The following is a 50,553-nucleotide window of genomic DNA, read 5'->3' as shown; positions in this document are numbered from 1 at the left end:
AACTACCGGTGGGGGAAGTGGGGGAAAATGCTAAATAATGGGAGAATATTGTAAGTATATATAAAAAACTAGGAGAATAAAGAGGTTGAGTGTGGAGGAATAATAGTTTGGAAAGGTCCACTGTCTTAGGTTTTCTGGTGGGCTCACAGTTTTTAGTTTTTAGGTGGGCCCAAGGTCTAAGGCTTTCTGGTGGGCCTCTGGCATCCCAATCCGACACTGAACTTCACCAATTCTCTTAGTAGGGAAGCCCTTAACTCCACAGTTCTTACAGTCCTTACGGTTACAAAACCCTTCCAATATTGATAGTGAAACCTACTTTCCTCCAGTTTCCTAATCTCTAATATCCTATTAAATGTTTTTTTCTTTGTTCTATCAATCTATATTTATGCATTTGTTATATCCTCTCAAAGGAGCCCCTATTGTAGGTAGAATATCCTCAATATACAAGACCCTTGTTATTTAGTTCATCCATTATTTTGCCTACTTTACTCAGTTTCTCCATGCACCTCATTAACTAGATACCAGGAGCCAGGACGGCTGCATTGCTAGCGCAGGGAGTGCAATTACACTTATAACTTAATCGGAGTAAAGCATTACCTGCACATTATTGGATGTGATTAACAAGAAACACCCCCTAACCCTCTTGCAAACTATAACTGGATAACTGGTGGCACTCCTGTCTACAGAGGAGTAGGCATTATTATAATTGCATAGAGCTTTAAAGCATAACTAAAGCTTAAAAATGAACAATGGCCCAGGAAGATGACATGTGACTTACACCAGTATGTACATGACCTACTAAATTGTGCCAGGTCTAAAGCGGATCTCTCTCCGATATGCCCACATTGAGGTGGGCGATATCGAGCTGATCCGATTGTGGGCCCTAGGGCTCCACGATCAGATCATAATGCAGCTTATATGGGCGGTCGGATTGCTGGACGCATCAAGGAACAGATGCGGCCGCAATCTGATCGGGGAGATATTGATCAGGGAAGCCCATTGGAGGGCCCCACACACAGGCCAATAAGCTGCCAACTCAGTCTGTCGGTGACTCGGCAGCTTTTATCTTTTATCGGCAGCTTTTATCGGGCTGATCCGATCGTAGGCCGTAGGGCCCAACGATCATATCATAATGCAGCCAATACGGGTGGTTGGATTGCTGGACGCATCAAGGAACAGATGCGGCCGCAATCCGATCGGGGAGATATGGATCAGGGAAGCCCGTTGGAGGGCCCGACACACGGGCCAATAAGCTGCCAACTCAGTCTGTGGGTGACTTTTATCGGCCCGTGTATGGAAACCTGTGAAGCAGACTCGCTCTGTCTCTTGCAGTGTCTTGCACACAGCAATCTGAGAGTCTCTAGCGATAAGACAATGTGTGTAAGTCACATGTCATGTTCCAGGGCCATTATTTGGGGCAAAGATTGAGGGTATGCAACCACCTACCAATCATAGGGCTCTGAGAAATTTCATATGAACTGTCTCATGTTGCAGGCAATACATCCCAGATGCCAATACCCTACTAAAGCCTTTGTATACATCTCTAACACAACCATTTCAAATGACTAAAGAGTTACAGGAATCTGCAGCTTTAAGATAGACGTGACGTCATTTCCCCCGATTCAAAATTTACTTCCCCGGCACATACTTTTTACACCCTGCCCTTGATTCATGATTACTGATGGGCAGTGGTGTAACTAGATGTTACTGGGCCCCACGGCAAATTATTTTTCAGGTCCCCAAAATGTCTAGAGGTTGACTTGTTTCACTAATATTTATTGAAATAGTTCATGAATTAGGGCCTCATGGGGCTGTTATACCTCCTGGGCCCCCCCTCTGTAGTTATGCCCCTAGTGATGGGCGAACCTGTCTCGTTTAGTTTTTGAAAACATTAGCAAAACAGTAAAATTTTGCAAAAGGCATGTTTTCATTGATTTGTTATTCATTTGTTTTTTTCACTGCACATTTTGTGCTATTTTGAAGTGCCTTTGGCTAGTGTTGGGCTGGTTTTGAAAATTAGACCTGGAAACCCTGAAACAGACTGATGTCAGTAATACAGTATGGCAGAAATTACACAAACCCCATAACACAGGGAACTCTGATTTTTTCCCCCATCCCCATAATCTGACCTATTTGCCATACAGCTTTATGCCTTGAAGCTCTCTGTTTCTCTCTATTGCTATATTATTGCTATATTAAAAATGAGTTTTTGTGCATGCACAAAATGCTAGGGGCCACGCTGTGTCTGCCAGGAGGTGGGAGGCAGGGTATTAGCTAAGACGCCTTCTTTTGTATATTTATTAGCACTCAACATTATATGAATATAATTAATTTATTGTAGAATAGGTTTATTAATTTATATATTTACATTTATTGATTAATTGATTTAATACTAGTCCTTAGTTGACTATATTGATTTAAAAAAATTTTTTTGCACAGTAATATTGACAAGCTAAATATAAATTTTATTATGGATACTTGTCGCTATATAGCACTATATGCTAGATATATGAGATACACTGGGAGTTTTTTTATGGCAATCAATATTTAATGCGCTAGCACTTTTTCATGGATTGATGTTTTATAATGTATGAATTTTTTATTCACTTAGACTATTCACTTTTTTTTATGATGAATTAACCCATTAAGATTGATAAATTGTCCCTATATATTTATATTGGTATGTCTGATGAATTCTATTATTAGATCTATATATGATTTGAAATGTTGGATGAATAATGAATTTAATCACCACTGTCTTTTTTCTGCATATAGGAATTCAATGGCTTTATATCCAGTAGAAATATGGTAGTGTTCCGCAATAAATGTGAGATCGTATAGGAATGCATAGTTCTGTATTGGACGTTGAGAAGATGAGTTGCTAGGGAAGCCGATCACTTATCACATGCGCTTGCGCTCCAAGATGCGGTTCAGCATCTATATCCGCTTCCTGTGTGTGGACGCATTGTCCAGTAACACGAGGGATGCGGAAGTGACGTCACTAAGGGGCGACATTAGAGCGCGCGTGCGACCGAACGCTAGGAATAGGAAACGCTAAGGTATTTAAAGCCATTTGAAACATGAAGGTCAGAATACCCCTTGATAAAGGCGAAAGCCGAAACGTCGGGGTGTTCTCTTTTTTGGGGGTCTGTGTATCCGCTTTTCTATATCTAACCAAAACTACCAGTGGTGTGGTATGTATGTATGCTGATTTACTGAATATTTACCCTCATTAATTGATGTTGTTTATTACCGTTATGTTTTAAACATTAAAAATTTTTTACTGCACAATTATCTGGTTTATATGATTAATCATTTGGTGTGCATGCCCATATCTTTATATTATATTAGCTAAGACGCCCCCAGAATGAGGAAACAGGAAATCAGTCATATCTGCTATTGGTGTGTTTTAAGAGCCCACAAGCTAGAAAGCTTTTGGGCTCATTAAATACACCAATAGCAGAAAATCGGGGGAATGTGCAGGAAAGGGGTTGTTACCATGACACAATCAAGGTTTGTACTCCAACCTGTTTATGATTCCAAAGAAATGACTGGTCCTTCCGACAATTCCTAGACCTGAAGAAACCCAATCAATGTCTTCATGTGCCCACATTCAAAATGGAGTCCCTTCCCACTATGATTGCAAATGTGGAACATTTTTTCACATCAATCAACCTGCACACCCCTCTAAATCAACAGCATGAAATATGTCTCTGTTTCACCTTCTGCAGAAGCCACTTTCAATTTCAGGCCCTCCCCTTCAGATTAGTCACGACACCAAGAATATTCACCAAAATCATGGCAAGCCTGGTGGCCTACACGAGAGAACAGCAATTGACAGTCATTCCTAATGTTGACAACCTTCTGGTTACGCACCACCCAGAACCTTGTTACACAGACTGCGGTGTGCACATCCTCCAACACCATGGCTGCATAGTTTATGTTACAAAGAGTTCCCTTTTTCCCTCCCTCCCTGTCGGTCTGGTTTTTTGGAATCATCTTCTACTCCTGGACTTTCCGGGAACAAGAAAATCTCCTTGATTCCATGGTTTTCTGGTGTGAACGTACTTTTTTCTATCTTTACCCCTCAAAAAAAATATTAGCCCTGTTGTTGGTTTCTGGGCTGTTTCAGGACAGGCTGGGGTCCTGGGTAGAGACGGGGCAAGTTAGGGTGGGTAAAAAAAATGTTCAACTTGCACGTCACTCTTAGGGGCCCCATCTCATGGGAGAATATTTAATTTAGATTTTTTTTTTGTTTGTTTTTTTTTTATTTGCAAGTGGAAGTTATCGGAAGAGCTGAAAAATATCACTCTGTCTGCCAACTTTGCTTCTTTAAAAAACAGCAGCTTCCTGTAGAGAAGGAGAATGGGCTTTCTTATAATACACAAGATATTCATGGCTTTTGTGTATTATATATCATATATATTATATACACATTAAGCAATACAGCAAAGTTAGCTGTGCAGTTCCCCACGTAAGGCACTTGCACAACAACAATGCTTGTAATGAACTGCACAGCTAACTTTGCTGTATTGCTTTATGTGTATATAATATATATGTGTATATAATACACAAAAGCCATGAATATCTTGTAAATTATATCCTTATAAACGGTGAGTTCTGATGTCATCAGTTATAAACAGTGAGTTCTGATGTGAATTCTGTCACATGACTCACTAAAACTTGTGTATTATAATAAATAAAGTACCCCTAGTTGTAAAATATGAGGATATTAGAAGTTAACTCGGAGTTCCATGGCCTGTATAAAAACACTCCGCCTTTCGGCCTCGTGTTTTTATATGGTCATGAAACTCCTCGATAACTTAAAATATCCTTATATTTTACAAGAGGGGGTACTTTATTCACTATATAATATATATACCCATTATATGTGTTTATGATTTTATTTTTTAATTTTTACATTCATTTTGTATATGTTTTCAGTGCATATCTGTAATTACATCATTAATATTAGCTTGTTAATGAAGATCTCTCTTTTCTGCTGTCTTGTTACTCATTTACATGTCACTAACAGCTTAGTGTATGAAAGGAAACCATGAGTAGTAAATGTTGTTCCCATTGGATTGTAGTTAATTTATTATGTAAAGCATAGTGTAAATCCAGCTAGACGAATGGAAAGGATGCTTTCTACGTAATGTGTATTGACTCTTAAGCTTTATTGTGAAAATACTTGGATTGCTTAAATGTGTTCTACAACCAAACAAATCATAGTAAAAGCAATATCCCTGTATATCTGTATACCTTTAGTTAGCATTTCAGTTACATATATAACACAAGAGCCATACATATCTTAGAAAACATATCCTTAAAACTGTGCTTAGTGATATAATTTCTGTAACATGACTTACTGATACTTGTATATAATAACAATAATAATAATAAAAGTGTACCTTCTTTGTAAAATTTAAGGATATCAGAAGTCACTTCAGAGTTCCATGACCTGTATAAAATCACTCAGCCTTGTGCCTTCATGTGGTCATGGAACTGTTCAGTGATTTATAATATACTTATACAGTATTTTACAATAAAGGGGGTGCATTATTTGCTATATAATCTATGCTCAGTGATGCAAGTTTTGGCATGACTCCCTAAAATTTGTGTATTATAGTGAATAAAGTATCCCTTGTGAAATGGAAATGAAAGGATAGTAGAAGTTAAAAAAAAAAAGCACCTTAATATTTTTTTACTTAACTCCTTAGTGACTTATAATATCCTTGTTATTTTTAAAATAGAGGGTATGTTATTCACTGTATAATAAAAATGTTATTCTTAGGCTGTTTCTGTGCCAACCAAAGTCCCCGTAGTTTTTACCTACAATGTAACATTTTTCCCCAGCATTTCGGTTAACGCCAGGGGGCCCATTTACTTAGTTTGAGTGAAGGAATAGTATAAAAAAAACTTCGAATTTCGAATGTTTTTTTGGCTACTTCGACCATCGAATTGGCTACTTCGACCTTCGAATCGAACAATTCGAACTAAAAATCGTTCGACTATTCGACCATTCGATAGTCGAAGTACTGTCTCTTTAAAAAAACCTTCGACCCCCAAGTTCGCCACCTAAAACCTACCGAAGTCAATGTTAGCCTATTGGTCAAAGAAAAATCATTCGACAATTTTTCGTTCGATCGAAATATTTGTGGTAAATCCTTCGACTTCGATATTCGAAGTCGAAGGATTTACATTCGACAGTCGAATATCGAGGGTTAATTAACCCTCGATATTCGACCCTAGGTAAATCTGCCTCCAGGTGTCTACAATAGTTTAAGCAAATCATGCACAGGCTGCAGTGCCAGTTGAATTAGTGCTAATGGTATCACGTACAAAGTGCCACATCCAGCTGAATTACCAGCATTTTACTTGCATTTCAATAGGTGCAACACACTAAGAAAATCCAAGTTCTGAAGTCTTAATTCCAGGGTTTACTTTGCATGCAAATCAACATGCACAGCAGCATGTGTCAATGGATATTTTAGGTTATTAGCACAGGGGAGTAACTACAGAAGAAGCAGACCCTGCGCCTTTAGGCAGGGGGGCACAGGGGTTACATGTGTACCGTGCCCGGGCTGGAAGGGGGGCCCGGCAGTGCTGAACTTTTCGAAAGAGCCAGGCCCCACTTGACAGAGCCAAAGCCGTGCCGCCTCCTTCCGAAGTCCCGAACAGCCAAAATGTGGAAGTGCTAAAGTCCCAAATCGGCGAAAAGACACAAAGCCACGAAAATAGCCTAAGTCACGAAGCGGTGAAATACCTGAAGTCACGAAAGCAGCCGAAGTTGAAGTCCTGAAGCAGCGAAAAGACCCGAAGTTACGAAAACAGCCGAAATTGAAGTCCTGAAGAGGCAAAAAGACCCGAAATCATGAAAACAGCCGAAATTGAAGTCTTGAAGCGGCGAAAAGACCCAAAATCACGAAAGGAAGAGAAGTTGAAGTCCTGAAGCCATGAGTTCAATTCCTCTGAACACCAATGTGTGATTTCTTATTTTGTTTAATCCCCTGGCCACCAATGTATTATTTTAATACTCTATAGGCCCTGCCACCAATGTTTTTAAAAATATTTTTTGGGGCCCCAAATTTTTTTTCACTTGTAAGGGGGGTCTTGGCGCCAATGTTTTTTTAAAAAATGTTCTTTGGGGCCCCAATTTTTTTTTACTTAATGGGAGGCCCTGGCGCCAATGTTTTTTTTTAACTTATAGGTGGGCCCTGATCCCCAATAGTTTTTTATAACTTGTGTGTGTGTGAGAGGGTTACCTTTTTAACGCTGATATCTGTGTGGTCTTTTAACTGGTTGGCGGGATCTGGGGTGGGGCTTGGGGGCCATTATGGATAATTTTGTTGTACGAGGCCCCGTGATTTCTAACGGCGGCCCTGGCTGCAGGGGGGCCCAGGAGGGCTTATGAGGCCCTAATTAATGAGCAATTTCAACATTTATTGTAAAACAGGTCAACCTCTGGATATGTTGGGGGCCCTAAAATTAATTTGCTGTGTTGCTCAGTAACATCTAGTTATGCCACTGATAGCACGTGACAGTTTCCATACTGATGCAGAAAATTCTGAACAGCCCAGTGGTAGTAAGGACAGTGAGGAATGGCATCTGCCTGTCAGTGCATATACAGGGCAGATTTAGGCCTATAAATGCTAGTGTATATTTTCTAGCCATGCCTGTCATGGGTTAGTTACTGACACAGGACGTTTAGCCCACTGGCATATTCTGTACTTGCAGAATGCCACATTTGCCATTAGCCTCATACAACAATTGCTCAGTGATACCATGTTCTAAGACTAAACTTGCTAACTGAACAACTTTTAATACCGGTATCTATTATCCAGAATACTTGCAACCTGCGAACTTTAAGTCTTTCTGTAATTTGGTGCTCCATAATTTGTCTGCTAAAAATCAGTTAAACATTAAATACACACAATAGAATTTTTTTACTACCAACATGGACCTATGCATCTTAGTTACCATCAAGTACAAGGTGCTGTTTTATTATTATAGAAAAAAGATAAAACTGACAAAATTTGAATTATTTGCATAAAATGGGAGATGACCTTCCTGTTAGTTGGAGCTTTCTAAATAACAGGTTTCTGGATAAGGGTTCCCATACCTGTATTGGTTTGCTGCTGTTCAGTGGGTAATGATGTAAATTCACATGTGTATATATTCAATATAATTATTTTGCAGGTAACAGACCAATGTTGGTCACATGAGCTTTAGGGCAGCTAAAGTATTGTGATATCTGTGCAATATGTTTGGATGGAAGCTGTTGAATCCTGTTTATACCATGCCTGCAAGAGCTGAAAGCACGATTTATGGATCACATTACAGGCAACACAGCAAGTTTGTTTCTTGATATTTTTATTGGCACTCTGCAATGTGATAAGAAACAACAACAAAAGTATGACTTGTGAACAAACCCCAGCACCAATATAATAAATCTCCAACGCTGTTACTAATCATGGAACAACAAGGAGCAGGTACACATCTTCTACACTGTATAAGAAACTTGCACAGAAGTCTGCAGTGTGAAATTAGCCTTCACTATAATGGGTGCTACTGGTTTGCACATTTAGTGGAAAAGTGTAGAAAGAGGTTAACCCTTGTTTAAATAAATCAGTGATCCCCAACCAGTGGCTCACATGTTCCTCACCAACCCATTAGCTGTTGCTCCCAGTGGCCTCAAAGCAGGTGCCTATTTCCTAGTTTTGAGGCAAATTTTGGCTGCATAAAACCAGGTGTACAATCAAACAGAGCCTCCTGAGGGCTGTCAATCCACATACGGGCTGCCAAACAGTCAATCACAGCACTTATTTTTCGCCACCAAGGAACTATTTTCATGTGTGTTTTGCTCACTAACTCTTTTTACATCTGAATGTGGCTCATGGGTTTGTAGACCACCAAAATAAAAGATACAGGGTCAAATTTCACTTTGTCAATGGCCTTTAAGCTGGCCATAGACGCAAAGATCCTCGTACGATTTTCGGACCATGTGTGGAGAGTCCCGACATTTTTCGTCCGTCGGAGATCGGTCGTTTGGTCGATCGGACAGGTTAGAAAATTTCTGTCGCCTGCCGATAATATCTCTGCGTGTATTGCCGATTGTACGATTTTCAGTGGAAGACTGTCACTAGTGTTGTCAGACATAAGTATCGTACGATTGCTGTCAGGGGCAGAACATTGGGTGATCTGTTCTTTATTGATCGGAATGGTAAAGACTTTGATCTGAATGGTTAGTGGAGGGTCGGGAGATGGGAAAGTCCGATCGTACGTTGATTCGTACGATCGGATCTTTGCGTCTATGGCCAGCTTAAGAATATAAACTTTGGTTCCACATTGTACTTTAAAGGAGAAGAAAAATTGTTTCACACTTCGGGGTGCCAAATGCAAACTTAAAACTGCACCGGCCCGGGGTTATTCCAGTGAGCACCATGGAGCGATCCTCTTCTGGCTTCTTCTTGTTTCTCTCAGCTTCATATGCGCATTAGAGTAAGGAAAATTTGAAGAAAGAAGAAGCAGGAAGATCGCTCCGTGGTGCTCACTGGAATAAACCCGGGCCGGTGCAGTCTTCTGCAGGAGCACCGGCCCGGGGTTTTAGGTAAGTCAAAATAATCACTTGGGGGTGCCTAACATTTGGCACCCCCAAGTGTGAAACGACTTTCCTTCTCCTTTAATTACTTGAATAATGCTTAATTTTCAAATTCCCATTTGCTTTAATGTTTCTGATTGGTGGGTGTACAGTGGATGGTGTCTGTAAACTTTGCATAGCTTAGAACTTATTTAAGCTTATCGTTGAATTTGCAATGTTAAGTCTATTTAAAAGTAAATACACAGCTGGACATATTTTAAAAACAGATTTAAAAAGCCAATCTATAAGTAAGACCTTCTTCTAGACAAGGCATACATTAAATAATTCCAGTCTCCGGAACTAAAAGGAGGTGCAAGTTAAGTAGTAAGTGTTGAATATAGGAATATCTTCTTATCACCAGAATACATACTGGTTTTACACCTTTGTTTAAATGAACTATGTCTTTTTTTTTTAATTAAAATTTTGCTTGAATGTGATTATCTTGTTTTTTTGGTTGGAATCCTATGAAAAATGTAAATTTTAATACCGGACTCCTTAATTCTGCTTAATTCTCCTAAAAGTGTTTTTTTTTCAAGATCTCCGTACAATGTGCCAACATTTAAGCTTTATTTGTGGGGTGGACCTGATTGTTGAAATGTGAAGTTTTAATTTGCTATTAACATATGGACGTAATCTGAAGTTCATTATTTGAAACTTGCCTTTCTAGTCTGTCTCAAATGTGAACTATAAAATTATATTTGGTTGCTGGGAATTTAAAGGGAGACTCCTGTTTGCTAGCCAGCTTTCCTCTAGTGCAGGGATTCCCAACCTTTTGAACCCATGAGCAATATTCAGAAGTTAAAGGAGTTGGGGAGCAAACACAAGCATGAAAAATGTTCATGGGGTGCCAAATAAGTGCTGTGATTGGCCATTTGGTAGCCCCTATGTGGATTATCAACCTACATTGAGGCTCTGTTTGGCAGTACACCTAGTTTTTATACAACCAAAACTTGCCTCCATGCCTGAAATTCAAAAATAAGCACCTGCTTTGAGGCCACTGGGAGCAACATCCAAGGGTTTGGGGAGCAACATGTTGCTCGCGAGCTACTGGTTGGGGATAACTGCTCTAGGGGATTTCAAATCACTGCCTGGCTACTAATGTAAATCTGTAGAAATTCCAAACTGGAACAAAACTCCTCAAAAAGTATTAATAAACATGTTCAGGCTTGGATGTGGTATATTAGGATCTAATTTTAAAATGTAGCAGGAAGAATAATATTTTTCAGCAGTGTATGCTATATCTTTTGCTATAAAATCTTTGGTGAAGACAAATTCTATTTTATGCTGTGTTGTCGTTTTTCAAGCATTTCATACTTTTTAAATATTATTGTAGCATTTTTTTTTTACTTTTTAAAAATCTGTGCCTCCAGAGCAGTACAAAAACACAGAGGAGTTATTTTTAGGATAATTGTACTTTGTAGCCAATGGCATGTGGAACATAAGATGCTGCAAAGCATCAATTTTAATTTTAAATTGCTGAAACTTTATAGAAATTATAAAGATCACCTACAGTTAATATTTTAGGTAATACAGGATTATATGTTGTGCTATCTTTGCGCACAAAGAATTATTTACCCACGGTCAAATTGTTTGCAAACATTTACAGTTTTATAGATTTTACTTGCTGTTAATGGTCTTTATAACACAAACACACAGGGTGTTCTGTATCAAGGTACAGAAGTGTCAGCTAGGTAAATTTTACTGTACTATTCATGTTCTGGAGTCTCTACAATCCACAGTCTTTGTTAAAGGAACAGTAACACCAAAAATGAAATTGTTTTTAATGAATAACAGTATAATGTTTCCCTGCAATGGTAAAACTAGTGTGTTTGCTTCAGAAACTCTACTATAGTTTATATAAGCAAGCAGCTGTGATGGCATGGGGACAGCCATTTAAGCACGGAATACACAATTGATAACAAGTAAGTTCTGAAGAATCCAATTGTATACTACAGAGCAGCGGTCTCCAAACTTTCCAGGGGGGTGGGGGTTTGTTGGGGAAGATGCATGAGTGCATTTCAGGCTTACCAAAAAAACTGTCCAAGCAGTATTTTGGTCCTTGTCGTGATCAGTAGAAAGTGTCCTGGGCTTCGCACAGCTGTTGTCATGGGGATGGTACATCAGGGATCGGGATTGCAGGAAATTGGGGCATTTTTCATTGTTTTTGCAGCTATTATAGACTGCAGCCGGGGCCTGTTCAGCACAGCCTACGGCCCCGTTGTTGGGGACCCCTGCTATAGAGCTTATCTGCTGTGTATCCTATGCCTTTTCTTTGAATGGTTGCCCCCATAGCTAAATAGCTTGTTTCATAAACTATAGTAGTGTTTCTAAAACAAACACACCAGTTGTACCAGTGCAGTACAACAGTACATTTTCATTACTTTAAAACACTTTCATTTTTTGGCATAAATGTTCCTTTACAACATATGCTGTATACGAGTATTCAGAATGGATGTTTTTAGAATTCCATATCACATAAAGGCAAACAGTGGTTGAGCTTGTTCTGTGGATTCCAAACTGACGTCTAGCAAGTTCTACATATCTCCGACTGTAACCAAGCATATCACTTCAATATTGAATTCAGGTGGCATCCCTTGTCAAGAGCTAATTTCTGGTAAGACTTATATTTATATATTTTGCTGTGGTAGAGAATATGTCATTCAAATTTTGGAGAAAAGGGTAGGGTATTTCAAGTTAATCATTAATATGTGCTCCTGGAGCAGCTTCTCTCAGTATACTGTGCCCAACAGAACCATTTTAGCTGGGGTTTATAGAGTCGATCAGTTTTCTCAATCTTCAAAGAAGAACTAAACTCTTAAAAGAAATGCTGTATCCACCTAAAGCTTTGGCATCTATATAACAGTAATGATCTAGGCCTTCAAAGTTGTCACAAGATCTTGCCCTTGGCTGGTACAAAACTTCAAAATGTAATACATATTCTTATAACATACATATTCAGAAAGCTTGTGTTATTCTAAATATAATAAATCCCCCCCCCTACACTGAAAGAGCCCGTAGCAAGCAGTTAAAGTATAAAAGAAGGTGGTTTCTGTTCTTGATGTGTCTTGCGTAGGCACCTTCCAGAACAGCCAATAAGTAGAATGGTTAGGGCCAAGCGGTAAAGCGAAGGGCCTCATGGGATTGGTGAGGCTAAATTAGGGGCTTGTTAATTAATGTGCAGATGTGCTAGGGAATTAGGGATTGGCTGCAGATGTGAGAGGAAGGAGCCAAGGGGCATAAATACCAGCGCAGCGAAGAAGTCTGTCTTTTTGGATCTGATCCGACTGGAACGAGCTTCCCCCTACACCCCACCTGGTTTCAGGTTTAATACAAATAACTGATACATTTTTAAAAAATGGTAACATTTTTTAGGGAGTAAATGTCGCCCAATCGGGTGGATAGTTTTCTAACTTTAGGGTGGTTCCTGGGCCTCAAGGCAAGGAACTAACGGGGGAATGTAATAAAAGTCGCTAAGAGCAAAACAATTCGCACAAGTAAGAATAAAAATCCACATCTCACAATGTAATATTGTTCCTTAAACTGTTATTGCATTGCGAATTTTAATTGCGCATTGCGAATTTTAATTGTGCACTCTTAAGAAGTGCTTGAAGGTGTCGTAATCTTTTGGAGCAAACATAACCACTTTTCCAGTAAGTTATTACATTTAGGGGCCGATTCACTAAGCTCGAGTGAAGGATTCGAATGAAAAATACTTCGAATTTCGAAGTATTTTTTGGGTACTTCGACCATCGAATGGGCTACTTCGACCTTCGACTACGACCTTCGACTTCGATTCGAACTAAAAATCGTTCGACTATTCGACCATTCGATAGTCGAAGTACTTTCCCTTTAAAAAAAACTTCGACCCCCTACTTCGGCAGATAAAACCTACCGAAGTCAATGTTAGCCTATGGGGAAGGTCCCCATAGGCTTGCTAAACTTTTTTTGATCGAAGGATTTTCCTTCGATCGTTGGATTAAAATCCTTCGATTCGAAGGATTTAATCGTTCGATCGAACGAAAAATCCTTCGATCGATCGAACGAACGTTTAGCGCTAAATCCTTCGACTTCGATATTCGAAGTCGAAGGATTTCAATTCGAGGGTCGAATTTCGAAGTATTTTTTACTTCGAAATTCGACCCTTAGTGAATCTGCCCCTTACTGTGCATTGGCGCAAACTATAAACTTCGCAGAGGTCGCTAACAGTTTCCAAGTTCGCAAAAGCTATATTAAATTTGCGCAAAGGCATAACTTTTCACATTGCAAATAGTTTTTTCCATTACCGACTTTTATTACATTCCCCCGTAAGTGTTATAAGTTTAAGAACTGTTGTAACAGTGTTGTTTGGTATGTTAACCCCTAAATAAAACCAGTGACCTTTCCAGCATATACGGTCTGTGTGTATGTTTATTAAGGTATTTGGGGGGTGTCAAAAATGCCTCATACAATCCCATGCACCTGCTTTTTTCATTTAGGTTTTAGTGGTAACAAACTAGGCAATGCATGCGGTGACGCTGAAATTCGGGGGCTCTGAAACACTAGTCAACAATACATACCCTCTCAATGTATTCCAGTGTACTAACTTGTGCACCATATACTTATTTGCAGGATTAATACAAACATGTTTATCTTAATGGGACCGCTTCTCTGCCTTTTCCCTAAAGCTGAATCTAAATATATACAGGTATTTGGCACAAGTGACGTATCTACCACAGCTGTACAAAGACTAAGTCTGATATAGTGCAATATTAAGCACTGGAAGTGGTTTCTCTGTTTCATATATGCATATTAAGGCACTTAAATCTCCATTAAGTAACCACACTGAGTATTTTCTTTAATCCAGATATTTTGCCACTAAAAAGAATAAACCCTTTATACTCAGTGCATGATCTTGCAATAAAAGTATAAGCTAGTAACCATGGAAGGCTGACACACAATGGAGATGCATCTCTAACTGTTCTAGAAAAGGAAATGTAATTTCCTCATCCACAGTTATCAGAGGCCTGCTAGCAGAGGGCTGTTTAGTATTCTTGGCAGAGCCTGATCTGGACAAAAAGAAATGTTACAAACTGGCTTATGTTCAGACTTATGTACGTTTCAATGGCTTATCTTTCCTTCTGTAAACCACACCAGTCTGGGTAGTATAAATGTCTTGTTTAGTAAAGTGGTGGCTGATAATCTCCTGTCTCGTTGCTGTTGGTAAAGGGTGGGCTCTGATAATTGTCACTGGCAGGATAGCTGGGATATGAGGAAGTGTCCTGAGTAGGATCCACATAATCTGGGTTGAAATCTGCACCCTGTTTGTACCTCTTGTATGCCAAGACAGCAAGCGGTATCTAAAAAAAAAATATATATCATTTATAATGCTAAAAGAAGTAATCAAGGGAATCTGTAATCATATAAAACCATGACAATACAGCTTTTGTAATCAAGTAATTAAGTATAGGTATGGGACCTGTTACCCAGAATGCTAGGGACCTGGTGTTTTCTGGATAATGGATCTTTCTGTAATTTGGATCTTCATACCTTGAGTCTACTAGAAAATCATTAAATAAACCCAATAGGCTGGTTTTGCTTCCAATAAGGATTAATTGTATCTCAGTTGGGATCAACTAAAAGCTACTGTTTTTTTTTATTAAAGAGAAAAAGGAAATCATTTTTAAAAAATTGGATTAATGGAGTCTATGGGAGGCAGGCTTTCCATAATTCTGAGCTTTCTAGATACCAGGTTTCTGGATAATGGATCCCATACCTGGAAAATAGTAAGTTAGGTTGAAAAAAGACACACGTCCATCAAGTTCAACCTTTTATTTTTTTTTAACCTGCCTAACTGCCAGTTGATCCAGAGGAAGGCAAAAAACCCCATCTGAAGCCTCTCCAATTTGCCTCGGAGGGGGAAAAAATTCCTTCCTGACTCCAAAATGACAATCGGAATAATCCCTGGATCAACTTGTACTATGAGCTATCTTCCATAACCCTGTATTCCCTCACTTGCTAAAACTTGCCATCCAACCCCTTCTTAAAGCTATCTAATGTATCAGCCTGTACAACTGATTCAGGGAGAGAATTCCACATCTTCACAGCTCTCACTGTAAAAAATGCCAAATCCCGAATATTTAGGCGGACCCTCTTTTCTTCTAATTGGAATGATTGACGTTTCTTTTTCAGCAATGGGTTCTGGAACAGCCTAATATTGCTCTGTATGGGGAGGGAGGGAGGGAGGGAGGGAGAGAGGGAGAGAGGGAGAGAGGGAGAGAGAGAGAGAGAGAGAGAGAGAGAGAGAGAGAGAGAGAGAGAGAGAGAGAGAGAGAGAGAGAGACTTACCCAACTTAGGATAGAAAAGAAGCTGAATGCAATGGCTGATTGTGCACTGTCCCTTCCAGTCAAATCTTGTGTGACAGTCGCTGCCCACTGATTGGCTAAAAAGCAGAAGCCCACAAACCAGAGGAAACTCCACAGCACTACAGGATAGAGAAAGAAATCAATATAACAATATAAAGCTTTCCATGACCAACAAAATAAAAATATAGATATGACATTCTCCATGTCTAAATGTTTCCAGGAAGGAATAAGCTGGCACACTTTTGGTCCATAGGAGGCAATCTTAATACATCCCCCAGCATTTATTTGCCACTAGAAATTTGGTGCATTTTTTAAAATGTTAGTCAATTTCAAAATTGGTGCATCCTCCAAAGGAATACTACACAGAAAGGTGTGTGAAATCCACAGATCCCACCCTATGATAGCCTATGAGTTTGTATCATCTAGGCTTTATTGGATTTAATGAGGTGATTCCCTGGAGTGCTTCCCCAGGCTACTCACCCCAAAGCTAAGGGTTCTGGGCAAGGCACCTGGGCCACCAAAAGGATCCTATGAGTGACCTATGACTATATGGCCTATATTGAAATAATTTACTGTAGTTTTGCTTCAGGCGATAGAATGGGGTATTTACACCCGTGCTCACCGTATATTCGGATGTCTTTTTTTATGGTGATTATAGGCTGAGCAGTATCAATTGTTTTCTGTGTAATTCATATTCTACCATTTAGTTTGGAATTTGCCCTACATTTTTTGAAATGTTAGTCAATTTCGAAACTGGTCCATCCTCCAAAGGAATACTACACAGAGAGATATGTAAAACCCACAGATCCCACCCAATTATTATATAGGTCTCTTGTGGAAGTAGCCACTCACCAGAGAAGCCCAAGTCACCCAACACTATGTATTTGCGGTAGTTGACGTTGCTTAGGGTCTGCAGGTAAATATCCAGAAACAAGAAGAGGATGCATGCTAGGAAAGCCAGAAACCCAATGCCCACTCCATAGTGGCAGGCGTCATTGTTCTTATTGAATACACAGTATAACTTGCTATCACCCGGGTTATTTGAGTAACCATCAGTTACAATGCAAGCAAAGACAACGAGAGCAAAGACCTGCAAGGAGAAAACACAAATAAATTAATAACTTATTACATGCTGACATTTCCAGATAAAAATATGGAGCAAAGCTCCATACAGAGTTTCATTTTCAAGATAACTACCACTTAAAGGAGAACTAAGCCTACAATATGTCTAGAAATGCTGTATTTTATATACTGAGATTATAGCTCCAGCATAAAGTTTCAGCATCCCTTTAACAGTAATATGGGGAGCTCCTGGGGGCAAATTCGTAGGCACAGATCTTTCCTGCTGAGGTTGGCTAAATAGCACCTGCCTTGTGTTTCCAGCATGAAATAGCCTGGGCATTTTGTACTGGCAAACATGAGGAAATTCTAGTCGAGTTCTACAACATATTCAAAAGGGATTTCTTATTTGCATGAAAGGTGAATTGACTAACACAAAATGCTAAGTGTGCCATTCACCTAACAGCTTTACATTCACAATCTGTATTGCAGTCTATTGTGCTGTGTTCAAATAACAGAATGTAATAGAAAAGAAAAGTAAACTACAGCCTTGTTATTCTCTTTTCATAAGCAAACATTCCTGCCCAGTCAACTACACTACAACACTAATACGCTTCCATATTCTGGCTGACTAAACTGAACGCCTACCCAACCTACTCCACAATCTCTAACAATGGTGCAAAATAGATGTGTTACTCATACACTGCCCAAATTGCCATGGCATAAGATTCCCAGTGAGTAGCCAGTCTCCCCAAATGTACCAATTGCCAGGCATAACTGTTGCTACTATAGCCAATAAGGTTTAGCCTGTGCCCCAATAATTCTAAACTCTCTCAAACAATACATTCTACATAAGAAAGATTCATAGTCCATAGTCTTTCAAAATCAAAACATACCTATTATGAAAAACAAAAAAGTACATCCTACTACAAAATGTAAGGATATTGGCCCATGGCCAATTGAAAAGTTGCTTAGAATAAGCCATTCTATCACATACTAAAAGTTAACTCTAGGGGGACTTGAAAAAGGGGATTTTTTTTCTTGCCTCTAGATCAACTTTGAAGGATGCTGGGAAATTGCCCATACAGGTATTGCGGTTTCCTTTCAATCTGTGGAATCAGATATGTTTGTGTAGGAAAAATACAGAAAACAGTTCAGACCATACATATGTACCTTTTCTACATCACCCAGTGAAAACCTTGTTTAACAGACATGATCACCACTTGAATAAATATTTGTGATGATGCCATACTGGAGCTGGAGGAAGGAATATTTGATTGGCTGAATATCCCTGCTATTCGGAGACAAATGCAGCCAAATTACACTCCAAGGTCCAACACTTGGATCAGTCACTGGGCAGGAGCGTAGCCCACGTTTTTCCAGGTGAACCACTAATCCCACACACAGGCCAAACCTGTTTTGTGACTCTGCCACTCATCCTATTTAGGAGATTACACCATAGGCTGCATTGTTTCCCCTGCACCCCACAGCTCATGCAGGAGAAGCATTTCTTGGGTGAACAGCCAGACTGACATGGGTCTCATTTACAAACACTGGGCAATTTTGCACCGGAATCTAAAACTTTGGAAGCATGAATTCATTGAATATGGGACAAGCTTACTGCTTTCCACGGTGGGTCCGGGTCCTCATGCCCCAGACCTTCAGCAAAGGCGAGAAACACATGAAACTTGGATTGCAGGCAGGCGCCACTCCGGAACACCAAAATCATAAATGTCAATAGAATCCAGTAGCCCAAATTTTAAATAATACAGTCTTTATTACATTATGTATAAAAGCCTTACACATTTTGTGTTAAGAACACTTAGGGGCAGATTTACATATGGTAGAATATCGAGGGTTAATTAACCCTCGATATTCGACTGCCGAATGTAAATCCTTCGACTTCGAATATCAAAGTAGAAGGATTTGCCACAAATAGTTTGATCAAACTATTAATCCTTCGAATCGTTCAATTCGAAGGATTTTAATCCATCGATCAAACGATTTTTCTTCGACCTAAAAATTGTTACAAAGCCTATGGGGACCTTCCCCATAGACTAGCATTGCACCTCGGTAGGTTTTAGGTGGCGAAGTAGGGGGTCGAAGTTTTTCTTAAAGAGACAGTACTTCGACTATCGAATTCTCGAACGATTTTTAGTTTGAATCGTTCGATTCAAAGTCGAAGTCGTAGTTGAAGGTCGAAGTAGCCAAAAAAACATTCGAAATTCGAAGTTTTTTTTATTCTATTCCTTCACTCGAGCAAAGTAAATGGGCCCCTTAATCATAGGCTGCCTGCATTATACATACTGTAAAATAAAGACTTTTTGTATTACTTAAAATTTAGGCTCCTGGATTCTAGACATTTACAATTTTGCACCTGGGCAGTAACCCATAGCAACCAGTCAGTGATACGCTTTGTTTTTTTTAGCCAGCTGCATTTTTAAGACTGAAAGCAAATGTTATAGCCATAGGGTACTGCCCAGTGATTATAAATGAGACTCTTGAGCGAATCTTATTCCAAAACATCAAGGTGACTATTTGCCTGTTAATGAAAGAATAGAAATATAAAGCCAGTGAAAAGGAAAAGGCAGACTAATAGCAACAACACGTCATACTATAGGCCCAGCCAGCACACCCGGATCTGTATCCGCCCCCTTCGCTGCTATTGCTCTGCACGGGGTCGGCTCTATGGCACTTCTGTCACTGCCCGACTAAAGACTCTCTCGGCAGTGAAAGGGTCACGGGCGGCTTCATCCCACTTACAACTCAGTAAACACTGGCACGTGCCCCGCTAAGGCATCACGTGACGCCGGGTACGGCATGTGACCCTCAGCCCAAACATGTGACACCAGGAGAGGGAACAGCTACATTGCACAGGCATTGAGGTATGTGCCGGGTCGCCTGCCAGCACTCATTTCATTACAGTTCCCATCATCCTCAGCGCTAGGTATTGCACTGGAGCAGCACATGACAAGTGGGGCGGGGGAAGGATGATTAAACATAATTAATCCTAGGGCAAGGGAAGCCTGTAAAGAACACGAACTACAGCTAACTCCATACAGTAACTCCACACAGTTAATAAGGCTGGCGTCTGTAGTTAACAGCTGTTTTGCACAGAGCAGATTATTAATATGTATCTGTCTTAACTCCCCGTGCAGGTGGCGCATGTGTGACAGGAAAGTGTCTGTGATACTCACGCAGCTGCAGATCCTCAATATCGTCTCTGGCCGCCTGAGAAAGTTTTCTAGGTTAAAGCTGCTCCCCGCTTTCGGTGCCCCGTACGCCCCGTTCTCCATTCTGCTTCCTTGTCCCGCAACAAACTTCCGTGTGACAAAATAGTACCCGCCCGCATGAGCTGTACAGGGCGTGTCTCAAAAGGCCGCTCCAGGCGGTGAGAGTCACAATATACAGCGCTTGGGCAGGGGCCAATGGGGAACTGAGAGAAATTGATGGTATTATGTCATCACGTGATTATACTTTTGTGTCTCATCCACCGAGTTGTTACTATCGAATTAGTAGTATATTTTATAGTGGAAAATCCAGTGTGTCTGACTGTGGTAGAAGAGGTATATTAGGATTATGTGATGCCAGTGGCCTGAGGGGATAATAAACTCAATAGATTGGCTGTAAAGTGGGAGCTGGTAAAATCTATAGTGGTAGAGGGGCTATAATTAGCAGGTATAGTGGGGAGAGATGGTGCCTATAGTAGCAGTGGATAATAGTCTCTGGGAAGGGAGTGTGACTGTGGGATAGCAGGTATAGTAGGGAGAGATGGTGCCTATAGTAACAGTGGGATAATAGTCTCTGGGAAGGGAGTGTGACTGTGGGATAGCAGGTATAGTAGGGAGAGATGGTGTCTATAGTAGCAGTGGGATAATAGTCTCTGGGAAGGGAGTGTGACTGTGGGATAGCAGGTATAGTAGGGAGAAATGGTGTCTATAGTAACAGTGGGATAATAGTCTCTAGGAAGGGACTGTGACTGGGGGATAGCAGGTATAGTAGGGAGAGATGGTGCCTATAGTAAAAGTGGGATAATAGTCTCAGTTCGGAAAGGCAGTTTGGGGAGATTGTCGCCCCAAAGAAGAGGCGTTTTGTCGGTGGGCGACTATTCTCCCCAAATCTGCTCGTGTGGACTGACCCTAAAAGGTTACGGAAGAAACTGTGACTATAACGGGGACATTGTAAGCTCTGATGGGACAGGAACTGATTTGACTGGGCATTCAAAAGAAATTCATGCAGAATTGTTTAGAGCGCTCTTCTCTGTGCTTTAGCAATTCATATTTTTTTTTTGATCATTCCAGCAGACTCCCTTAAGTAGGCTGAAATGACCAGCAGGTGGTGCTGTTGTTTCAAATGCACTCATAGCTTCATCGGCTCATCAGCAAGCTCAGTGACATAATCGAATTTAATTGTGGAAACTAAACATGATCACGGAGCAAAAAGTGATCACTACGTTTCTGCTACACTGAAAATGCACTTGAGCTAAAAATCAGTACTGAAAATCAGCCTGCTGAGATGGATACGAATACATTTTCAGCCCGTGTGGCATTAGCTTTCCCACTGACTTCTGGTGAAGAATCAATGACACTTCGGTACAGCAGTCTGGCAGTTAGTGGGTACCTGGAGCTGTGTTTCCTTTCTTATAATCTACATTAATCTCCTGTAGGCACCAGTTATATTTATGTAACTGGGTCTATTACCCTTTACACTGGGGAAGTGCCTATATGTTAGCCCCCTTCTCTCAATGATTACACAGTAAAGTTCCCTGGGCCAGTGCTCCTCTAAAAAAAACAGCCTGGGGTAGAACAGTGACAATCCCGGAAAGCTATATTGTGCACGTGCACGGTCCTGTACAGCCATTACAACCATTGGGAATCATTGGAAAAAAGAGGGATTCTATTAAACAAACACAGCATCAACACAAAAATCATATTGATTACTGCAGGAAGACCCTAAAATATGCACACTCCAAAATACCAAAACATACCTCACAACTGTCCCGATTTTGGCAGCTCAACCCACAGTCCCAGATTGTTGAAAAATCCACACATTCTATGTGATCTCCTGCACTGAACAGCCAGAAAAAGATACAAAGCTTCTAAAACTTAATTTGGCTTTTGGCAGAGAGCCCAGAATACATGAAAGGTGCACTTAGATACATTTGTTACAATTTAAGATAAGCAAAGAAACAATTGTAACAATTTAAGATAAGCAGGTCTCTTGAGGAAACTGACATGCAACTTAAAGGGCAATTCACCTTCATTAGCAAAACTAATAACACAGAAATGTGTTAAAACTTTCCATAACCGGCCAAATTTTGTAAAATGGACATGGTAATTATTTGCCGGACTGCGAGCAGCTAAACTTTTTGGCCTTCTTTATATTTTCAAAATGTTGGGAGGTATGCCAAAATATAATAGGCTTTTCAAATACACACAATAATTCAGAAGACTTAAAGGTTAAAAAACCCTTTGAAACATATATGTAGACACATGTACTTCCCAAGCATCCTTGAACCCATGTCCCAAATGCATCAGTTATAAAATAAGAGTATACCAGAACCAATGGTATAAAAACCTGCATCGAGATGACTTTTTATGCAGGTTCTTCCCTAATGTAAAGGTACAACGGTTAATTGATACTGGCATCCAGATGCAATTGCTCAGCAGTGTGGAGCAGTGGTAAACATCGCTAACTTTGATCCCTGGGCCAGTGATCCTCTTCCCTAAAAAATGTGCCGGCCTATAGAATACTAGTAAAATAGTCAGGATCAGCAAGACAGCTGTCCTCTCTTTCTGACTTTAGACTCAATGCCATTAATTGATCATTCTTTTGACAGTATTTTTTTTAACATTGATCCTAATAAATAGAGACTTAGCAAATCATCTGATGTTAAGTCTAGGTGTGCAGCCAATCAACAGGTCTGGGGTGTGGCCATGTGTCTGCATTGATGGCACGACCCTGCTCCAGGGGCCCAGGTCACCAATGGGTTAATAATTGGCGGAGGGAAGGCTCTGCTAACTTTGTGTATGGGGCCTGTGATTTCTGATGGTCATACCAACTACAGACACTACTATAAGTTGCAGGATGTTATAAATATGGGGAACTCTTTGTATCTCATATTTTAAGGGATCATGTTGCCCCACTGTAAATTGTAAGGATATTAGATGTCACCGAGAGGCTCTCTAACCTTATAAAGGCACAAGGCTACAGACTAAGTTATACAGTGGACTCTGAGAATCACTTGTGTGTTTAACGGGATAATGTACCCCCTACTGTAAATGATTAGGATATTAGATGTCACGGAGGGGTTGTGTGACTATATAACAGCACAAAGCTGCAGGCTGAATTATACATGGAACAGTGGGTATCACACATCTATTATAAGGGATAATGTCCACGTTACTGGAAATAATATGGATATTCGAAGTCACTGATGCCTTGTATCACCATATAAAGGTACAAGGCTGTAGGCTACGTTGTACAGGGAACTCTGAGTACCACTCATATATTATAAGTGATGATGTACCCCCTTCTTTAAATGATAAGGATATTAGATGTCATCTAGGGGTTTTGTGACCATAAAAAGTCTCAAGTCTGCAGGCTGAATTATACAGGGATCTCCGAGTTCCACTCATGTTTTATAAGGGCTACTGTTCTTCCACAGTATGTCACTGAGTGGTTTTTTTGACCATATAAAGGCACAAAGTTGCAGGCTGAATTTTACAGGGAACGCAGATCACTTTTTGTTTTTTAGTTCTTCATTTTTATAATTTCCCTTTTTTTCCCCCCTAAAGCTGTTGATTTCATACCGTGACTTTTGCCTTGAGTATTCTGACCACTAACCACGCTATCGGATCAGTTATTTTATTTTACTGATTTGCATAATTGTATTTGATTTTTTCGTGTTTTTTTTCTTACATTGCTTTGCAGTTATACAGTTTGGAGCAGAAATACATAATCACCCATTTTGGAGTCATCATAATGTGTAGTTTACAAAATGATGTGGTTTTCAGTCAGGTCACCCTAATTGTTTGTAATTGTTTGCTGCAAGGTAGAAGTTATGAGGTGATTTTTGTAAATGTCACCAAATTCTCCAAATTTAGGAAAGGGTTGCAGCTTGGTGCTTTGGAGTAGAAAGACAAGCATACCCAATGTGGATTCAGGGGAATGTCCACTTTCTGAAAATATATGGTTTTCTGGGGTGAACATACTTTTTTCTATCTTTGCCCCACAAATGAATGCTGCAAATGTGTTGGTTTTTTAGCTGAAATGACAGAGCATGTGGGGGGCTCTTCAAAGCTGCAAAAAGACCCAAATTCATGAAAAGACACTAAGTTGAAGTCCTGAAGCCGTGAAAGGACCCAAAGTAAGGAAAGGAGTCTAAGGTAAGTTCCACTGATCATAAATGTGTTTTTTTTATTTTATTAAACCCCTGGCCACCAATGGATTACGTTAATACTATATAGGCCCCTGGCCACCAATGTTTTTTTTGAATATTCTATGGGGCCCATGACCACCAATGTTTCTTTTTAACTTTGAAGAGGGGGCCATAATGATTTTTTTTTTTTAACTTGTACAGGGGGTCCTAAAAAACTTTTAGGGGGGGGCTGGCCACTAATGATTTTTGTAAAACTTTTATGTGGGACCCTGGCCAACAATGTTTTTGTTTTAACCACCGATAATGGCTTTTTATAAATCTTGTGTGGGAGGGGTTTAGTTTTGATAGACTGATATCTATGTGGCCTTTTTACTGTGGTGTAGGCTTGGGTGGATCTGGGGTGGGCCTTGGGGGCTGGACTGGGGTTCTACAACCATATAAAGGCACAAGGTTGCAGGCTGAGTTATACAGGGGACTATCACTGATTGATTATAAGGGATAATGTGCCCCCTACTTTAAATGATATGGATTAAGGATGCTAGATGTCACTGATGGGCTCTGTGACCATATAAAGGCACAAGGCTGCAGACTTATATAGGGAACTCTGCTTATTACTCGTATTATAAAGGATAATGTATCCCCACTGTAGATGATAAGGATATTAGAAGTCATTGAGGGGTTTTGTTACCATAAAGAGACAGAAGGCTGCAGGTTCAGTTATACAGGGAACTCTGAGTATCACTCATGTATAATAAGGGATAATATGCCCCCACTGTAGATGATAAGGATATTTGTATTTTCCACAATTGTTTTTAGCTCTTTATGCCCCAGGCCACCAATGTTTTTAATTTTTAGGGCCCCAGGCCACCAATATTTTTAACTTTTAGGGCCCCCGTGCCACCAATGTTTTAAACTCTTTGTGTCCCTTGCCACCAATGTTTTTAACACTTAGGGCCCCTTTACCACCAATGTTTTTAATTCTAAGGGCTCCTTACCACCAATGTTTTTAACTCTTAGGGCCCCTTGCCACCAATGTTTTTAATTCTTGGGGTCCCTTGCCTCCAATGTTTTTAATTCTTAGGGCCCCATGCCACCAATGTTTTTAACTCTTAGGGCCCCTTGCCACCAATGTTTTTAACGCTTAGGGCCCCTTGCCACCAATGTTTTTAACTCTTAGGTCCCCTTGCCACCATGTTTTTAACTCTTAGGGCCCCAGGCCACCAATGTTTTTAACTCTTATGCCCCAGGTCACCAATGTTTTTAACTCTTATGGCACCTTGCCGCCAATGTTTTTACCACTTAGGGCCCCAGGCCGCCAATGTTTTTAACTCTTATGCCCCAGGTCACCAATGTTTTCAACTCTTATGACCCCAGGCCACCAATGTTTTGAACTCTTAGGGCCCTAAGCCACCAATGTTTTTTTAACATTTAAGATTTAAAGAAGGGGAAGGTCATTTCATGAGTATATTCTCTCCTGACAGTAGCACAGATTTCCAGTGGGCAACACATTTCCTTGTTTGCCGTTGCCTTTATTAGGACCGGCTAGTGTTTGACCAAAGGATTTAACCTACTGCCTCATATTTACACATCAGAAATGCAGAAAAGTTCTACTAATACATTTGATTTAGGTTGAGATAGGTAACTGTTTAAAGAGTCTACCTTGACCAAAAGTTACTGTTCCAGGTTCATGTCCATGTGAACTTTGGTACTGAGTGGGGGGGGTCATGGGTCCAGTGGCAGGGTTGGCCCAACTTGCACCTACCTTCCTTTTTACCCCTCAAAGCTCTTGTTCGAATAGCAAACAATGGAGGGTGTCATTGTGGGGGCAAGAAGAAATATAATACTCCTCCATCGCTTTAGCAGGAATCCCCCACCCAAAAAGGATGTCTCATAACCTGAAGAGAGTGGTAACCAAAAAACAAATCCAGCATAGGCGTTCCCCAGTATCAAGCACCTTCATATACTAAATGTCTGGTATAGTATAAATAGGCTGGTGGGATTTCCTTTATTAAGAAAGGGGCAACGGACTTGAATGGAAATGCTTACATTGTGGCCTATGGAGTAAAGCAATTTTGTAGTTCCTTCCAATCATTGGAGATCAATATGTGTCCTTAGTAGAACGAGGCACAGGAGCCCCTTCCCTCAATATTCACCATAGGCATTAAAGAAAAACGCTGAGACATATTTAATGGGAAACCTGGCGGGGAGCACAGGATTTATTAAAATTAATAGCTAATTTATATTTGGGCATCCCTAACGACCAATGATCCAGAGGAAGGAGAAAAACCCTAGAGTACTATGAGGGCCAATCTGCACTGAAGGTAAAAATGCCTTCCTGACTCCTAGAAACGGCAGTCGGTTTTACACCCTGGATCATGCTAAGCACCCCCACCCCCTCCTATACACACCCTTACCTATACACACCCCCTTCAACCTCCCTACTGTAGATATCCCCCCATCATTACTCCTACCCCCACCCTCCCTCCTGTACATAACTCCGACCCTTCCTCCTGTAAATAACTCCCACCCTTCCTCCTGTACATAACCCCTCACTCTCCCTCCTGTACATAATCCCTTACCCCACTCCTGTACATAACTCCCACACTTCCTCCTGTATATAACTCCCACCCTTCCTCCTGTGCATAACCCCTCACTCTCCCTCCTGTACATAATCCCTCACCCCACTCCTGTACATAACCCCTCACTCTCCCTCCTGTACATAACCCCTCACCCACTCTTGTATATAACTCCCACACTCCCTTCTGTACATAACCCACAAACACACAGACAGACAGACACACAGACATACGCCCTTGGGAGAGGTAGAACCGGAAGGATTTAGGCCATGGTGTTGGGTCGGCAGCAGCAGGTGAGTCTTTGAGTGAAATGCTGAAAAGAAAAGATTTAGAAAGTGTTGACATAAGAATAAAGACAAATACTTGGTTCTTTATGATATTAAAGGCTCGGTCGTGCTTTAAGAACGCACTATTCATTGGGCCTGTGGGGACTGTTTGGGTCTCTCTACTCATGGAATGCCTTGGCCTATTATGAAACTCAGTCTGAGCCTGCGCCATTTATTCTTTTATATGATCACCTGGTGCCAGTCTATTACCCAGTAGCAACCCATTTCCAAAGGTGGATATCTAAGCCAGATGTCCAGCAGCCCTATAAGCATTACCTACCTCCCCTGTTATTGGCCTGCTATAGAATCAACACTTTATCTGCAGACTTCGATCTCTGTCAGCAACCTCTTACAACCTAAAGGCAGCCAAACATCGGTCTATGGGGTGCCCTCAAAGTAATCAGCCTGCGGGCTCATCAGACGGTGTATGATTTCCTTTTATTGTTCTGATTGAAAATGCACAGAACTGCAGGAAGTAAAGTGGAGCTGCACTGGACAACATGAGGCATCTCTAGATAATGGGTAAATGTCAGTAAATTGATACATTACCCATACTCTCCGGAGCCTCTTCATGATGGCCTTCCTAAGCTGTTTTCGCAGGGTTGGCCTCTCCACCACCGGAGGATCTTTGATGATCTCTTCCACCTCAGAAGCTTCTTCTTTTCCATCCGCTCCCTCTTCTTTCTCCTCCGCTGCAGGAGTTTGCTCTTCATTTGCTTCAGGAGGTCCTACCGGTTCTTCTTCCACTGCAGGAGATTGCTCCTCCGTCTTCTTCTCCTCCACTGCAAGGGCTTGATGTTCTTCTGCAGAACCTCCTTCTTCCGCTCCCTCTTCTTTCTCCTCCTCTTCAGGAACTTGCTGTTCTTCAGCGGGAGCGCTTTCCTCTTCTTTTTCTGCTTCATTTGTTGGAGCTTCCTCTTCTTCTGCTCCAGGAGCGTCTTCTTCCTTGTCTTCCTCTGCAGGAGCTTGCTCCTCCATCATCTTCTCCTCCACTGCAGGGGCTTGATGGTCTTCTGCTGGAGCTCCTTCTGCTTCCTCTTCGTTCTCTTCTGAGGCAAGGGCTTCCTCTTCTGCTGCTGCTGCAGGGGCTCCATCCTCCTCCTCTTCTTCAGCTGCAGGACTTTGTTTCTTACTAGGTTTGAAGGGAAGAAAATGTAAAAAAAAAAATGGGTCATTATTGTAATTTGTTTCCAAAGTATTGCAACTACAATTCTGATCACTGGAGGATTAAAATAGCCTGATAGCCTTGTACCTAAGAAATAACATTATGCCTGCTACACACCTGTCCCTACTGTAACACATTGGGCAGTTACTGAGCTGAGTAAGTTCCATGCTAGACTTCACCCAGTGATACATGCTGAGATACATGCTATGGTTGTAGGGACCTAAAAAAGTTCAACAAGTTTCTGTGCTATTTACTATTAGTATGGCCAAAGCACCCAGAGGTAGGAGAAAACATCTATTTTTTGAACCAGTATCCATGTGCCAGTAAGTGTAATTGAAAGTGTTAATTGCAAAATACATACCCAGCAGCTTCCTGTAGCTTCTGCTCTCTCACAAACTCGTTGTGCAGCTGGTTAAGATGTTGGTTGATGGTCTGTGAGCGCATGGGAGGCACAAGGATAGGAGCAAAGGGGAAAGAAAGGAGACAGTTAAGATTAAGCCTGTAGATGTGCTGCTAATAGTACCTTTATATGCTGAGGGCAGTGAGGGTGTGGGATTCCCTGCCGGCAGCTGATATTGTGATATTGTTCAGCCTTTTCTCATCATAGGGAGAAAAAACCCCAAATCACCCGTGTGCAGTTGTCCTGATTGCAATGGACCAATCAAAGTTCAGTATCTAGTTGTTAAAAAACCCAAGAAAAGCATCAGGGACAGTGATCCCAGGTGAACTTACATTCTCCAGCCGCAGATACTCAAGTTGCTGCCTCCGGTTTTGGACTCGAGTTGGATGATCCTGTGGAAGAAGAGAGTCAATGTTAAGCGCTTCTTTGTAGCAATGCCATTATTGTGGCCATGTGGCCGCTTGTGATAAAACTCTATGCAGTGTCTGTGCATAACCCCATTTTTGTTGCTGGTGAAAATGGCACTTGGATGGATGACTTTAGATGACCCCAGGGCAGATACAATGAATAATAATGTTCTTGATTATTATAGAGACACACAGTGAAAATAACCTCTCCCATAATAATACTAGTGACACTTACAGGAGGCAGCTTGGCAGACTTCCTGAGGGCGGCATATTCCCTCTTGATCACTTCCTGTAACATAAAGAAAGAAGCAGTGTGAGATAAGAGCTGGCAATCTAATATAATTTGTTCCCTATTTACCTAAACATCAATTCTGCATTACCTACCAGTGAGTTGAGCATTTTCCAGTACAGGATAATGTTCTCCTTGGCCCTCATCCTCGGGTCCACTTCGCATGTAAGAAGGAAGTGCTTTCTGAAAACGAAAGATATCACTGAATGTTTATTAAACATTTTCCAGCCTTATTGCCCTTGCAGTTACCCCTGGGGCAATAGCAAATGATTCCCAAGTCCATTTATGGTTTACTTACAGGACGATGTTCTCGCCGAATTCGACCCGGTAGTGATGTTCTGCAGGAAAAACACATTTCTGTTAAATACTGAGCTATAGGGGGAAAGGCATTCACATATGATAAAACGAATGGCACAACCTTAGGAACTGATAAATAATATAGGATTTTACCGTAATAAGAGGCGAGGGCCTCAAAGTCCGTATGTTCCCCCCTGAAGTCCTTCAGGACGGAGTACAGCGTCTATAAGTGAAAAGAAAGAGCATTAGGGACAGAATACTAAATGGCTCTAAATGCTGCTCACAGTCAGCCTGGCTCTGAGGAGAAAAGAGACAGAAAAGGGTTTGGGTTTTTATGGGGCAAACATGCCAGGAATAAGGGCATTTTATTCTGAAAATTAAATAAACGTAGTGATTGGATTCCCTGGATGTCAGTTCTGCATGCACAGAGGCAAAAGGTTTGGCAGCTCCCATATATATATATATATATATATATATATATATATATATATATATATATATATATATATATATTTATATATATATATATAAAAGAATCAGTGCAGACAGACAGCTGCTTAAGGAGAGCTTATATAGAAGAGAGAAAGGGAAACACCAGTTGAGAGAGGATTGTTTTACACTGAGGCATTACCAGAAGCGATGGTTTTCTCTGCACCTTGTCCATCGTTGAAACCTACAGGGACAAATAGACATAATCAGCCAAAATGAAGTCAAGAGTTGTTCCCCTTTAAATGAACTTTTAGTAGGATGCAGATAGTGATATTCTAAGACAATTTGCACTTGGTTTTCCTTTTTTTATTATTTGTGGCTTTTGAGTTATTGAACTTTTTCTTCAGCAGCTCTCCAGTTTGCAATTTTAGCCATGTGGTTGCTATGGTCCAAATGACTCTAGCAACCATGTGCTTTGAAGAAAAGTAGTAATAACAATAAACGTGTAGCCTTACAGACCATTTGTTTTTTGATGGGGTCAGTGACCCATTGAAAGCCGGAAAGAGTCAGAAAACTATCGAAAACATTTAATGAAGACCAGTGAAAAAGTTGCTTAGAAGTAGCCATCCTGTAACATACTAAAATATACATTAAAGGTGAAACAGCCATTTATTTATTTCCTTATCTATATTCTCCCATTTGTATGAAACATTGTTCCAGTCAATGATAAAAGCCCTTTATTAATGCTGCTGATGAATTGGCTTCTTATAAATACCATATACAGTAGCCGTATGGGCTCATATGCACAAAGCCGACCCCCCCAAGTGAATTTACGACAGACTCGCTGAAGAAGAAATCATGTGCTGAATCAGTTGAATTTGCAAGATTACCTCTTAAAGAAGATTCTCCGGGTGGGGGGGGAAAAATAGGGGGCGGCACAAGGCCGGGGCACCCCAAGGGGGGGTCTCCCTAAGGAGCCCCTGGCTCTCTCTTACACTGTTCAGCTAAAGATGTAATTGACTGAACAATGGAGAAACCAAAAAAAAAAATAACCCAGGTGTTAATAGGCAGGTGTGAAGCACCGAAGTCGCGGTCCAAAAATCAGGAAAAGCGCTGTAGCAATCTGTATAGAAAAGAGAATATAAAGGCAAGTTAATGAATTTAGCACTTAATATTTGCTATATAATACAGAGGAAGGCAGAGATCTATTTTCCCCTAAACTTGAGCTTTGTATCAGTTCCAGCAGATATTGGGCCTCAGTCTAAGCCCTGAATAACTGCCAAATCCTGGTCTGTGTCTGCCAACCAGCACTAATATTAAAGGCATCTCCCAAGCACATTTATGGGAAAATTCTCCTAATTCACTAAAATCGGGGAGAGGAGCCACATCTGCTAGTCTGGGGGGGCATCATCCAACCTTTTCCCCTCTTTTTTTTACTATAGTAAAGGTTATTTGGCAAGAAATCTCTCAGAGGGAATATACATTCAACACAGAGCCAACCAACGGACTAAACCAACTGTCTGATCCCTAGGTTTGATGTCTCCTCTCTTCTATGGGACCTGCTGTATGTCCCCCACTCATTTGCTATTACCCCCCAACTGTCCCCATGGCACGTGCCTCTGCTTCCCACCCCTAGTTCCAGACTTGGATCAAGGGAACATGTATTTAGCTACAATGTTGGTACATAAGAGCAGGGCACATACCCAGGGGGCAAAGGGACAAATCTCTAAGTAGCCTGTCAGTAGTGGGAACATAAATGAAGCAGCTTATGGTGTGGTACGGGGTCCCCAAATGTTACCTTCAGAAGATAATGTGAATATTTGCTGGCAGCCCTGAATAACTGCCAAATCCTGGTCTGTGTCTGCAAACCAGCACTAATATTAAAGGCACATTTATGGGAAAATTCTCCTAATTCACTAAAATCAGGGAGAGGAGCCACATCTGCTAGTCTGGGGGGGCATCATCCAACCTTTTCCCCTCTTTTTTTTTACTATAGTAAAGGTTATTTGGCAAGAAATCTCTCAGAGGGAATATACATTCAACACAGAGCCAACCAACGGACTAAACCAACTGTCAAACCCTAGGTATAAAGTCTCCTCTCTTCTATGGGACCTGCTGTATGTCCCCCACTCATTTGCTATTACCCCCCAACTGTCCCCATGGCACGTGCCTCTGCTTCCCACCCCTAGTTCCAGACTTGGATCAAGGGAACATGTATTTAGCTACAATGTTGGTACATAAGAGCAGGGCACATACCCAGGGGGCAAAGGGACAAATCTCTAAGGAGCCTGTCAGTAGTGGGAACATAAATGAAGCAGCTTATGGTGTGGTACGGGGTCCCCAAATGTTACCTTCAGAAGATAATGTGAATATTTGCTGGCAGCCCTGCATGACTGCCAAATCCTGGTCTGTGTCTCCCAACCAGCACTAAGATTAAAGGCATCTCCCAAGCACATTTTAGGGGAAAAATATCCAAATTCACTAAAATCAGTGAGAGGCGCAACACCTGCTGGTCTGTGGGGGACATCGGCCAAATTCCCTCCTCTTTTTCCACTAAAATAAAGATTTTTTGGCAAAAAATCTCCCAGAGGGATAGTAGTCTTACCTCTCGCCACAGGGCCAACCAACGGACTGAACCAACTGTAACATTGCCAGGTCACCTCTGTTCCCTGCTCTTAAAGGGAAAGTGTTCCCTTTTGATGAGTGAGGTTTATATGGCATTTATTTCTAATTAGATGTGCAGCACATACACAGCCTATTAAGTACACAGAGCATTGCTTTGTATGTGTGGCCTATTGAGTCAGTGCAGTTACTGCGCTGCCATATCTGTTGGATCCATTCATTCATCAGCCATGGTTCCAATCAGTGCTGCTGCTGTTGCTCAGTCTGGTAGAACTGGGGTGTCCTTTGCTTGTAGGGGGTCCCTTCCTTATCTTAAATAGTGGGTAGAGATGGTGGTTCTCATTGTTCTTGGTATTTATTGCTTATTGAGCATTTTGTGATTATTTGGAATAGTCCGGTAAGTTGGGGTGTTTGTGTTCCAACAAGACCTTGTACGTCAGAGAGAGAGTTTGTGTCGGTGTATTTAAAGTGCTATATGTTTCAAAGCTGGTTAGTGGTCTACACACAGTATTTCCTATTGATATAGAAGTCATGTAATGTTTCAGCTGTCGGTACCTCCACTTGTCCCCAACTCACCGCTTTTCTTTGTTTTTTTAGGAACATGGGGATCTGGTCTTTTTTCCATGCCTAGCAGGTGCCTCGAATGAAGATTCTGGAGCCCAAAAGCAGTTTTGTATCCCTTATCTTCAATCCCAGGTAAGTAGTCAGTGTTGTTTCTTATTGGGGTCAGTGGTGATGGATATGGACCAGTGAACCGTTTTTGTTTAGCTGGTGTCATATACTTAAAGAGGTTGATTACCTTCCAAACACTTTTTTTCAGTTTCAATTGTTGTTGAAGTAAAATCCTTCCATCGATCGCTGAAATCCTTCGAAACGTTCGATTCGAACAATTTAATCGTTCGATCGAACTATTTTATTTCGACCACAGGATAGCCAGATTCGATCAAAAAACTTCGACTTCGATATTCGAAAGTCGAAGTATTTAAATTAGATGGTCGAATTTCGAAGTATTTTCCACTTCGAAATTGGACCCTTGATAAATCTGCCCCTATATGTCAGATTAAAAGCCATCTACATGTTCTACTCTTCAGCTTGCATCTGCAGTCAGGGGTGCTTCGCCAATGAGGCTAGTTGAGGCTGTTGCCTCAGGCGGCAGCGCCCCACTAGGTGCCAGGGGCAGCAAAAATGCTGCTCCTGGTACTTTAAGAGCGAATTTCCGGGGGAGGGGGGGCAGCAGCAACTGCTGCTGCCTCAGGCAGCGGAGGGGCCAGGATCGCCCCTGTCTGCAGTGGGGGTCCTTACAACACATTTGGGAAGGGAGTGTGACTGTGGTATTGCAGCTATAGTAGGTAGATGTGGTGCCTATAGTAACAGTGGGAAAATAGTCTCTGGGAAGGGACTGTGGCTATGAGATAGCAGGTATAGTAGGGAGAGATTGTTTTATGGGATCTCTACGTACAAGCTATGAGCAAACTTAGGAACAGTTCCTGCTTAATTGTACTTACTACTTGCGAATACCTATCCTGGCATAGTCTTATGGGATCTCTCTGTACAGGCTATGAGCAAACATAGGGGGCAGTTCCTGCTGAATTGTGCTTAGTACAGGGGAATACCTATGCTTCCATAGTTGTATGGTATCTCTCTGTACAGGCTATAAGCAAACTTAGGGACTTTTCCAGCTTCATTTTGTTTAGTACAGAGGAATATCAATGCTGCCATAGTTTTATAGTATCTCTCTTTGCAGGCTATGATCAAACTTAGGGACTGTTCCTGCTGAATTGGGCTTAGTACAGGGCAATACCCATGCTACCTTGTTTTATGGAATCTCTCTGTACAGACTATGAACAAACTTTGCCGACTGTTCCTGTTGAATTTGGCTTAGGACGGAGGAATACCCATGCTGCCCTACTTTTATGGGATCTTCTGAACAGGATATGAACAAAATTTGGGGGACTGTTCCTGCTGAATTGTGCTTAGTACAGAGGAGTAATCATGCTGCCCTACTTTTATGGGATCTCTCTGAACAGGCTACGAATAAACTTTAGGGACTGTTCCTTAATTGTGCTTAGTACAGGGAATGCCTTTGCTGCCTTAGTTGTATGGTCTATTTTGTACAGGCTTTGATCAAACTTAAGGGCTGTTCCTGCTGAATTGTGCTTAGTCCAGGGGACCACCTTTGCTGCCTTAGTTATATGGTATATTTTGTACAGGCTATGAGCAAATTTATCGGCTGTTTCTGCTGAATTGTGCTTAGTGCAGGGGAATACTTATGCTGCCACAGTTTTATGGTGTCTCTCTGTACAGGTTATGAGCAAGCTTAGGGTGCTGTTCCTGTTGAATTGTGCTTAGTATAGGAAAATTCCGATGCTGTTCTAGTTTTCTGGTATCTCTCTGTACAGGCTATGACCCAATTTAGGACCGTTCCTGCTGAATAGTGCTTATTATATGGGAATACCTATGCTGCCATAGTTTTATGGGATCTCTCTGTACAGGCTAAGAGCAAACTTAGGGACTGTTCCTGCTGAATTGTGTTTAGTACAGGGGAATAGCTATGCTGCCCTAGTTTTATGGGATCTCTCTATACAGGCTAAGAAAAAACTTATGGAGTGTTCCTGCAGTCATTGTGCTTATAGTACAGAGGAATTCCTATGCTTCCATAGGTTTTTGGAAACTCGGTTTACAAGCAAACTTAGGGGGCTGTTCCTACTGAATTAAGCATAGTACAGGGGAACACTTATTCTACCATAGTCTTATGGTATCTCTCTGTACAGATAATGAGCAAACTTAAGGGACTGTTCCTGCTTAATTGTTCTTAGTACAGGGGTTTACCTAAGCATCTATAATTTTATGGTATATTTTTGTACAGGCTATGAGCAAACTTGGGGACTGTTCCTGCTGAATTGTGCTTAGCACAGGGGAATACCTATGCTGTCATATTTATATAAAGGCATATTGGCTGCAGGCTGAGTTAGTCAGGGAACGATCACTCATGTCCTGTAAAGGATACTGTACCCCCTACTGTAAATTGTAAGACAATTAGAAGTCACATAGGCATATGAGACCACATAAAGACAGAAGGCTGCAGGCTGTGTTATACAGGGGACTATCATGTATGTATTATATGTGATAATGTAGGCCTAATGAGACCATATAAAGGCACAAGGCTGTAGGCTGAGTTATACAAGGGTCTCTAAACATGTCTCATGTATTATAAGGGATAATGTACCCCATACTATAAATTATAAGGAAGTCACTGAGTGGTTCTGATACCATATAAAAGCACAAGGCTGCATGTTTTATTATACAGGGAACTCTTGATGTTCACTCATTTTTTATAAGGGATAATGAAACCTCTACTGTGAACTACTGTTCTGTGACTATATAAAGGCACAAGGCTGCATGGAAAATATAAGGGATATTATACACCCACTATAAATTAGGATATTAAAAGGATATTCCTACGCAGGGATCTTTGCGTATCACTCATTTATTATACGGGATAATGTTTCTCTTGCGTTACTTGATAAGGAATTTAGATTTCACTGAGGTGTTCTATGACCATATAGAGGCACAGGGCTGCAGGTTCAGTTATACAGGGTTCATCATTCATTGATTATAAGGGATACTGTACCCCTTGTGTAAATGATAAGGATATTAGCATTCACAGAGGGGTTCTGTGACCATATAAAGGCACAAGGCTTCAGGCTAAGTTATACAGGGATCTCTGAGTATTGCTCATGTATTATAAGGTTTAATGCACCCCCACTGCAAATGCTAAAAATATTAGAAGTCACTGACGGGTTCTGTGACCATATAAAGGCACACAGTTACAGGCTGAGTTGAACAAAGAATTGTCACTTATGTATTATAATGGATATTGTACCTCCTACTGTAAATTATAAGGATACTAGATACTGAGTGGTTCTGTGACCATATAAAGGCTGTAGGCTGAGTTATACAGGGGACTCTGAGAATCACAAGGTAATGTACCCCTGCTGTAAATGATATGGATATTAACTGGGCCGGTGGGCCAACAGCCCTCATGGGCCCCGCCAACCCAGACCCGCTCACTGCTGGCAGAGCCTCCTTGCTGATCGCCTCCCCCCCCGCAGCATGAAGAAATGGCGTGAACTGAAGAAGGTATGCACTGCCAGGGGAGGGGACATTGTGAGCAGAGGGATTTGCAGCAGGGGTCCATGTCCAGGCTGCAGGCTGAGTTATACAGGGGATGATCACACATGTATTATAAGGTATAATTAATCCCCACTGTAAATTGTAAGGATATTAGAAGTCACTAAGGGGTTCTGTGACCATGTAAAGGCACAGGGCTGCAGGAGTTATATAGGGGACTATCACTCATTGATTATAAGGGATAAGGTTCTCCCTACTGTAAATGATAAGAGTATTAGATGTCTTTGACTATGTGAAAGCACAAGGCTATAGGCGGGGTTATACTGCGTACTCTTGAGTACCACTATTGTATTATAAGAGATAATGTACCCCCTACTGTACAATTATAAGGATATTCGATGTCACTGAGGGGTTCTGTGACCCTAAAAGGCACAAGGCTGTGTTATACAGGGAACTCTGAGTATCACTCCTCGATTATTAGATATACTGTACCCCCTATTGTAAATGAGGGGTTCTCTGATCATATAAAGGCACAAGGCTGCAGGCTGAGTTATTCCAGGAACTCTGAGCATCACACGTGTATTGTAAGGGATAATGTCCCTCACTGTAAATTGAGGATATTAGAAGTCATTGAGAGGTTCTGTGACTTTATAAAGGCTCAAGGATGGAGTTTGAGTTAAACCGGGAACTCCCACGATCACTCGTTTATCATAAGGCATAATTAAGCCCCTACTGTAAATGATATGGATATTAGATGTAACTGAGGGGTTGTGTGACCACATGATGACACGGGGCAAAAGGCTGAGTTTTACAGGGAACTCTGATTATCACTCATGTATTATAAGGGTAATGTTTCAATTCTTGTTTCAATTACAAGAAGAAGCCACTGAGGGCTTCTGTGACCATATAAAGGGTTTGTAGACGTGTGTCACTGTAGTTGGTAATGTTTGTTACTATCTGACTGTCCCTTTCTGTCCTCTGAACTGCTGGTTCTGACTCCTGAAACAATGCAACGCTAAGCAATTTCCCAATATGCATTCATTCCTCATTGTCACTGGTTTAGTGTTACTGTCGTTGGGACTGTCTATCACTTTACAAGGTGTTAAGACCCAGATATAGGGGGTTTTTTTGTTAATGGGGAAGAAAAGACAGCTGCAACAGATAAGCTGTTATTAGTCTTAGTATATTCCAATACTGATTACAGAGTAATATTGGAAGCACAAACTGCATGGTATCTCAGTATGTTAAGATAAGAGCAGTTGAGGGAAGTAGTGCGTCTACGGTTGATCTGTAACTGAGGTTGGGTTCAAACTATTTTTAAGGGTAGGAGACTAAAAGTGCAGTCAGTTTTCAGATTTGGCTCAATATCAAACCTAATCGAAAGCCCAATTTGCATATTCACATTTGGGTACTGGACCTAAACATGTAAAGGGAAGTGGGGAGGGGCATCGAACCCCAAAGTACATTATATACAGTGGGAGGCAGAGAGTCCAGGCACCCAATAAATATATTTAAACCACCAAGAGGTGGTTGGTACCTCAAATACATTATATGTAGTGAGTGCTAGCACCCTAGAGTACTTTCATTTTTTTTTATATCTGTGCTTCATAGTTGTTACGAATCTCACTCGTGTATTATAAGGAATAATGTACTCCCTAATTGTGTATTATAAGGATTATTTTACCCTGCATTTTAAACAATAAGGGTATTAGAATTCAGTTGTGTTTGGTGACTATATGAAGGAACAAGGCTGTGGGCTGAGTTATACAGGGACAGAGATGGGCGAATAAATTTGCCAGACACAAATTGTGGTGTATTTCCGGGTTTTGCCGCAAGCGAATTGATTCTCGAAACTGAGGCAACAATTCAGCTGCAAAGGAATTCTGTTCCCCTTATTACAAATGGTAATGTACTATAAGGGATAATGTACCCCCACTATAAATAATAAGGATATTAGATGTAATTGAGAAGTTCTGTGACCATATAAAGGTGCATGGCTGCGGGCTGTGTTATACAGGGGACTTTGAGTATCACTTTTCTAGTACAGGCGATCATGTAACCCCTCTTTTAAGCCATAATCACTTATCATATGACTTATATACAGTATAAGGGATATGGTACCCACTACTGTTAATGATAAGGATAGTAGATGTCACTACATATGGTTCTCTGACCATATAAAGACATAAGTTGCAGGATGTTATAAATATGGGGAACTCTTTGTATCTCATATTTTAAGGGATAATGTTGCCCCACTGTAAATTGTAAGGATATTAGATGTCACCGAGAGGCTCTCTAACCTTATAAAGGCACAAGGCTGCAGACTGAGTTATACAGGGGACTGAGAATCACTTGTGTGTTTAACGGGATAATGTACCCCCTACTGTAAATGATTAGGATATTAGATGTCACGGAGGGGTTGTGTGACTATATAACAGCACAAAGCTGCAGGCTGAATTATACATGGAACAGTGGGTATCACACATCTATTATAAGGGATAATGTCCACGTTACTGGAAATAATATGGATATTAGAAGTCACTGACGCCTTGTATCACCATATAAAGGTACAAGGCTGTAGGCTACGTTGTACAGGGAACTCTGAGTACCACTCATATATTATAAGTGATGATGTACCCCCTTCTTTAAATGATAAGGATATTAGATGTCACCTAGGGGTTTTGTGACCATAAAAAGTCTCAAGTCTGCAGGCTGAATTATACAGGGATCTCCGAGTTCCACTCATGTTTTATAAGGGCTACTGTACTTCCACAGTATGTCACTGAGTGGTTTTATGACCATATAAAGGCACAAAGTTGCAGGCTGAATTTTACAGGGAACGCAGATCACTTTTTGTTTTTTAGTTCTTCATTTTTATAATTTCCCTTTTTTTCCCCCCTAAAGCTGTTGATTTCATACCGTGACTTTTGCCTTGAGTATTCTGACCACTAACCACGCTATCGGATCAGTTATTTTATTTTACTGATTTGCATAATTGTATTTGATTTTTTCGTGTTTTTTTTCTTACATTGCTTTGCAGTTATACAGTTTGGAGCAGAAATACATAATCACCCATTTTGGAGTCATCATAATGTGTAGTTTACAAAATGATGTGGTTTTCAGTCAGGTCACCCTAATTGTTTGTAATTGTTTGCTGCAAGGTAGAAGTTATGAGGTGATTTTTGTAAATGTCACCAAAATCTCCAAATTTAGGAAAGGGTTGCAGCTTGGTGCTTTGGAGTAGAAAGACAAGCATACCCAATGGTGGATTCAGGGGAATGTCCACTTTCTGAAAATATATGGTTTTCTGGGGTGAACATACTTTTTTCTATCTTTGCCCCACAAATGAATGCTGCAAATGTGTTGGTTTTGCAGTACCTGAAATGACAGAGCATGTGGGGGGCTCTTCAAAGCTGCAAAAAGACCCAAATTCATGAAAAGACACGAAGTTGAAGTCCTGAAGCCGTGAAAGGACCCAAAGTAAGGAAAGGAGTCTAAGGTAAGTTCCACTGATCATAAATGTGTTTTTTTTATTTTATTAAACCCCTGGCCACCAATGGATTACGTTAATACTATATAGGCCCCTGGCCACCAATGTTTTTTTTGAATATTCTATGGGGCCCCTGACCACCAATGTTTCTTTTTAACTTTGAAGAGGGGGCCATAATGATTTTTTTTTAACTTGTACAGGGGGTCCTAAAAAACTTTTATGGGGGGGGGGCTGGCCACTAATGATTTTTGTAAAACTTTTATGTGGGACCCTGGCCAACAATGTTTTTGTTTTAACCACCGATAATGGCTTTTTATAAATCTTGTGTGGGAGGGGTTTAGTTTTGATAGACTGATATCTATGTGGCCTTTTTACTGTGGTGTAGGCTTGGGTGGATCTGGGGTGGGCCTTGGGGGCTGGACTGGGGTTCTACAACCATATAAAGGCACAAGGTTGCAGGCTGAGTTATACAGGGGACTATCACTGATTGATTATAAGGGATAATGTGCCCCCTACTTTAAATGATATGGATTAAGGATGCTAGATGTCACTGATGGGCTCTGTGACCATATAAAGGCACAAGGCTGCAGACTTATATAGGGAACTCTGCTTATTACTCGTATTATAAAGGATAATGTATCCCCACTGTAGATGATAAGGATATTAGAAGTCATTGAGGGGTTTTGTTACCATAAAGAGACAGAAGGCTGCAGGTTCAGTTATACAGGGAACTCTGAGTATCACTCATGTATAATAAGGGATAATATGCCCCCACTGTAGATGATAAGGATATTTGTATTTTCCACAATTGTTTTTAGCTCTTTATGCCCCAGGCCACCAATGTTTTTAATTTTTAGGGCCCCAGGCCACCAATATTTTTAACTTTTAGGGCCCCCGTGCCACCAATGTTTTAAACTCTTTGTGTCCCTTGCCACCAATGTTTTTAACACTTAGGGCCCCTTTACCACCAATGTTTTTAATTCTAAGGGCTCCTTACCACCAATGTTTTTAACTCTTAGGGCCCCTTGCCACCAATGTTTTTAATTCTTGGGGTCCCTTGCCTCCAATGTTTTTAATTCTTAGGGCCCCATGCCACCAATGTTTTTAACTCTTAGGGCCCCTTGCCACCAATGTTTTTAACGCTTAGGGCCCCTTGCCACCAATGTTTTTAACGCTTAGGGCCCCTTGCCACCAATGTTTTTAACTCTTAGGTCCCCTTGCCACCATGTTTTTAACTCTTAGGGCCCCAGGCCACCAATGTTTTTAACTCTTATGCCCCAGGTCACCAATGTTTTTAACTCTTATGGCACCTTGCCGCCAATGTTTTTACCTCTTATGCCCCAGGTCACCATTGTTTTTAACTCTTAGGGTCCCAGGTCACCAACGTTTTTACCTTCTAGGGCCCCAGGTCACCAATGTTTTCAACTCTTATGACCCCAGGCCACCAATGTTTTGAACTCTTAGGGCCCTAAGCCACCAATGTTTTTTTAACATTTAAGATTTAAAGAAGGGGAAGGTCATTTCATGAGTATATTCTCTCCTGACAGTAGCACAGATTTCCAGTGGGCAACACATTTCCTCGTTTGCCATTGCCTTTATTAGGACCGGCTAGTGTTTGACCAAAGGATTTAACCTACTGCCTCATATTTACACATCAGAAATGCAGAAAAGTTCTACTAATACATTTGATTTAGGTTGAGTTAGGTAACTGTTTAAAGAGTCTACCTTGACCAAAAGTTACTGTTCCAGGTTCATGTCCATGTGAACTTTGGTACTGAGTGGGGGGGGGTCATGGGTCCAGTGGCAGGGTTGGCCCAACTTGCACCTACCTTCCTTATTACCCCTCAAAGCTCTTGCTCGAATAGCAAACAATGGAGGGTGTCATTGTGGGGGCAAGAAGAAATATAATACTCCTCCATCGCTTTAGCAGGAATCCCCCACCCAAAAAGGATGTCTCATAACCTGAAGAGGGTGGTAACCAAAAAACAAATCCAGCATAGGCGTTCCCCAATATCAAGCACCTTCATATACTAAATGTCTGGTATAGTATAAATAGGCTGGTGGGAAGTGGATGGAATTCCATTATTAAGAAAGGGGCAACGGACTTGAATGGAAATGCTTACATTGTGGCCTATGGAGTAAAGCAATTTTGTAGTTCCTTCCAATCATTGGAGATCAATATGTGTCCTTAGTAGAACGAGGCACAGGAGCCCCTTCCCTCAATATTCACCATAGGCATTAAAGAAAAACGCTGAGACATATTTAATGGGAAACCTGGCGGGGAGCACAGGATTTATTAAAACTAATAGCTAATTTATATTTGGGCATCCCTAACGACCAATGATCCAGAGGAAGGAGAAAAACCCTAGAGTACTATGAGGGCCAATCTGCACTGAAGGTAAAAATGCCTTCCTGACTCCTAGAAACGGCAGTCGGTTTTACACCCTGGATCATGCTAAGCACCCCCACCCCCTCCTATACACACCCTTACCTATACACACCCCCTTCAACGTCCCTACTGTAGATATCCCCCCATCATTACTCCTACCCCCACCCTCCCTCCTGTACATAACTCCGACCCTTCCTCCTGTATATAACTCCCACCCTTCCTCCTGTACATAACCCCTCACTCTCCCTCCTGTACATAATCCTTACCCCACTCCTGTACATAACTCCCACACTTCCTCCTGTATATAACTCCCACCCTTCCTCCTGTGCATAACCCCTCACTCTCCCTCCTGTACATAATCCCTCACCCCACTCCTGTACATAACCCCTCACTCTCCCTCCTGTACATAATCCCTTACCCCACTCCTGTACATAACTCCCACACTCCCTCCTGTATATAACTCCCACCATTCCTCCTGTACATAACGCCTCACTCTCCCTCCTGTACATAATCCCTTACCCCACTCCTGTACATAACTCCCACACTCCCTCCTGTATATAACTCCCACACTTCCTCCTGTACATAACTCCCACCCTTCCTCTTGTGCATAACCCCTCACTCTCCCTCCTGTACATAATCCCTTACCTCACTCCTGTACATAACCCTCACTCTCCCTCCTGTACATAACCCCTCACCCACTCTTGTATATAACTCCCACACTCCCTTCTGTACATAACCCACAAACACACAGACAGACAGACACACAGACATACGCCCTTGGGAGAGGTAGAACCGGAAGGATTTAGGCCATGGTGTTGGGTCGGCAGCAGCAGGTGAGTCTTTGAGTGGAATTCTGAAAAGAAAAGATTTAGAAAGTGTTGACATAAGAATAAAGACAAATACTTGGTTCTTTATGATATTAAAGGCTCGGTCGTGCTTTAAGAACGCACTATTCATTGGGCCTGTGGGGACTGTTTGGGTCTCTCTCTCTACACATGGAATGCCTTGGCCTATTATGAAACTCAGTCTGAGCCTGCGCCATTTATTCTTTTATATGCTTTGATCACCTGGTGCCAGTCTATTACCCAGTAGCAACCCATTTCCAAAGGTGGATATCTAAGCCAGATGTCCAGCAGCCCTATAAGCATTACCTACATCCCCTGTTATTGGCCTGCTATAGAATCAACACTTTATCTGCAGACTTCGATCTCTGTCAGCAACCTCTTACAACCTAAAGGCAGCCAAACATCGGTCTATGGGGTGCCCTCAAAGTAATCAGCCTGCGGGCTCATCAGACGGTGTATGATTTCCTTTTATTGTTCTGATTGAAAATGCACAGAACTGCAGGAAGTAAAGTGGAGCTGCACTGGACAACATGAGGCATCTCTAGATAATGGGTAAATGTCAGTAAATTGATACATTACCCATACTCTCCGGAGCCTCTTCATGATGGCCTTCCTAAGCTGTTTTCGCAGGGTTGGCCTCTCCACCACCGGAGGATCTTTGATGATCTCTTCCACCTCAGAAGCTTCTTCTTTTCCATCCGCTCCCTCTTCTTTCTCCTCCGCTGCAGGAGTTGGCTCTTCATTTGCTTCAGGAGGTCCTACCTGTTCTTCTTCCACTGCAGGAGATTGCTCCTCCGTCTTCTTCTCCTCCACTGCAGGGGCTTTATGTTCTTCTGCAGAACCTCCTTCTTCCGCTCCCTCTTCTTTCTCCTCCTCTTCAGGAACTTGCTGTTCTTCAGCGGGAGCGCTTTCCTCTTCTTTTTCTTCTTCATTTGTTGGAGCTTCCTCTTCTTCTGCTCCAGGAGCGTCTTCTTCCTTGTCTTCCTCTGCAGGAGCTTGCTCCTCCATCATCTTCTCCTCCACTGCAGGGGCTTGATGGTCTTCTGCTGGAGCTCCTTCTGCTTCCTCTTCATTCTCTTCTGAGGCAAGGGCTTCCTCTTCTGCTGCTGCTGCAGGGGCTCCATCCTCCTCCTCTTCTTCAGCTGCAGGACTTTGTTTCTTACTAGGTTTGAAGGGAAGAAAATGTAAAAAAAAAAAAAGGTCATTATTGTAATTTGTTTCCAAAGTATTGCAACTACAATTCTGATCACTGGAGGATTAAAATAGCCAGATAGCCTTGTACCTAAGAAATAACATTATGCCTGCTACACACCTGTCCCTACTGTAACACATTGGGCAGTTACTGAGCTGAGTAAGTTCCATGCTAGACTTCACCCAGTGATACATGCTGAAATACATGCTATGGTTGTAGGGACCTAAAAAAGTTCAACAAGTTTCTGTGCTATTTACTATTAGTATGGCCAAAGCACCCAGAGGTACGAGAAAACATCTATTTTTTGAACCAGTATCCATGTGCCAGTAAGTGTAATTGAAAGTGTTAATTGCAAAATACATACCCAGCAGCTTCCTGTAGCTTCTGCTCTCTCACAAACTCGTTGTGCAGCTGGTTAAGGTGTTGGTTGATGGTCTGTGAGCGCATGGGAGGCACAAGGATAGGAGCAAAGGGGAAAGAAAGGAGACAGTTAGGATTAAGCCTGTAGATGTGCTGCTAATAGTACCTTTATATGCTGAGGGCAGTGAGGGTGTGGGATTCCCTGCCGGCAGCTGATGATGTGATATTGTTCAGCCTTTTCTCATCATATGGAGAAAAAACCCCAAATCACCCGTGTGCAGTTGTCCTGATTACAATGGACCAATCAAAGTTCAGTATCTAGTTGTTAAAAAGAAAAAGCATCAGGGACAGTGATCCCAGGTGAACTTACATTCTCCAGCCGCAGATACTCGAGTTGCTGCCTCCGGTTTTGGACTCGAGTTGGATGATCCTGTGGAAGAAGAGAGTCAATGTTAAGCGCTTCTTTGTAGCAATGCCATTATTGTGGCCATGTGGCCGCTTGTGATAAAACTCTATGCAGTGTCTGTGCATAAACCCATTTTTGTTGCTGGTGAAAATGGCACTTGGATGGGTGACTTTAGATGACCCCAGGGCAGATACAATGAATAATAATGTTCTTGATTATTATAGAGACACACAGTGAAAATAACCTCTCCCATAATAATACTAGTGACACTTACAGGAGGCAGCTTGGCAGACTTCCTGAGGGCGGCATATTCCCTCTTGATCACTTCCTGTAACATAAAGAAAGAAGCAGTGTGAGATAAGAGCTGGCAATCTAATATAATTTGTTCCCAATTTACCTAAACATCAATTCTGCATTACATACCAGTGAGTTGAGCATTTTCCAGTACAGGATAATGTTCTCCTTGGCCCTCATCCTCGGGTCCACTTCGCACGTAAGAAGGAAGTGCTTTCTGAAAACGAAAGATATCACTGAATGTTTATTAAACATTTTCCAGCCTTATTGCCCTTGCAGTTACCCCTGGGGCAATAGCAAATGATTCCCAAGTCCATTTATGGTTTACTTACAGGACGATGTTCTCGCCGAATTCGACCCGGTAGTGATGTTCTGCAGGAAAAACACATTTCTGTTAAATACTGAGCTATAGGGGGAAAGGCATTCACATATGATAAAACGAATGGCACAACCTTAGGAACTGATAAATAATATAGGATTTTACCGTAATAAGAGGCGAGGGCCTCAAAGTCCGTATGTTCCCCCCTGAAGTCCTTCAGGACGGAGTACAGCGTCTATAAGTGAAAAGAAAGAGCATTAGGGACAGAATACTAAATGGCTCTAAATGCTGCTCACAGTCAGCCTGGCTCTGAGGGGAAAAGAGACAGAAAAGGGTTTGGGTTTTTATGGGGCAAACATGCCAGGAATAAGGGCATTTTATTCTGAAAATTAAATAAACGTCGTGATTGGATTCCCTGGATGTCAGTTCTGCATGCACAGAGGCAAAAGGTTTGGCAGCTCCCATTTATATATATATATATATATATATATATATATATATAGAATCAGTGCAGACAGACAGCTGCTTAAGGAGAGCTTATATAGAAGAGAGAAAGGGAAACACCAGTTCAGATGAGAGAGGATTGTTTTACACTGAGGCATTACCAGAAGCGATGGTTTTCTCTGCACCTTGTCCATCGTTGAAACCTACAGGGACAAATAGACATAATCAGCCAAAATGAAGTCAAGAGTTGTTCCCCTTTAAATGAACTTTTAGTAGGATGCAGATAGTGATATTCTAAGACAATTTGCACTTGGTTTTTTTTATTAATTGTGGCTTTTGAGTTATTGAACTTTTTCTTCAGCAGCTCTCCAGTTTGCAATTTCAGCCATGTGGTTGCTATGGTCCAAATGACTCTAGCAACCATGTGCTTTGAAGAAAAGTAGCAATAACAATAAACGTGTAGCCTTACAGACCATTTGTTTTTTGATGGGGTCAGTGACCCATTGAAAGCCGGAAAGAGTCAGAAAACTATCGAAAACATTTAATGAAGACCAGTGAAAAAGTTGCTTAGAAGTAGCCATCCTGTAACATACTAAAATATACATTAAAGGTGAACCACCCATTTATTTATTTCCTTATCTATATTCTCCCATTTGTATGAAATATTGTTCCAGTCAATGATAAAAGCCCATTATTAATGCTGCTGATGAATTGGCTTCTTATAAATACCATATACAGTAGCCGTATGGGCTCATATGCACAAAGCCGACCCCCCCAAGTGAATTTACGACAGACTCGCTGAAGAAGAAATCATGTGCTGAATCAGTTGAATTTGCAAGATTACCTCTTAAAGAAGATTCTCCGGTGGGGGGGCAAAAAATAGGGGGCGGCACAAGGCTGGGGCACCCCAAGGGGGGGTCTCCCTAAGGAGCCCCTGGCTCTCTCTTACACTGTTCAGCTAAAGATGTAATTGACTGAACAATGGAGAAACCAAAAAAAATAAAAAATAACCCAGGTGTTAATAGGCAGGTGTGAAGCACCGAAGTCGCGGTCCAAAAATCAGGAAAAGCGCTGTAGCAATCTGTATAGAAAAGAGAATATAAAGACAAGTTAATGAATTTAGCACTTAATATTTGCTATATAATACAGAGGAAGGCAGAGATCTATTTTCCCCTAAACTTGAGCTTTGTATCAGTTCCAGCAGATATTGGGCCTCAGTCTAAGCCCTGAATAACTGCCAAATCCTGGTCTGTGTCTGCCAACCAGCACTAATATTAAAGGCACATTTATGGGAAAATTCTCCTAATTCACTAAAATCAGGGAGAGGAGCCACATCTGCTAGTCTGGGGGGGCATCATCCAACCTTTTCCCCTCTTTTTTTTTACTATAGTAAAGGTTATTTGGCAAGAAATCTCTCAGAGGGAATATACATTCAACACAGAGCCAACCAACGGACTAAACCAACTGTCAAACCCTAGGTATAAAGTCTCCTCTCTTCTATGGGACCTGCTGTATGTCCCCCACTCATTTGCTATTACCCCCCAACTGTCCCCATGGCACGTGCCTCTGCTTCCCACCCCTAGTTCCAGACTTGGATCAAGGGAACATGTATTTAGCTACAATGTTGGTACATAAGAGCAGGGCACATACCCAGGGGCAAAGGGACAAATCTCTAAGGAGCCTGTCAGTAGTGGGAACATAAATGAAGCAGCTTATGGTGTGGTACGGGGTCCCCAAATGTTACCTTCAGAAGATAATGTGAATATTTGCTGGCAGCCCTGCATGACTGCCAAATCCTGGTCTGTGTCTCCCAACCAGCACTAAGATTAAAGGCATCTCCCAAGCACATTTTAGGGGAAAAATATCCAAATTCACTAAAATCAGTGAGAGGCGCAACACCTGCTGGTCTGTGGGGGACATCGGCCAAATTCCCTCCTCTTTTTCCACTAAAATAAAGATTTTATGGCAAAAAATCTCCCAGAGGGATAGTAGTCTTACCTCTCGCCACAGGGCCAACCAACGGACTGAACCAACTGTAACATTGCCAGGTCACCTCTGTTCCCTGCTCTTAAAGGGAAAGTGTTCCCTTTTGATGAGTGAGGTTTATATGGCATTTATTTCTAATTAGATGTGCAGCACATACACAGCCTATTAAGTACACAGAGCATTGCTTTGTATGTGTGGCCTATTGAGTCAGTGCAGTTACTGCGCTGCCATATCTGTTGGATCCATTCATTCATCAGCCATGGTTCCAATCAGTGCTGCTGCTGTTGCTCAGTCTGGTAGAACTGGGGTGTCCTTTGCTTGTAGGGGGTCCCTTCCTTATCTTAAATAGTGGGTAGAGATGGTGGTTCTCATTGTTCTTGGTATTTATTGCTTATTGAGCATTTTGTGATTATTTGGAATAGTCCGGTAAGTTGGGGTGTTTGTGTTCCAACAAGAGAGAGAGTTTGTGTCGGTGTATTTAAAGTGCTATATGTTTCAAAGCTGGTTAGTGGTCTACACACAGTATTTCCTATTGATATAGACGTCATGTAATGTTTCAGCTGTCTGTACCTCCACTTGTCCCCAACTCACCTCTTTTCTTTGTTTTTTTAGGAACATGGGGATCTGGTCTTTTTTCCATGCCTAGCAGGTGCCTCGAATGAAGATTCTGGAGCCCAAAAGCAGTTTTGTATCCCTTATCTTCAATCCCAGGTAAGTAGTCAGTGTTGTTTCTTATTGGGGTCAGTGGTGATGGATATGGACCAGTGAACCGTTTTTATTTAGCTGGTGTCATATACTTAAAGAGGTTTCAATTGTTGTTGAAGTAAACTCCTTCCATCGATCGCTGAAATCCTTCGAAACGTTCGATTCGAACAATTTAATCGTTCGATCGAACGATTTTATTTCGACCGCAGGATAGCCAGATTCCATCAAAAAACTTCGACTTCGATATTCGAAAGTCGAAGTATTTAAATTAGATGGTCGAATTTCGAAGTATTTTCCACTTCGAAATTGGACCCTTGATAAATCTGCCCCTATATGTCAGATTAAAAGCCATCTACATGTTCTACTCTTCAGCTTGCATCTGCAGTGGGGGTCCTTGCAACACATTTTGGAAGGGAGTGTGACTGTGGTATAGCAGCTATAGTAGGTAGATGTGGTGCCTATAGTAACAGTGGGAAAATAGTCTCTGGGAAGGGAGTGTGGCTATGAGATAGCAGGTATAGTAGGGAGAGATTGTTTTATGGGATCTCTACGTACAAGCTATGAGCAAACTTAGGAACAGTTCGTGCTTAATTGTACTTACTACTTGCGAATACCTATCCTGGCATAGTCTTATGGGATCTCTCTGTACAGGTTATGAGCAAAGTAGCAAGCTGAGGGTACTGTTCCGTCTTCATTGTGCTTAGTACAGGGACATTTTTTGGAAACTCTGTGTACAGGCAATGAGCAAACTTAGGGGGCTGTTCCTACTGAATTAAGCTTAGTACAGGGGAATACCTATGCTGCCATAGTTTTATGGAATGTCTCTGTACAGGCTATATGCAAACTTAGGTAGCTGTTTCTGCTGAATTGTGCTTAGAACAGGGGAATACCCATGCTACCATAGTTTTATGGGATCTCTCTTTATAGGTGTCACTTCATAAGGTTTCACTGAGGGGTTCTGTGACCAAATACAGTGCTTTGCAAAAGTATTTTTCATGTATTGTTGCCTCAGAAACTGGAAATAAAATGGATTGCACCATTTTATTTACAGAACATGCC

At 41.4% G+C, this 50,553-nt stretch overlaps 3 protein-coding genes and 2 long non-coding RNA genes across 5 annotated transcripts; 2 read left to right on the top strand and 3 right to left on the bottom strand.

Moving 5' to 3' along the window:
- Nucleotides 1-14,448: 14,448 nt before the first annotated feature.
- On the bottom strand, nt 14,449-20,343 carry syngr2.S (synaptogyrin 2 S homeolog). Its single transcript, NM_001093319.1, has 4 exons — nt 20,239-20,343; nt 16,835-17,072; nt 15,965-16,101; nt 14,449-14,976 (listed from the first exon to the last, which is right to left on the bottom strand). The coding sequence occupies exons 1-4, from the start codon at nt 20,335-20,337 to the stop codon at nt 14,797-14,799; spliced, it is 654 nt and encodes a 217-aa protein (NP_001086788.1). The 5' UTR covers nt 20,338-20,343; the 3' UTR covers nt 14,449-14,796.
- LOC121398926 lies at nt 19,621-20,377 on the top strand. Its single transcript, XR_005964619.1, has 2 exons — nt 19,621-19,926; nt 20,200-20,377. It is a non-coding gene; the product is annotated as an uncharacterized LOC121398926 (long non-coding RNA).
- Nucleotides 20,378-24,206: 3,829 nt separating this feature from the next.
- On the top strand, nt 24,207-40,564 carry LOC121399203. Its single transcript, XR_005964818.1, has 3 exons — nt 24,207-24,429; nt 33,531-33,629; nt 40,440-40,564. It is a non-coding gene; the product is annotated as an uncharacterized LOC121399203 (long non-coding RNA).
- LOC121399202 (cilia- and flagella-associated protein 251-like) lies at nt 27,078-30,648 on the bottom strand. Its single transcript, XM_041579273.1, has 9 exons — nt 30,514-30,648; nt 30,036-30,105; nt 29,884-29,923; nt 29,681-29,768; nt 29,532-29,585; nt 29,222-29,281; nt 28,851-28,921; nt 27,874-28,456; nt 27,078-27,311 (listed from the first exon to the last, which is right to left on the bottom strand). The coding sequence occupies exons 1-9, from the start codon at nt 30,544-30,546 to the stop codon at nt 27,261-27,263; spliced, it is 1,050 nt and encodes a 349-aa protein (XP_041435207.1). The 5' UTR covers nt 30,547-30,648; the 3' UTR covers nt 27,078-27,260.
- A 3,181-nt stretch (nt 40,565-43,745) lies between the features above and the next one.
- LOC121398773 (zinc finger CCCH domain-containing protein 18-like) lies at nt 43,746-47,083 on the bottom strand. Its single transcript, XM_041578075.1, has 9 exons — nt 46,965-47,083; nt 46,525-46,594; nt 46,373-46,412; nt 46,170-46,257; nt 45,859-46,074; nt 45,711-45,770; nt 45,345-45,415; nt 44,674-44,950; nt 43,746-43,796 (listed from the first exon to the last, which is right to left on the bottom strand). Exons 1-9 carry the CDS (start codon nt 46,995-46,997, stop codon nt 43,746-43,748), a joined length of 906 nt encoding a protein of 301 aa, XP_041434009.1. The 5' UTR covers nt 46,998-47,083.
- Between the last annotated feature and the right edge of the window lie 3,470 nt (nt 47,084-50,553).

Source organism: Xenopus laevis, chromosome 9_10S (assembly GCF_017654675.1).
Source record: "Xenopus laevis strain J_2021 chromosome 9_10S, Xenopus_laevis_v10.1, whole genome shotgun sequence".
Lineage (NCBI taxonomy): Eukaryota > Metazoa > Chordata > Amphibia > Anura > Pipidae > Xenopus > Xenopus laevis.
Note: the sequence above shows the minus strand (reverse complement) of the source record. Positions and strands in the feature narration are given on the sequence as shown.

What these genes read in the sequence shown, in the direction of transcription:
- syngr2.S (NM_001093319.1), bottom strand. Translation starts at nt 20,337, where the DNA reads ATGGAGAACGGGGCGTACGGGGCACCGAAAGCGGGGAGCAGCTTTAAC. An exon ending in TATTGAGGATCTGCAGCTGC is followed by an intron (nt 17,073 to 20,238) that starts GTGAGTATCACA and finishes TTCTCCTTGCAG; the next exon opens with GTCTTTGCTCTCGTTGTCTT. An exon ending in GGGTGACTTGGGCTTCTCTG is followed by an intron (nt 16,102 to 16,834) that starts GTGAGTGGCTAC and finishes TCTATCCTGTAG; the next exon opens with TGCTGTGGAGTTTCCTCTGG.
- LOC121399202 (XM_041579273.1), bottom strand. Translation starts at nt 30,546, where the DNA reads ATGGACAAGGTGCAGAGAAAACCATCGCTTCTG. An exon ending in GGAAAATGCTCAACTCACTG is followed by an intron (nt 29,586 to 29,680) that starts GTAGGTAATGCA and finishes TTTATGTTACAG; the next exon opens with GAAGTGATCAAGAGGGAATA. An exon ending in AGAGGCTCCGGAGAGTATGG is followed by an intron (nt 27,312 to 27,873) that starts GTAATGTATCAA and finishes TTTTCTTTTCAG; the next exon opens with CATTTCACTCAAAGACTCAC.
- LOC121398773 (XM_041578075.1), bottom strand. Translation starts at nt 46,997, where the DNA reads ATGGACAAGGTGCAGAGAAAACCATCGCTTCTG. An exon ending in TTCGGCGAGAACATCGTCCT is followed by an intron (nt 46,258 to 46,372) that starts GTAAGTAAACCA and finishes TTTCGTTTTCAG; the next exon opens with AAAGCACTTCCTTCTTACGT. An exon ending in GGAAAATGCTCAACTCACTG is followed by an intron (nt 46,075 to 46,169) that starts GTATGTAATGCA and finishes TTTATGTTACAG; the next exon opens with GAAGTGATCAAGAGGGAATA.